The sequence below is a fragment of the Paramisgurnus dabryanus genome, chromosome 7 (assembly GCF_030506205.2).
Source record: "Paramisgurnus dabryanus chromosome 7, PD_genome_1.1, whole genome shotgun sequence".
Lineage (NCBI taxonomy): Eukaryota > Metazoa > Chordata > Actinopteri > Cypriniformes > Cobitidae > Paramisgurnus > Paramisgurnus dabryanus.
Genome location: NC_133343.1, coordinates 24,825,119 through 24,897,207, shown reverse-complemented (window position 1 = coordinate 24,897,207; position 72,089 = coordinate 24,825,119). Strand labels below are relative to the sequence as shown.

Sequence of the window (72,089 nt, the reverse complement as noted above, 5' to 3'; positions counted from 1 at the left end):
TTTCAACCCAGCATTGGGTCAATAGGGTCAAACCCAAAAGAGTGTGTTAAATGAACCCCAAAACTCAAAAAAGCTTGGTTATTTTCAACCCAGCATTGGGTCAATAGGGTCAAACCCAAAACGGTGTGTTAAATTAACCCAGCCCCCCCCAAAAGCTTGGTTAAATTAACCCCAAAACTCAAAAAAGCTGGTTATTTTCAACCCAGCATTGGGTCAATAGGGTCAAACCCAAAACGGTGTGTTAAATTAACACAAAAACAAACAAAAAAATTAGTTATTTTCAAACCAACATTGGGTCAAAAATGAAATTAACCCAGAAAATGTCAAGATTAGACCCAACCATACAATGAAACCCAGTATATTAAATTACAACAGGTTGGGTTTGTCCCTTATTGGCCCAACGCTGGATTGAAAATACTTCATTTATTTCAACCCAGTGTTTGGTGAAATATGGACAAACCCAGCCATGACATTTTCTGGGTTAATTTAAACCAATAATTTGGGTGCTCCATATTTTACCCAACTATGTGTGGAAACAACAAGTGTTTGTTTATTTCTCTATCAGTATTTAATTATATCATGAAAAACAGAGGAGCAATTGTTTTTATACAAATATCTCTCCGGGGAGCTCAAGGGTAAATGACCTCATTGAGAGTGAGGGAGATTTTTAATGAACTCCATCTGCCATGATTATTCATGGATTATGAGTTTAACTTGCAGGGTCTCGCATCTGAAACAAACACTTTCCAAATATTATTAGAGGCTTATAAAGTGAATAAAGTTTGTTGGCACAACCGTTGGCACTATAAAGTAGATTTATGGCTGTTTATGCCAAGCAATTAAACATACATTGTTCTTCTAACTGGTAATCCAAATTGGCTTTTGGCCTGACCTCTCAAACTAAAATTTTGTTAAATTAAATGAAAATGCTCAGTCTTCCTTGAGTACAGACAGTGTTAAATAATTTGCCGGGTGGCTGTGGCATCTGACCTGCATATGAACTTGACTTGCATATGAAACACTTTCTTACTGCTCGGCAAACAACAGAGACCCAGATTTTGGGTAAACAGATTTTGTTTTTGTTTTTTTTAACAACCTTGCAATATCATCAACATTCAAGATTACAAAATCAAGCAAATGCGTTTGTTCTAAGGTAGCATATTAGCATGGCAAATCTTTGGTTTGGTAAGGATACAATATGCATGACGGTTAGACCATACGGCTATGAAAGCATGAAGTAATCACATAACCTTTAAAAAAGTTAAAGAATTTTATGTAGATAACAAAATTCCACATATACAAAATATGCAAAGCATGCATGCTATTAATGTACAAAATGTAAAAGATTTGTGTGAGTTTTATTTTAGAATGCCAAATGTTTCAGTCACAAATGATATTCTGATATGCCTGAAAAATCCAAATCAAGCTGCCATCTAAACTGGTCAAAATCACATGACCAATCATTGCATCCATATAAAAAATATTTAGGCTTGTTCGACTTCATGTAGTAGTGAAGTACAGTGAGAGCGATTTGAGAAATCTTATAACACGTACATTGATGTCATATGCTTGTCGGTTCTTGAGGCGCTACATTACGTAAAACAGCTTTTGGTTTGGTTGTCTGGTTGCATAAATTCATCGCATTTAAATTTAGACAAGTATTGGTTTTTTCTTCTACTAGTAAACCAAAATTATACTGGCTAGACATAGTTTTAACTTGCTAGCTGATATTATTTACACTGTAAAAAGTCAAAGATACTTAATAAACTTACTTCAATTGAAACCCATTAAACTCTGCGGACCGCAAAAGAAATAAAAGAAAAACAAGTTGTGGAGCACAATGTTTGCTGTAAAATAAAAAATCTTTGTATCAATTTACTCCTAAGTATGTGGGTAGATGCCTCTTTTCAATTCCGGTGTTGTATCAAAGTTTGTTCCCTGTCAAAGTCTGTTCCCTCTTTGTGTTTCTTATAGCGTTTTCATCACGTAACGTTTATAATTTATTTAGAAAAATAAAAGATTTTAATTGTTTATACTAAAAAAGCAATAATATCATGCATTTTATAATACAATTTGTTAAATACTTCATACTTTTTCCAGTTGTTAGGGTATTTCTTTTAACATATAACCTGTCTTTTTTCTTTTGTCTCTACTGTTTCTTTTAAATTTTTTTGTTTGCATACATAATAAATATATATTATACATATAATATAATTCATACGGTAAAAATAATTGACTAACCATTAAAGAACAATAAGGATACATTACATTCATGCACACATATACATGTCATTAGCGATTAAAACTTGTAAAATATATAAATAATAAATGTATAACGTGATAAAAACGCTATAAAAAGCACTACACTAAAGGGAAACAAAGAAGGAATGGACTTCTACACAACACCGGCATGCCCAATTTTGCTAAATTATTACACTGCAAAGTAGGCCTATAATAGTTTAATATAGTTTTATTTAAGTTAAATTATAAGTTAACTTTAATAAGTTAAATTTTCTTACTTTAAGTGAAAATTGAAGTTGAAAAACTTTTTTTAAAAAATACCTCAATTGGTAGCACCTAAAAAATTCACTTAAATTTTTTTACAGTGTAGGCTACTTGTTATTTATTTTGCTTATTATCAAAAATAATCTACTTTAGAGGGACTCTGTTGTTATTGATTCTTTATGAAACTGTATCAGAAGGTAAGTTCTGCCCACAAAAGCGCAGATGTGCAGTAAGGTTTTTTTTTGCTATTGAAACTGTATACTGGGGGAAACTGAGGCCATCTCGTATAGGTCACATGACCGGTAAATATCTTAGACAAAATGAGTTTTACAGTCCATTACTCTGTGAATTGCTCACTAGGTTGGAGCATCTGCTTGATTTAACTGATGACTGATTGCCGTACGTGTACATACTGGCTGTGTTTGAGGATTGAGTTTATTTCTTTCTTTTGTGAACCCAAGAGGGACAGAAAGGAGTAATGTGGGATGATGAAGAGGCTTTGCACCATCCCTTACATTATGCAGAGGGGGGCATTTTAAATGACAGTAGGGAAGAGAAGCAAAATTTCCCAGTATATAAATCGAAATTTTTGGCATATAGTGCTGGACTTTAGCAGACAATTTGGAAGAAAAATCAAATGGGTCGTAAATCAAGTGGAAAGTCATTTTACAAACTATTTCAAAAGCTGTTTCTGTCACTTTAAATAACAGCCCCATTTCATTTCTATTACTTCCATCTGGATTTTTATAGGAAAGCCCTTTTAGCTAGAACTGGGACATCTATTATGTGCTACTGAACAGTTAAGTAAAGTTGAAAATTAAGGAAGTTAACAAACTCTTGCGAAACCTTTTATGGGAACATTGGGACTGCGCATAACATGAAATTCGGGAAAGGATTACCATGCTTGTTCAGAAAAGATTATCATGCAATATATCAATCAATTTGATTAAGATGAAATAGTAAAATATTTTCACTTTCAACTGAAAGGAAGCTTTTACATTTAGAGATAAATATTCAATTACTTACAATAAAAGCAAAAACACATAAACATGCCAGAAAAATTGGAACACTTCACTAATCTCTCATGTCCCAATTTCTCTCTTTAACCTATAAGAAGTCATAATATAGGTACATATATTTATACACTTGGTACCAATATGTACCTCTGAGGTATTTATGTGAACTCTTTACGTGCAAAGGTGTACTTTTTGAAATGGTACAGTCCCAGTGACAGCTGGGGGCCATTCCCCCCCCCCATTTTTTTAATACAATATTTTAAAGTGAGAAATTTCTGCAACACTGAATATATACTTTTAGTGCCATAGAAGAAAAACATAATAGCACATCCACATTTTTTATGTGATAAGTTTCTGTCCCTCTTCCGCCTTTAATATAATAATGAGACACATTTTACATTCATGAAATAGCCAAACCAAAATGCAGTGTTGCAGAAACAGAATAGAGCTATTTACTGAATTCTCGGGCGTTCACATTACACACCAACAGCAGAAACAACATAATGCACAACAAACTTTTATTCGATTTTTGCTGTGCTTTGTTATGCAACTAAGCAAGGTTACATGCCAATACCATAAATACTGATGACTTTGCTAGTTAGTGAGTTTTCTGGCACTTTGCCATTAAAGGATGCTAATAGAATTGAATGAAAAGGGAAATACATGTATTAAGGAACGGGGAAAGTAGCAGTGTACACTCTAAAACAAACGGTGCTATATAGCACCAAAAGTGGTTCTTTGGTCGTAATCATAGAAGAACCATTTTTAGTGCCATATAGCACCGGTGAAGCACCAGTGAAGCACCTGTGTAGAACCAAATAGGGGCCATATAGCACTAAATGGTTCTACACAGGTGCTTCACTGGTGCTTCACCGGTGCTATATGGCACTAAAAATGGTTCTTCTATGATTACGACCAAAGAACCACTTTTGGTGCTATATAGCACCGTTTGTTTTTAGAGTGGATAAGATGAAGTTTTTATGAAAAAAAATAAGCATGAATGCCTATACTGATTTGGAGATGCCTAATAATTGAAAACCCCCCTGTTTGTTCTGCAGAGACCTTGAGACGGTTTAATTGGATGCATGCACATTGCCATGTTTACCTGCCTGGCCCGAAGTTAACTTCCGGTTTGTGTTTGCTTATGGGTCTGGCTAGTGGCTCTGGGTAAATCCAGATCTGACGTCCGGTAAATCAAGCAGGTCTGTATAACATATTCTTGTCTCAACAATATGAACGGGTCTGGTAGTGTAAACGCATTTGGAGTTTCTTGGCACTGTGCCGTTGAAAGATGCTAATAGAATTTAATGAAAAGGGAAATAATTAGTGAACAGGGTATTGAATGTAATGAGATGAAGTTTTTGTTAACAAAAATAAGCATGAACACTTCACTTTTCTTTCTCATTAGTCCCAATAAAGCGTAAAGAGGTTTAATTGACTGTGATTAGTGCTGCCCCCTGCAGGTTGGATAATTGTGCTCATCAAATGCAACAAGAACCAATCAGGTTGTAATAAGTTTGACAGAGACGCTGCATTTTAACAATTAGAAACGTACAAAGCTTTGACTTTAGAAACATTTATCATTTGCAATACGAGTACTCAAATGTTTGTTTTCAGCCAAGATGCTGCCAAAAGTAAGAGATGAAATAAATGATGGGCTTTTCTGCCAATGCATATTTGTGAGGGTTGAAATACAATTTGTGACTATTTGTTTCAAATTAATTGTACAATGATCGAGTTGTAAAAGATGACTCATGACAATGTTCTTTCAGATTCAGACTTACAACAAATCAAGTCAAGTGTCTGGTGACTCTGAAATACAGATCGATCTGTTTTACATTAACTAATTGCTTGTATCCATCACATAACTTTCCAAAATAAAGTACCTTAACATGTTCAGTTTTTTTTGGGGGGGGGGCAGTACTAGCCTAGGCATACATTTCTTGTACTCTCTCATTTACTGTACACATGCTTATGTTCTCAAGAACTAGATTAGGAATTTCAAGACTTTAGTCTATTTAAGTAAAGTGTTCATTGCTAAGTGACCAAGTGAGATCGATAAAATTACCTTCTCACCTGACAACAGAACACTAGATTGTCTCATTAATAAACTCCCTTAGCTCCTGTGCAATGCATTTACATTCTCTGCCACATCATTTGAATGCATTTATTAAGACAGTAGGCCTAGGTAAGTCTGGAAGTCATAAGGCATGAAATAACAAACAAAACAAACAGCAAATCATGGCTGGAAATAGGGAGGGGGGTCTCGGGGGGACTGAGTCAGGGAACTGAATTTCAGAGAGTTAGTTTCAGTTCAAAAAGTAGAGAATTAACATATTTTGTAAATGTCATACAAAAAAATTAGATTTTCTGGATCTATATGTCAACAACTATTCTCCATAGTGAATCACGGCCATTTCCACCACTGCTGAAAATTGTATTTGCACATTTAGGATGGCATTTGATAGCAGACCTGAAAGTAACATATTTTGTTTACATGAATCCTGTCCTCTCATATTGATTAGAGATGACACTTACTGGAAAACCAATACTCTGTTGTGTCATTGAATGGCTGAATATTATTTCAATAAAAGCCATATTTATTCACATTCTGAAGTATAGGTGACCCGGGAAATCCAGGGTAAAATCTCATAATCTAATTATGGGATTAGGAGCATCAAAGTTTAATTTCAGTCATTGATTTCACTTCGCTTTCAATCAAAGTCATGACTCAGTCAATATTACAGTGCACCTATTTCATTGCTTAAAAACAATGTTATTTTGTGTATTTGGTATTATACAATGTGTAAAAAAAACTCTCTTCCTGAATACCTCTGACGGCAGCCGGAAATATGACGCTCCTTACCATGTTTGAAAGATTCGCTCACAATGCAATGCTGACAGGAGTTAGAAGTGGGAGGAATTATGATAATGTCCGTCTTGTCTACATCATCAATCATAGGAAGTAAACTGTTGCCTACAATCCGTGTGTTTGTTGTAGTCCAAGAAAAGAGTTTTATGTTGGAGACGAAAACTTGCTTCATCGTTTACTTTGGGGTATGTACATTTTGCATATCGTTAACATGTACTAATACACACTAACACACCAAAGAACATGTAAAAATCGTAAATCATACCATAGGTTCCTTTTTAAAATTTCAAGGTTTTTTTTTCAAATAATGTCTTTACATTATATTGTCTGAGTTAAAAAAAGACAAAGAATACTTTGGCTGGGTTTTCACAGGTAGGGTCACATATTTGGACTGTTTTATCTCTAAAAACATAATATGGAACGAGACAACAAAACCGTATTAATAGCTTATGCTTTAAAGGACCCTATAAATTTATATTGTGTATAAATATCTCTGGGGACTGTACTTACAGACAGTTCATTAAATTAACCCTGAGATTATGAGAAATGACCAGTTATTGAATTTTATAAACAAAATTCATTGGGAATGAAGGAATAAAAACAGAAACACTCTGGGCCCTATTTTAACGATCTGAAACGCAAGTGCGAAGCGCAACGCGCAAGTGAGTTTGTGGGCGGATCTTGGGCGCTGTTGCTATTTTCCCGGCATGAGAAATAACTCATGCGCCGGGCGCAAATCAATAAGGGGTTGGTCTGAAGTAGGTTCATTATTCATAGGTGTGGTTTGGGCGTAACGTCAAATAAACCAATGAGAACGCTATCCAACATTCCCTTTAAACGCAAGGGCGCAAGTTCCATGGCGGGTTGCTATTATTATGACGGATTTACCAGGCGCACGCCAGGAGCGGTTCACAGCCGAGGAGACCGACGTTCTTGTAAATCCCAAGCTTGCCAGCATAAATCGGGCACGCCGTGCCTCTACACAGACGCCAGCAGAGGACATCGCTGCATCCACCCTCACCGCTGAAAGGGTTTGGGGGCTTTGAAATCGGACCCAAGAAACGCAAAGTCCAACCCCAAAGTACTCTTACAAATCAAGTTCACATACATTAAGGTTTCTTGTGAAAACATTTTAATTATTATTTACATAAAATAAACGTAATACAGCCACACAATAAACTTATGAAAATATTTTAATCGTTATTTGCATGATAATTTTTTAACGCAGCCACACAATAAATAAAAACTATCACCACAATGCTCACCACTATGATTTCCCTTATCTCGTGAATTAATATTTTTAAGTGTAACAATTTATGATTTGCAAAAATAACTGTTGCATCTGTGTAGATTAGATGCAAAGTGTATGCGCGTTGTGCACGCTATACATTATGGTCAAGCATGCGCCCTTAAAATAGCATAATGAACAACGCGCAACGCGCCACTGACTTTAGACTAGTTTTTTTTTGTTAGTAGCGCAATTGTTTTTTGAAACTGCAAAATAGCATAAGAGATGGTTTGCGCCGCAACACGCCTCCTTTTTGCGCTGAACCGCCCAGGGAGCGCAAGTTCATTCCCTAGTTTGCTGACGTGCGTCTGTGGAGGGAAAAACCCCGCTGTGCGCCGGCGCAAAATACGAATGATACATGCGTCACTGACAAAGTCAATTGCGCTGGGTGCAAGATAGGGCCCTCAGTTTATCATTATGATTTCAACTAGTGTCCATTAAATGAAAAGAAAAATAGAAACGTATGTCACCAAGATTACAACAGATCAGGAATGGAATGCAAATGGTGGGACAGTTTCCAAACCACTACACTATTGGCAGCGCTAACTGCATACAATCATCTCAAATACTGCCATTGGAATTCACATACAGTTAAATTTGTTATCAAATCTCCACATTTTTCTCGATTAAGTCATTTCATTCAGCCTCGGCGGTCAACAGATCGCATCATTCCCAAACACACCCACTTAAAATCATGATTTAGAGATGTTCAAATGCACACAAGGGAGTTTATTATTCTTATTCTATTATTATTACTGTCTCGACTTTCAAATGTTATAAATTACACTTTGCTAATTATAATCCATCTAAACCCAACAGGCCTCTTATCTGTTTAATTACATAATGTAATCTATGACATCACGTCTTATAAATCTTCATTATCAAGAAAAATGTGTCAAACCATTAGTGATTAAATGCACATTAGGGTGCATGTTTATTTTCGACATTAACTCTATGTGATATTTATAAAACACTAAGCTACAAATTATTAAAGGGACATTCCACTTTTTTTGAAAATATGCTTATTTTCCAGCTCCCCTAGAGTTAAACATTTGAATCTTACCGTTTTGGAATCCATTCAGCTGATCTCTATTAAGGGGACTATTTTCGGCAGCGCATAATATCACTACGCCTGCTGCAGCCATGTTACAGCAGCAAAGTCCTTGATTATTACGCCAGAATGAGAGTATAGTTCCTAGCCATATCTGCCTAGAAAATCACAACTTTTAATTTTCTGTCGGCCTTAGTACACGATGAAACTACAGAAGAGTCACGTTTTAAATAGGAAAAATATCAAAACTCTTTGGTTCTTTTAAAGCGCGAGGCTAATGGTCTAATCAGATTCAATGGATTGTGCTAAGCTATGTTAAAAGTGCTAGTGCCAGACCCGGAGATCAGCTGAATGGATTCCAAAACAGTGGAATGTCACTTTAAGCTTAAATTGTGACCCTGCCTGTAAAATCCAGGTTTAAGTCTAATGATCTATAGGAAAATCAAAGTTTGATTTTAGTAAATGATTTAACATTATTCAGTCAGTATTAAAGATATCAAGGTTATGTTTTCACAGAATGTTTATTACCTTGTAGGATGATTTTATGTAGAAAACAATTATATCAAAAAATGACTTTAGCTGGGTGTTCCTGTACTGTAGCTCAGTTAATGGTGCATGTTACTAACACAAAGTTCATGGTTTTGATCGGGAACACACTGAAAAATGTATCGATTAAATGCACTGTAAGCCACTTTGGATTAAAGCGTCTGCCAAATGCATAAATCAAATCTATTGATCTAAACATAATGTTCATCACCAAAGAGTTCCCTATATCCAAGATTGTGTAGATCAACAAACATTCCAAAGTTGATTACATAAGATTTTTGTCAAATCAATATAATTTGTTGGGTTAAAGGCGGGGTGCATGATCTCTGAAGGCCAATATTGATATTTGAAATCACCTGAACAAACACGCCCCTACCCCAGTAGAATCTGGACTGTAGATCTGAATCTGGAATCTGGCCCCACACATACGTAACCCAGGCAATGATGTCGGTTAGTAGACACACCCCTTATTGAAAGTTGGCTACAAGTGTGTTTTGGTACTTGGTCCGACTCCCTTTTCCAAAGCGTTTTTCAAAAATCATGCACCTCACCTTTAAAGCAAAATAAAATTTTTATTAACAATTTAAACTTATAAAAATAAGTTATGTCAACTTATCACAGGTCAAAACATGAAAAAGTAAGTTGAATTGACTTGCAAAACCATGTTGTTTTAAAGCAACACCAAATAGTTTTTTTTACGTTTTAATAACGTTTCCAAAAAAGTTTCAGTGGTTCATCCACTCAAAACAGGGTGAATGGCACTTTCACATTCGCTTTGCAGCCTTCTATCGGCCAAAACCGCACTAAAGAAGTTTCCAACCGTCGGGTAGTGGTCCTCTAGTTCGAGTGAAAACTACAAAAACTTGCTTTACGGCAGACCTACAATCCAATCAGAGCCAGCTATGCTGCAGTATTTACGACAGTGCTAATGAACAATTACGCGTCTAACCTGTAGGGGGAGCAAAGAGAAATAACTCTTTAGTGTTGCTTTAACTTCATGCTGCACTTTTTTTTACAGTGTTTTAAACTAGTTAGTCCAGTTTTTAATTCACCAGTTTGCTGAGTTTACACTATTGCGGTCCTGAATCACACCTTATACTGACAGATCTGAAGAATCTGCTCTTGTGGGTATCGCAGTTGTGCACATCTAATTGCTCTCAGTCCCCTTAGCAACCCAGTATTAATTCTGACCCCATGAACCATTGATTTTGTCCCTCATTAGTGTTAGTTTCTAATTATGTAAGACTTACTGGCAATAGGCTTTTAGTCCCTTTAGAGAACTCTCCAGCAAAACATGCTTTTGCAAATGAGCTCTCACTAGTAGGCTACTGTACAGTATGTCTGGGGAATAATAGTAACACTTAAAGTACAGCTGTGGAGACTTGGCAAAAGTCGTACATTTGTATACACAGAGTTTAGACTTGGACTGACCTCATAGCTGTAAAGGCATCAAGATGAACAGAAAGGCATCTGTGAGGTTTATAGGAGTAATAACTCCGGTATAAAACTGAATAATGTAGCAAGATCTATGAAATACATTATGCCTGTCAGTCCAGCATTAAAGGGAGTATAGCTCTCTGTAGTTTTACGATTCCCTTGATTGAAATCAAGGACTAAGGCTACATTTACATATTAAAATGTGTACATATTCTTATGTATAAATATTAAAATCACAGGCATTGGTGTTTCTTACTCATATTAATGACAAGACAGTGTATTTATTTACCTAATCAAATGTTCATGACTTTCAAAGAATTACACAATATTAAACAAGACTACACTTTAAAACCTCAAAATTAATGACAGTTCTGTAATAATTTAACCATTTTGTAATATTTTGTTTGCCAAGACTCACAAAAGATGTTTTCTCGGTAACACTTTATTTTACGACCCGCAAAGTACCGCGTAATTAAACCGAATTTACAGCGTACCTATTTGTAACAACAGGGTAGGTAACCTGTAGGTATAAGGGAATAATATTTTAAGTTTGGGGTAATAAGGGGGTAAGAATATGAAGAATTATAAATTATTTATACTCTAAGTATTTTATAACAACAGGGTACCTATTGTAATATTACGTGGTATGTATGACTTAGTCAAGTCTATGGGGAAATTATGTTTTATTTATTTTTTATTGTGAATTTTTCATATTGACTACTGAATGTTGTATACAGTCAATGTCTACGAGCCACATCGGCAAATAAATATAACAGCATATCACTTTTATTTTAGTAGCCTATATTACTTGCTTTTAATAACAAAAGTCAAGCTGATTTAATGTGGTTATCTTTTTTTTAAGGTAAGTACAATAAAAATAGCAACTTATTCCCTATTTACCAGGAAACTCCTACATTTGCGGACATATTTGAAGTGGTGCTTTGCAATTTATTTACTGTAAAGTATTTTAGCCAAATATAATTTATGCAATGGCAAACCAGAATGAAACAACAGCAGATATAAGCTCCCGCTAAAGCAAAAGACGACTACATGCGTAGGCTACTGCGCAGGTGTAGAATGCGCAGCCGTCTGCAGGAGGTTTGCTGGAACGCGATCCTGAGGTGAAATTTCTTTAAGAGGTTTTAAAAACGTTTTACACTGTGGAGTACAGCTGCGAGTGATGTTAGCAGGTTCCGCATGCTGGATAAGGTGACTGGTTTTGTTAATACATGACTCACGCATTTCAAACAATGTTTTTCAAGAAAGTTGCTAGCTAACGGTAGCAGGTTAGCTAGCACATAAGTAAGCCTAAAATTTATAAACGTAACTGGCTTAGAAAACTCTGTTTCTGTCAAGGCACAGTGAAGAAACATTTACTGAAGGCTTTCATTTATGTTTTTTATATGTAATGCAGAACAGCATTTGTGAGACGACATCAACTCATCATCCGAGTGGACAAGAACACCAACAGAGGAAGCCAAGCCGCAAAAACAATGAAAAATTGTCATGACTTTTTATTTTAAATAAAAGTTATGTGATAATAAACATTAAGTGTTGGCTTAATTATAGTGTTATTGTTTTAAAGATGTTTTGAAATAAGTTGTTTTAAAATAAAAATAACAATATTCTGTATGTTTATGGTATTTACCCTATAACATTTATTAACAAGAGGTGAACAAAGCACCACTTTAGTTTACAGCCCGCAAATATAAGAGTTACCTGGTACATACACAGAACAATCGGGGAATAAGCCCCACTTCAATTTACAGCCCGCAAATATAAGAGTTACCTGGTACATACACAGAACAATCGGGGAATAAGCCCCACTTCAATTTACAGCCCGCAAATATAAGAGTTACCTGGTACATACACAGAACAATCGGGGAATAAGCCCCACTTCAATTTACAGCCCGCAAATATAAGAGTTACCTGGTACATACACAGAACAAGCGGGGAATAAGCCCCACTTCAATTTACAGCCCGCAAATATAAGAGTTACTTGGTACATACACAGAACAAGCGGGGAATAAGCCCCACTTCAATTTACAGCCCGCAAATATAAGAGTTACCTGGTACATACACAGAACAATCGGGGAATAAGCCCCACTTCAATTTACAGCCCGCAAATATAAGAGTTACCTGGTAACTCCTGTATACATATACAGATCAAAGAGGTACAAGTTGCTATTATCTTTATTGTGTGTTATATTTTATTTGCCGACGTGGCTTGTAGACATCAACTGTAGGCTATACAAAACACTTCATCAGGTAAGTAGCAAATATGAAAAAAAAAACATATTACACATAGACCATATTACCCATAGACGTAAGTCATACATACCACGTAATATTACAATAGGTACCCTGTAGTTATGAAATACTTAGAGAATAATTTTCCATATATTCTTACCCCCTTATTACCCCAAACTTAAAATATTATTCCCTTATAACTACAAGTACGTACTTTAGAGGTACTCTGTTGTTACAAATAGGTACGCTGTAAATTCGGTTTAATTACGCGGTACTTTGCGGGTCGTAAAATAAAGTGTTACCGTTTTCTCCTATGCAGTCTTTTCCTAGGCAACAATAATTACACCTAAACACAACATTCACAATAGATGTTCATTTTATTAATTTGCTGTATTCCACATTTAAAATGTATATTCAACACTTTATCCCGTGAACTGGAATTAATAAAAGTCAAAACTTGTGTTCGTAATGATTTTAATTCAAATATTGCGCATTATTTTATGACACATTTTACTGCAGTGAAATCAAATGCTTACTGGCTCTTGCGTGCTACAGGGTATGTCACAGATTTGCGACATTGCCGTATTTCAGTCGTTGTGCTTTTGAAATTTAAAAAGTGCACCTTGACAAAGAGAAGCTGGATTAACATTCTCATGGATTAATAACTTTAATACTTCTCTGTACTTTATAAATTCAAGAGGGACCACGACTGCAGCACAATTTCATTTTAACTACTTTTAATACTGCTTTTGAAATTTCGCAATAAATAAATCATTTGTGATTACACTTGTCTGTCTGTAATTAAAATATCTGGTAACACTTTACTTGAAGGGGTGTTCATAAGACTGACATAACACCTTCATAATCATGACATGATACGTGCCATTTACATGAAGGAGATTGTTTGAACGGTCATGACAACTGTGTCATTCGTTCAATTATGTCATTTTTAATGCAAAGATGACATTGTTTGAGATGTCTTTGTTATGACAACTTGACATTAACCAATACATCATAACTCGTCATTACAACTTGACATTACCAAGACAACATAACTGATCACTTTTTACCAGTGATACAAAATGAATTTGTAATTAAGTGTTAATACTCTGTTCTATATTTTATAACATCATTATAAATATTTTTCTTGACCTCAACTACAGTGGTACAAATATTACTTGTCATTAAAATGTCATTATGCGTTAATACTCTGTCAAATAGTTTTATAACAACTTCATAAATATTATTTAGTTCATAATGTTTTTTTTAAGTTTCCTCCGTGTGTTTAGCAAAAAAATCAATCATTTAATAAAAATACTAATACTACTACTAATAATAATTAAAATTGATAAAATTATATTTTATTGCATTTGGAGACCGATTCACCTAAAATGAAATGGAAACAATTGATACAATAATGGGTTAAGCCATGCAGCGTTGGGTCCATATCGCTGGAAAAACAGTTAATAACATTAAATTAATTAATTAAATAATTTTTGTATTTCAGAACCCTCTGTGTGAGGAAGAACAAGTTCTGATAGTTGTCTGTTTTTTATATATTGTGCAAATACATAAAGTTGAGTATAATCTTTTGACGTCTCTGTGGCATTTTGTTAAGGTATTTAAAATTATTTGAAATAGTATTAACACTTAATGACATTTAAATGGCATTTTAATGTAATGTTAACTCATAAAGCTAGGTTGTTTCTTAAGTTTTATTTATATTCTGCTATGTCATGTTTAGGATAAAGTTATGATTAAAGATGAAAATAAAGATTTCTCTCTGTTATGTTGTATAATATCAAAAGAATACATTACGTATTTAACATTTTTTGTATAAAAAACGGTTTGGGTTTAGGGTAAGGTTTGGGGTAGGGTTTGGGTGGTAACATTATCAATAAAATGGTTAAATGAAAAATATACAGCAATCTTTAAGAGTTGTAAATGTTTTAGGTTTTGTAGGTGTAAAATTGTAATAATGCTATGCGATAAAATTTTGCAAACTACATGTCTACATTGTATGCTTCAGCATCTATTTAAACTTACAAAAAAGTAATTCATTCTAGGCTGAGACCAGGCTGCATTCTTCTACAGAGTGATAATATAAACAATCAAGAAAGTAAAAGCATCAAGCTGTTTTGTCTAAACTGATGTTTAGATAGAAATAAAGAAGTAATATAGCCATATGGGTTTGATGTAAGCATACCAATCTGTTCGACTGTTTTCTCTTTGTTTTCCCATCATCTCCCAATGGACTTCAGTTCCCAGCATCCCTCACTCTCCCACACCTGCTCCTCATCTCCAATCACCCTCATCAGCTCCAGTACATACTGTATGTTCTTCTGTTAGATGTTTACAGCCTGTATGTTCCTTAAGTTCATTGTTTTATTAAAGTTTCTTTGATCATTGGATTTCCCTCGACTCCATCATCCATCCTACACTAGCAGGTTTGCCATAAGGGTTAACAAAAGGTTAAAAGATTTAATTAAACTGTCCCTTTTAAAAGCAATCACTAAATCCTTTTTCTATCTTTCGACTCTTGTAAAAAACCTGCCGCTTTGGCCTAGAAAGCACCAGTGTGTAGTTAAATTAGAGTGATGCATGAACCGTTCACAGCTTTGGTGCTTTGAGCCTTGAGGCAGAGAAATCTAATAGCTTGGTATTACTTGCATCTTTCTTGAGAGAACATCTAGTACACATGCTGCAGGATGAATAAGACACTTATGCATGAATGCACATAATACACAAATCAATGTTTTTTTTTTTCAAAACTGTGATTGACAATTCTATAACAGTGTGGGCAATGCTGAGACAGACCAGCATTTGAGCTGATGGTAATAATAATATTTAAAGCTTTGAACGAGTAGCCGTACAATTCTGATGTGATTAGGCCATAACATTATGATCACTGACAGCTGAATTGAATAACACTGATTATCTCTTTATCACGTCAATGTTCTTCTGGGAAACCTTGGGTCCGGCCATCCATGTGAATGTTACTTTGACAAGTACCATCTATAGTAGCTAAGCATCCTTGCAGACCACCCTTTCATGGATTTTCCCAGATGGCTGTGCACTCTTTCAGGAGGATAATGTAAGCTGCCATAAAGTTTGAGAGATTGACTTGGCCTCCAAATTCCCCAGATCTCAGCCTGCATCTGTGCCGGACAAACAAGTCCGATCCATGAAAGACCAACATTGCAATTTACAGGGCTTAAAGAATCTGCTGCTAACATCATTTTGCCGATTAACACAGCACACCTTCAGGGGTCTATAGTGGAGTCCATGCCTCAAAGGGTCTGGGATGAAACACAATATTAGGAAGGTGGTCATAATGTTATGGCTGATTGGTTTATTTGTCAAAGGAAAATTATAAATATTTTAAAAGCAGCAGTTATAAATCAAGGCTCTTTTTGTTGTTTGTACACTATACAGAATGCATTTAGATTCCAGTGTGTAAACAAAACAGGCTGAAAAATAATGAATGTTATTAAACGCTAATCTCAAGACAAAGTAATTATTACAGACAATGTTTGTTCATATTAAAGCAACCTCACAGTAAGCCTCACTGAAATAAATAGATTTGTTAGATTGCTATAATAATTCACACAGTTTATCCCAGAACATATTTGAGTGTATGTCTTGTCTCCCTCTCTTTCCAATAATTTGCCATGTCCTTTCATCACTACACTGCAAAAAATGATGTGTTAATTTTTGACACATTCTGTGTGTCATGCCATTTAAGGTGTTATTTCATGTTAAAATAAATTAAAGGGACAACACAAGTTGTGTTAAAAACAGTGACGGGAGTAACGGGTTACAAAGTAATTCCATTACTGTAATTCCACTACTTTTAGCAGTAATGAACATCAAGTAACGCAGTTACAATTACTGAAATTTTAAATGAGTTGGTTACTTGTGTTACTCTATTTTGTGATAAATGAACACTTGCAGAAAATACATTTCTGATCTAATGTCGCAGGACCGTGGTGGGCAGCACAATGAATAATAACACAGAAGGTGTGTTAGTTCAGGGACAACACCTTCTGTGTTATTATTTATTGTGCCGCTCACCACAGTCCTGCGATGTTAAATCAGAAATGTCTTGTCTGCAAGTGTCTAGTTACACCAATCTAAATAGCAAAAATGACTAAGGTTTTCTGAACATTGCCCCTGTTTTTTATTTGTCGGAAATGACATAGTCCCACTCCAAAATGAGAATAGTTAAAAAGAACTGTTATCCATCTATAAGTAGTTATTTTAAATAAACTGAACTAGTAATCACAGTGAAATTTCAGCCTGATCTCACAGAAATTAATCGTGGCTAAAATTGCACGATTATTATAAAAACAATTATGAAAACCCCAACCCTAACCCCAATGTCACATGAATTGTAAAAAAAATGTAAGAACGTGGTCGTTAGAATTAGCCACCTTGTGAAGAATCTAGTGTTTATAAGAGTTTTTTTGGCAGAGTGCGGAAAGCCTCTAGATAAAAGTCCACTTAGTGTTCAGATTTTCCTTAAGCCACGTTCACACCACAAGACAATCCGGAAGAAATGGGGGCGATTTTCCCCTTAACGATAATCCTAGGTAAAGTCCCGATTGTCTTCGTGGTTGTGCCAATTATCTTAAAAGATTTTCCTGTGGTGCGCGGTGCGTTAAGAGCGTCTGAATCTGCTCGAAAGCACGTCTGGGCCGCTACAAACATGTTGAATGTTTACGATCAGAAATCCTGTTGTGTACCGGAAACCCCAAGGACAAATGCACACACATATACTGTAGATTGTCACGTGAAACGAAACGATACCCTATCAAAAAGTGAGCAGATTAAAGATAAAACCATAACAACTACATGGCACACCAGGCATAGTCCAAAGTGAGATGGACATTAGAGATGTAAAAAAGCAGTCCATTGTTTTAAGGACATTTCTTTATGCCGGTTGTTCGCCATGTGTGTTTACTGTAAAGTTACCTTTGGGCGAGAGAAACATCGCGAGATCTTTGCGAGATTTCCTGTGTTCTCAGCTGAGACTCGCATTGTTTTTGAAGTTAATCTGATGGTGTGTGCTGTTATGACCACATAGCGGCACACACTATAGGAACAAAAGTGTTAAATTGTCGATTTTTCTTCATCATGTTTGTGGTCTCTCACATTTGAAAATCGGATAAGATTTAAAAAAATTGAACATTTTTGCACGATTAACTTATGAATTCATATGAATAAGCCAACACATATATAATTTGTATGAATTCTTATGAGATCAGGCTGGAAGCTTTAGCTTCACTCCAGCCACACTTAACCCAACGTAAACGGGGCGAATGCAGAACATGCTATAACCAAATGAGGTTGTATAAATTCATACGTATAATATTTTCAAAATGCCATGCGATTTGTGGGATGGTCCTTATGTTGCAGAGAGAATATTGAGCCCTGAGAGTTTCTTACTTTTAATTAATAATTCACATTGAGCTGCCTAACGATTAGTTGCGAATAATTGTTTGCAGAATAAAAGTTTTTGTTTATATATTAAATGTGTGTGTGTAATGTGTATAATAATTATGTATATATAAATGCACACACATGCATGTATATATTTAATAAATATTTGCATGTGTATAAACATTTGAATATTTACATATAATTTATATTATATATAGATATAAATATTTATTACAGTATATCAATATTTTTTTCCTTAAAATTATACATACATGTGTTTGTATTTATATAATATTTGTTGATGTACTGTGTATAATAATTATGTCAACAAAAACTTTATTCTGCCAACAAATAGTCGTGACTAAGCAGCCCTAAATTTACAGACCCTTTCTACACAAAGTGGCCAAAATTATGACGACACTTTAATTCCAGTAAAGGCAAATCTTTGTCAAACAATGACATTTCAGAGAATCGTTTACTCCCACTTGGTGGGAACAGTTTATAAAGAGCCCTTATCTGCTTTAATACGAGAATAGCCCTGTGTACGAAGCAAGTTTCAATATGGAAATGATTTATTGAGTCTGCCGTGGAAGAACTTGATTGTCCTGGATGACCCTACCGCACACATTCGCAATAAATTGGAAGAGCGTGAGCTGGACCCCATCACCTATCATCAGCGTCTGCCCTCACAGATGCTCTTTTGTCTAAATGCGAGCAAATCTCAGCAGCTGTGTTTTTCAACATCTAGTGGAAAGTCTTACTGGATAAGTGGATGATTTTATTGAGGACCAGCTTGTTATAATTGCCAATGGCTTAGGAATGTAATACTCAACGAGCACGTTTGAGTGTGTGATTTTGTGTTCACACATAGTTATATAGTCCGTGCCATTGCATTCATCTTCACTCGAGTCGTTCCAGAGTTGTTTTCGAAGGATGAGGCAAGTAGCTTTTCTAACCTTGTAATCAGGGATGTTACCATGACAATCGATTCAGTGCAGTAAGTGCAGCTGATGGCTGCGGTTGTCTTGGGCTGCCAAAGAAGGGAAATATTGACTTTCTGCAAATTCAATCCGACCGTCCTTTAGCTGTAACTACCACCGGATGTTCACCACATCATCACAATCATTTAATCAGTCAGATTTTTTGTTGCTATGGTATTTGTCAAGGCCAATTTTTAAGTCAAAGCTAGGACACTGTTAATTTGGTCACTGTCACCACCAGCATCAGGGATTCAGAGATGTTTTGACCTTTTCAAGCTCAGTAAGAGAGATAAATGTATTCTTAAAATAATAATGACAGTAATGGACCTCACTTATAAGTCTGCTGGAATTTGCTTATATAACATGCATGACTAATATTTATAGTATTAGAAATATAACACTCTATAACCAAGAAAATACATGATGAATACGAGCTGAAAACCTGACGAAGGTCAGTGGGCCAAACATTGTAGATTAAAATATTTTTGATATTTTGATATTCCTTTCAAGTTCGAATTATGTGCGTCACTTCATTTGGCATCAGTATGCGCGTTCGAGGTACTAATACGAACCTTTCAGGTGCAAAGGTGTTATTTTTGAAAGGATTCCACCCCGGTTTATAGGGATAATTTCCTGACCATTTGTTTCCTGACAGTGTTAGAGAGAGAGAGAGAGAGAGAGAGAGAGGGAGAGAGAGCAGGAGAGATATGAGTAATTATATCTGAATCACAGGCAGCTATGCAATGGTAAAGTAATATTGTATCTTTATGCATTATGAATGTATAATGAAAGAGTACATGTATTTTATTAGAACGCTAAATTACAACTATCAGTACCTTAATAAAGAATCTTGGAACTTTATTGCTATTGATTTTCGGCACAGACATCTTGGCACATGTACAACAGAGAGCCAGACTGCCAGATAACCATTATGTGCATTAGCCCGTTGTGAGGTTTTGAAATAGTTGTTGGGTCTTCAAAAAAGCCACTAATGGATTGCACAGCCTTTTGGTCTATTATCTTGTTTTTGGTGGCTATTTTTGTTTCTATTTCGCATAGAGCAAAATGTCCCTTTGATGCCTGTAAAATCTTCTCTTACTGTTTGTCACATTATGAAATAAATGTACAAATAAATCCACAAGCAACTTTTACTGCTTTAAGACTGCTTTAATGCACCATGAATGCCTTTAGAAAGCAAAAAGCAAAATTAACAAAAAAGCAATTAACTAGCAGTCAGTGTGCTTGACCTCTGAATAAACTGGTTAACCAGGGGGCATGTTATCACAAAGGCTGTTTTCAATTACACATAAGTTCAAGCTTATTAACTCATTAACATCGGGATATACACTCACCTAAAGGATTATTAGGAACACCGTACTAATACTGTGTTTGACCCCCTTTCGCCTTCAGAACTGCCTTAATTCTACGTGGCATTGATTCAACAAAGTGCTGAAAGCATTTTTTAGAAATGCTGGCCAATTATGATAGGATAGCATCTTGCAGTTGACGGAGATTTGTGGGATGCACATCCAGTGCACGAAGCTCCCGTTCCACCACATCCCAAAGATTCTCCATTGGGTTGAGATCTGGTGACTGTGGGGGCCATTTAAGTACAGTGAACTCATTGTCATGTTCAAGAAACCAATTTGAAATGATTCGAGCTTTGTGACATGGTGCATTATCCTACTAGAAGTAGCCATCAGAGGATGGGTACATGGTGGTCATAAAGGGATGGTCAAAAACAATGCTCAGGTAGGCCGTGGCATTTAAACGATGCCCAATTGGCACGAAGGGGCCTAAACTGTGCCAAGAAAACATCCCCCACACCATTACACCACCAACCTGCACAGTTGTAACAAGACATGATGGATCCATGTTCTCATTCTGTTTACACCAAATTCTGACTCTACCATCTGAATGTCTCAACAGAAATTGAGACTCATCAGACCAGGCAACATTTTTCCAGTCTTCAACTGTTAAATTTTGGTGAGCTTGTGCAAATTCTAGCCTCTTTTTCCTATTTGTAGTAGATGAGTGGTACCCGGCCTCAAGGTTGTGTGTGTTGTGGCTTCACAAATGCTTTGCTGCATACCTCGGTTGTAACGAGTGGTTATTTCAGTCAAAGTTGCTCTTTTATCAGCTTGAATCAATCGTCCCATTTTCCTCTGACCCCTAGCATCAACAAGGCATTTTTTGTCCACAGGACTGCCCCATACTGGATGTTTTTCCCTTTTCGCACCATTCTTTTTAAACCCTAGAAATTGTTGTGTCCCAGTAATTGAGCAGATTGTGAAATACTCAGACCAGCCCGTCTGGCACCAACAACCATGCCACGCTCAAAATTGCTTAAATCAGCTTTCTTTCCCATTCTGAAATTCAGTTTGGAGTTCAGGAGATTGTCTTGTCCAGAACCACACCCCTAAATGCATTGTAGCAACTTTTATTAACAAAAAAGATGAGGGAAAACACATAAACATGAGAAAATAGTATATATACTGGTCAAATCGCATAAAATTCAAAGCTTTGCTCCTGGCCTTTAAAACCACCATTGGGTCAGCACCCCCTTACTGTACCTTCACTCGCCAATACAGCCTTACGTACTCTCTCGACCTCTGCAGTCTATCACCGAGCGAAAGCTTGTGGTGCCATTTCAAAAAGGGAAAAAAATATTATCGTGTACCTCTTCTGGAGCTGTTCCACATCTGTGGAATGATTTGCCGGTCGTGACATGATCTGCTGACTTTGTCTTTAAGAATCGGCTAAAAACCCATCTCTTCCGCCATTACCTCACTTCCTAATATAGGGCTTACTATCTTTCTCTATTTCCCTTTTTTCTTTATCTCTATCTGTACATTCTTACTTACATTCTAAAAAAAAATACATGCTGGGTTACCCAATGTTGGTTTGTTGTTATGCAACCATGGGTATAATAACCCATCAGTTCCATTAAAATAGCCCAACATTGGGTCAATTGTTAACCCAGCATGTGTTCTGTCCGATTATTACCCATTATGGGTCAAAAATAACCCAGCCATTTTACAGTGTGTATACCAGGGCTATTCAAATCTTACCCTGGAGGGCCGGAGCACTGCAGAGTTTAGCTCCAACCATAATCAAACTTACCCACCTGTTATTGTCTAGTGATCATGAAGACCTTGATTAGCTTAATCAGGTGTGTTTGGTAAGGGTTGGAGCTAAACTCTGCAGTGCTCCGGCCCTCAAGATTGAATAGCACTGGTGTACACTGTGTATAAGTGCACTTATGTATTGCTGTTCTTGTGTTGCTATAATTGCTTCTATTGTTTAACTCATTTCAGCGCTTTGGACAAGCATCTGCTAAATGACTAAATGTAAATGTCAAATGTGTGTGAACTGTTGATTTACAACAACAAAAAATTCCTAGCACATGCAATACTTTGTTACATAAACAGTGGTCAACACCTGATGATTTTATCTGCAGTCCCTGTGGCAAAACAAGGAGCTTTATTCCCCTTACACTGTCAAAAAAATTGTGCTGTCACAAGTACATTTTTGCACCTTAAGCGTTCATATTAGTAACTCAGAGGTACATATTGGTACCAAATGTGTCCATATCTGTACCTATGTTATACATATTACAACCTTTTTAAAGGGTACTGCCCCAGTGACAGCTTGGGTCCGTTTTTGGACCAATTCTAACAACAGTTTATAAATCACAAACCAGTGAACTTCAATACAGTATTTGCTATGAGATTTGAATTTAAACTGGGGTGGTATCCTCAAAGATTCATTTTTATATCTTTGTGGGTATACTGTATAACACATTGAAATGTTGTACACTGTAAAAAAAAATCCGTAGAAATTGCAGCTGGGTTTCCGGTAACTTACCTTAGATTTAAATGTATATTATTTACTGGCAACATTTTGTTCAAAGTTAAATGAACAAGAGTTTTACAGAGTAAAAAAAAAAAAAAAACAGAATCAAGCAAAACATTCTGGGAAACAAAATCTGAAGCAAAAAACAGAAAAAAGTTGATGATGATTTCTGGTTCCCAGAATGCTTTGCATGAGGCTGTTATTGTATAGTTTTATTCTGTAAAGATAAAGACTTGTTAATATTTAAAATGTATTTAACTTTGAACAAACTCTTGCCAGTAAATAACATAAATTTAAATCTACGGTAAATGACCAGCAACCCAGCTGCAATAATATTGTAATTTCTACTGAATTTTTTTACAGTGTACCTTATAGGGTACAATATTATACCCTAAGGACCTAATGTACCTTAAAGTTACTAGTTAAATTTAAAAGGTACAAAACAGTTAATTGTACCTTTAAAGATACACAATGGGTCCTTAAAGTACAGTAATGTACCCAAAAAAGGTACAACATACCCAGTGGCAGCTCGTGACTGCTCATCCGAGAGACGCAAATTCAAAATAAGTGTTTGGAGTGTCATGTGTTTTGCTTGTGTTTTCAAAATATGTGTTTGTTGCGTCATGTGTGCATCACGTGTTTTGTCAAAATAAGTTCCTGCTGCACACATGTCAAAACTGTTTATGATAAAAGAGACGCTCACGTTCACCAAATACACGCAAGACACTCCCTTAACAGTAAACTCTGATTCCGCATGAGATTATGTGAGTATCTGGCAAACGCGAGCGTCTCTTTTATCAGAAACCCTTTAGACACGTCTGCAGCAGGCACTTATTTTGACATGACACGTGATGCACATAGGATCACTCGATGCGCAGAACACATATTTTGAAATTACGAACCACTCATGACGGGTTACATACATGTTCTTTGCACCCCAGTGACAGAAAAGGTACAGTTTTGTACCTTTTTTCTGACATGTAAATACAACAGTTATAATAATAACACACAAATAATGAGTTTTTCACCCAACAGAATGTTACTTCTTTGTTTTATTCTTTTGGCTTAGTATTTGTACATACATGAGACAATGTTTTTCAATGTGAGCCAAATAACAGTTAGAATTATTGATTTATCAAGCAGTAAAAAATGATTTTAACACTGTCATGATCAAAAAATTATATGCACATGTTTTTTCATATCACCATGAATTTTTAAATCACTAAGGTGGTCACATAAAACAAAAACCAAAAGGAAAATCTAAGAAGCACTTCAATGTACCCCCCCAAATCAAATTATGATAATAGCATGAAACACAGTCCATCCCCGCAGAAGGATGGAAAACACAGACGGCACAGAATTAAATAATGATATACTTTAAAAGCACCATTACACGGCGAGCACATAGCTTGGCCAGAGCAGTTAAAAGACGAGTCAAACAGCCGCAAGCATATGCAAACATATCTTATCAAAAAACACACAAGCAGAGCCACAACCATCTGTTGATACAAGCTTAATGACAACTCTGGCTGTGAACTGAGTCCAGACTAACAAATATAAAATCCGTAATACATTCATAAACCACTGTATTTTATAATGCAGATGTGCCACCCTTACGGCATTTTTGATTTGGCATGGCATTACATTCATAATGGTGTGACCCAAAATTTGATTTGCTGGTGGCTTCACATGCAAACATTATCTTGCAGCTCTTATTGCATGCACCAACACAATAACAAATAAATCAATGGTTCATTCTGAAGCATTCACATATTAGGCTGTTGTGTTTCATGCTTTTAACTTTTAAGAAATTTTTCTCATCAGTCTTTGTTTCTGTCACGTCAACAAAGAAATTTTAAACCTTTCTATATGAAAGAATCTCAGACATACTTGGCAACATAAAAACAATTTTAAATACAGCTGTACAGTTACATAAGAATGAAGGAAATCACAGTCACATTTATATAAAGCACTGAATGGTCACAAGGCGGACCTGCTTTGTCTTCATGAGTACGGCATGAATTCTAATATAACAATGAAATATTATCCAATCATCTTTTTTTCCAATGTTTCTTTCTTCACAGTGTAAGCAGTTACCCAATCAGACAACAGCAAGTTAAGCTCGACCAGGCCATAGCTCATATTCATTTCATTATTTTTTCATTTTCTCATTAGTAAGTGCCATCTATTATTTCCTCTGAAATCACTGCCTGCTAACATATATTTTAAATTATAAGTAACGACTCCTTTAAAATCAATTTACAAAAAAGTATTTCGCTTTCCACAGACTACTATTCAAGCTTGCAGTGCTTTTTATTTTGGATTTGCTGACAGTCCTTTTGATAGGAAATTGACCATATTTTTTTTACTCCCTCATGCAATTTAATGTTCTGAATGTGTTTACTTGTCACCCCAACTTTCAACCAATTTCATAGAGCTCTGAACATTGAAGTAAATGTGTGACATTTTCTCTATGTCCTTTCAAAACACTCCCCTGGCATCTTTCTTTCTTATTTTCTTTGAATGGCAGGGTGTGAAATCATTGGTTTTCGGTATCCTGTAGGTTTCAAAGAACTGGGGATGGAAGGGCTACATTGACAAAAAGGTGTAGTCAGAGTTTTATAAAACTGGAATGAGATGTGTTGCCCAATTAAACAAGATTTTTTTGCAACTATTCAAGTGCATATTGGTACCAAAGAGTACATATCAGTACCTATTATTGTTAAGGTGCATATTAAGGCATTTTTTAAGGGATAGTGATAACTTGGGACCTTTTATGACAATTTTTTTTCCTAACTGTGTATGCATTCAGCATTTCTAGCACCGGTTTTCTTCACTGTTTGAGCTACCTAACAACTATTGTATGCTAATAAAGTACCGGTAACATTACTCTTTGGACGTAAGTGTAAAGCGACACAGATTTAGATGAAACATGATAGTAGCCTGGATTTCACAAACAGAATCGCATATGGGTGATTCTCGCGAAATTAGACTTTTGATAAAAACATTTTGATAAAAAAAAGTAAATGCAAAGTAAGAGTATCAAAATCAATCAATAATCAATCAATCATTAATCATACAGTTACAAACATCTCTTCACATATTTTTTCAAATGACATCATACAAACCAATTTTCTTGTTTTTTCCACATTTAAGGGGAAAAATTTCATAACCGCAACGTGTCCATGATTGGATTTGGGTTCTTTGACATGGAAATATTTATAATTAAAAAATCTAAAAAATAAAAAGCTTCAGTGCATGTTATACTATAAACATTTACAGTAAAGCAACATGTGGTATTTGGTGATCCTTCGTAAATGTAGAGACAATAATAAGGAATATAAATGAGTCCAAGACCAATTTTCTCTTCCTCCGCAACAATTTTCAATCATTGTTTAAGCCCTCCATGAACTAACATTTCCCAAAAATAAAGAAAAATAAAATAATTGGAAGGGACCTAATTGACTGTGACACTCAAGATGGCTACCAGGTAAACAGTTCTTATTTTTTTCTCTCCAGACAAAAGTTAAAATTTTGTTTGTCATAGTACCTAGACAACTTTTTAGTTCTCATTACCGAAACATGAGTTTGTAAATGCATATATTTAATGTAATATCATGTTGCGGTAATGATATTTTTTGATAATGATAATCTAAAAATTTTAATAATTCTATAGGAAATATTTTTTAGATCCTCTAAAAATAATGGTTATAGTAAGATTGGCTTCAAGGGCTTTTAAAAAAAATCTAATGCTGGACACCTTCTAAGTCTGGATTTCGTGAGAATCACCCATATGCATATATAGCTCTGAAAAAAATTAAGAGACCAATTCAAGATTATTTTCAGTTTTTCTAAAGTTACTATATAGAGGTATGCGTTTAAGTATGCGACTATCATTTTTGTTTAATTCTGTCAACTACCGACATCATTTCTGCCAAATTCCTAATAAAATAATGTTATAATTTGAACTGATTTGCCGAAAACAAACAAACTATCAAAAAGATGCAATGTTTTTAGATCTTAAATACTTCAAAGAAAACAAGTTTATATTCATTTTTAAAGACCACAATACTTTTTTAACATGCATTTTAGGAATAGTTAAAAAATAAATATTTGAAGGAATAACCATGATTTTTATCACATCTTATATGCATCCTATCACGCTCTCCGTCTTTTACATTGCTATTGTGTGACTCCTGAGGTTTGCTTTTGTTGGAATTCAACAAACACTAGACTGAAATGGTCACAATAAAGATGATTCAATGCAAAACTGGAGTGGTCTCTTAATTGTTTCCAGATCTGTATGATGTTCAATTATGCATAAAATGAGCAAGAACACAGCAAAACTAAAGGGCCTGATTTAAAAGACGTGTAGCATCTGCATCACTTGCAATATTTCACAATTGTTTTTCATTTTAATCAAAGCCTTTTTTGTAAGATAATTTTGTCAGCATGGAATAATGTAAAGCCTTGGGTAAAAAACACATTTTATGTCTCACAGTATAACTACTGGATCTTTAATATTCCATAATTTGCCATAAAGAACATATTGGAAAAAGGAGGAGCAAAGCTTTATTTGCCCCCTGACAGCTAGCATAGAAAAAGTAATTTCCTATAATGACTAATCGACATCTAAATAAGGTAAAATTGCCTTCCATTTGAGTTTTAGAGGCCTTGCTTTTATCACACATACAGCTCTTTTGTTGGGAAATTTCTAAAATCTTGCAGATTAACAGATGCTGTACTGCGAGGCACTTGGTGTGCGCATCACATTCAAAATGTCACTTTGAAAGCAGCTGACCAAAGTCTGGAAACGTTTCAACAAATTCAGCAAATCTATGTTGCATTAACTTCACTCTAAAATCCAACCCGAACAATTCAAACCAATAAAAACAGCCACCTGTGGTTATGAGCTCTGCAGGCTTGGCATTGAGAAGTGCGCACAATAAAACGTAATTATAATTTTTAAATTAAATATAAGACCATTCAGTGCTTTCTTGTGAGTGCAAAATGAGCTTTGATATTTTATATTTCACACCATATATTAACCATTTCAACCAAGAAATATTCTTTCATTTCAATATAGCAATTGGCATATATATAAATATGTTTTCTTATGTAATGCCAACACTGGTTCAGAAGAATTTAAACCAACTCCATGGGAGCTGGCAAAATCAGTTTCTTATGCTTTTTGTTTTGCCACGTTTCATTTACTAATATTGCTGTTCTGCATACCTTTACCGGTCAAGTTCAGTCATTTAGTTTTACTTCAAAGGATGTTAATTACAAAATCCCTTTGAATATATTGACTGTGACAGGTCAGCTACACAGAAGTGACTGCGATTACATGCTGGTTTCATCACAGCAATTCACAGATATTCCATTGTATTTCTTATTTTGAAATGCTATTAACCCTACTTCAGTCACTGTTCCCCATTCCCCCCACTCAAATTACAGTTCTCCACATTGAGGGATTGTTTCTGAACGTTCTGATCGTTTTGAATAGCCTTTTTATTCAGGACATCTAGAGGACATTGAATTTCCTTCTGCCCCTCCAATGAGCACTTGGATACCGCACTGGCAACCTGGCAGAACTTCCTCAGAAGAATCTCCCTGAGAAGCAGGTAAACCCACGGATCCAGGATCTGGTTGAGTGAAGCCAGGCGTATGGCTGTGAGAAAGAAGTTGCAGTCCATCTGTAAGTCCTGATTGGGTGGGAAAGATGCAGCGGCAGACTTGCAATGATGAGAGGATGTGTGGGTTGAGATCATCTTTAGCATAAGAATCTGCGGAAACGAGGGGAGGAGGCACCACAATCACGGTCACATTATGTGAATAATTGATGATTACGTCATTAAAAATGAAAAGAACAATTGTTTGTAATATTGTGGGATATTTAATCATGGTTTTTTTATCAACATGCAGTGTTCTATCCCAGGTGAAAAAAAATTATATTAAAAATATACTTTAAAAAAGTGTACTAAGTATATTTTCTAGATTTTGTACTATTTTCGTCAAATCCAAGTATAGTTAAGTGTACTCAATTATGTATTAACTTCAACTTAACACCTATTTGATTACACATCAAGTGTAAATAGTATGCTAAAATGGAACAACTTTTTTTAAACTTCAAGTGCACTAAAATACACTCCTGAAAATCAAGATTCATGAGTAATTAAGCACACTTACAGTACAATTGCATTGTATTGCCATTTTAATGGAAATACACTTAAAAAGCCATTGCAGCACAAATTATAGTTGCGTTTAAGTACATTTTGTGCATACTGCTATCATACTTATAATTAGTATAAACTATGTTAATTTAGTATGCTTCTGTAATATTTCAAGTGCTCTACAAATGCACTTCCTAACTATTTTTAGTGCTTTTAAAGTGTCCCACTATGACAATAATAATGTTTTTAAAGTGAAGTTCAATTACAACCTAAATATCATAAAGACGTACTTTCAGTGCAATATTATTATAGTGTATTTTTATATTTTAAGTATATTTAATTTGTACTTTTATCCCCATTTTGTTATACTTAAGCATGAATATTGCAATTACACTACAAGTGTATTATATAAAAATTCAGTTCAAATGCACACAAACAGATTACAAACTGCATTTCAAAAAAGGATCTTTATTATTGACACAAAAGTAACACACAAAACAGATATTGGCAAAATGGGAACCTTAAACAGTCGACTTTCTTTGAAATGCCGGGAAGAGAACAATTGCGAACAACTTGTACTATATGCACATCTAGCTCTGATTTGAACTACTGGAGGCCTTGTAACTGGCATTGTTGCACTTCCTCCGTAGAAGGTCCCGGATCTCTGCCACCTCAATGTTGGGAAATCACTCCCTCACTGCATCTGTAAAACAGGAAAGAGACATTTCAATTTTATTTATATAGCGCTTTTCACAATTTGTAGTTGTTTCAAAGCAGCTTTACATTAAAAGAAGCAGGGGAAACATAGAAAAATCAACAGACAATATAAGTAGCAAAATACAGCGGCTATGAATAAACTTTACAAGCGAGCAAATTAATAATGTCTCGTATAAAAGAGGGTGCTAAGTTGAGCCAATGTTGGTTGACTCCCCGAGGTTGAAAAACCCCTAGGAGAAAAACCTCAGGGAGGAACAAAAAGTCCTAGGAGGAAAAGATATACACATATATATATGGGATGTAAACGGATAAGGAGATTTAGCGGGTTCCGTCGGTAGTCAGGCATCGGCTGGGCATCACGTTGAAGGGCAGCCAGTAGATCAGTGGTGTGTTGACCTCCACGGCAGCCGGAACTGGTCCGTTTGTCTCAATGTCCTCGGGTTTGAGGACGAGACAGGGAGAGAGAAACAAAATCCTATTAGTGTAGGGGCCATTCACATGTAATGCAAGTGTTACACAGTGTTGTGTTTTAATATATGCTCGGTTCCAGACAGGCTAGCTATTGCGGCATTAGTAAATTACCTAGACAAGTTATGTGAATGCTTTGTTCTGTACAAGCTAACTTTTGCGAGATAAGTATAATATACTAGTCAAAATATGTGAATGCTTTGTTAAAGAAAAAATTCTTAAAGAATAATTCCGGTATTAAACACTTTGAGTCTCATTTCTGGTTTGTTTTGGATGAACTACAGTGTTGGTCACTGAAATTTTGACAATGGGTCATGTCTTGACTTTTTGACTTGTTTAGAAGCGTCTCTTGACTGCTTCAGAATGGAGGTCAAGGGCCATGCACAAGCATGTCATTAAAACAACACTTAACGTTCATTTTTAAAACCGAGTGGTTTGTGGTTTTCGTTGATGATTAAAAACAAGTAGTGTAGCAAAATACAGTTTCTGTCGTGTTTTATTTGGCATTTTGTAAAGTTCCATTGACTTCTCTTGGAAATGAGACTCAAAGTGTTAAATGGCAGAATTATCCTTTAATGCAGTGGTTCTCAATCCTGTTCCTGGGGACCCCCTGCTCTGCACATTTTGTATGTATTCCTTATCTAACACACCTGACTCTAATCATCAGCTCATTAGATGAGAGCTCCATGAACTAAGCAAAGTGTGTCAGGTTAGAGAGACATACAAAATGTGCAGAGCAGTGGGTCCCCAGGAACAAGATTGAGAACCACTGCTTTAATGGACCATTTCACCCGTAGAAACATTAATCTTTATTGAAAGTGTCTCATATTTGTAGTGGAAATGTAACATACATTTCGAATTTGGTGCCTATTTGACTGAAAAAGGGGTGTTTGTAGTCTCACCCCCTCAACAAAGATATTGGACTTCCTTCTTTCAATGATGCAAAATGATGATTTTTACATCATTGAAAGAAGAAAGTGCAACACTGAAATCTGTATTTCTCCTGTCTCAGGAAATGATGCACGAACATTCAAAAACATGACTGGGGTTCTAAAGATACTAGGCTTAAAGGAATAGTCTACTCATTTTCAATATTAAAATATGTTATTATCTTAACTAAGAATTGTTGATACATCCCTCTATCATCTGTGTGCGTGCGCTGCGACGCTTCGATAGCATTTAGCTTAGCCCCATTCATTCAATGGTACCACTCAGAGATAAAGTTAGAAGTGACCAGACACATCAACGTTTTTCCTATTTAAGATGAGTAGTTATTTTGGTGGTACAAAATAAAACGTAGCGCTTTTCTAAGCGGATTTAAAAGAGGAACTATATTTTATGGCATAATAGCACTTTTGGGAGTACTTCAACTCGCCTGAAAAATCCGCTCCCCTTCTTCCTCTCATAATGGGAGAGGGAGGGTGTTACTGCGCCGAGTCGAAGTACTCACAAAAGTGCTGTTCCGCCATACAATATAGTTCCTCTTTTAAATCTGCTTAGAAAAGCGCTACGTTTTATTTTGTACCACCAAACTTGCTCGTATAACTACTTGTCTTAAATAGGAAAAACGTTGATGTGTTTGGTCACTTCTAACTTTATCTCTAAATGGTACCATTAAATGAATGGGGCTAAGCTAAATGCTATCGAAGTGTCGCAGCGCGCTCCAGCGCTTACGTGCACGCACACAGATGATAGAGGGATGTATCAACAATTCTTAGTTAAGGTAATAACATATTTTAATATTGAAAATGAGTAGACTATTCCTTTAATACAAATGGGTGAAGTGTCCCTTTAGATTTAAAGTGATTGACTGTGTCTGATTCACAGACATCAGTTGGCAAATCATTTCAGAGCTTAGACACTTTTGATATTCTAGGAATAATTAAGAGACCAGAATTTTGCGACCGCAGTGTACGTGTTGGATTGTATTCTGATATTAATTCTCTAAGATACGAAGGTGCTGGGCCATTTAAGGTTTTATAGGTGATTAATAGTATTTTTAATTGTATGCGATATTTGACTGGTAGCCAGAATGACATGGGCATGAATTAAAACAAGATTAATGATTAAACTTACATCATTTTAACACAGAAACCTCTTCAGCATCAGCAAGGTCGACCACATGGTACATGACCTCTGTAAACACAAACATGGATAGACATCATATTAAAAAAGAAGGCAATCATACAACTTTAAAATATATTTTGACTCCAAGCTTCTTTACAACAGCATCTAACGTTAGTTTATCTTAAACTTAACGTGAAGCTGGCTTAAGTTGGTTACTAAACAGAATAAAGCTATTAAAACAGGCTTGCAAAATAAGCAGCATCTATCAGAACTACAGCAATGAGCTTTTAAACAACAAGAGATCGTCTATATCGTTTAAAATAGCAGAAAGAGCCATTTGCTACAGTTAGCTGAACATCTCCAACACAAGTAATCTTGCAGTTTTATTTAAGTTTTAAACATCGAATTGATTCGTTTATCAGGCATTTTGCATGTAACTTTGCTCACTGAAAAACCGCATGTTGAACTTACTAACGTTAAGTTACTGTGTACCGTCACAGTGATGTTTCCTGTGTGTGCTTTAAATTAAAACACTTCTCGCATAAAGACAAAAATAATCACAGTGAAGAACAAAATAGGAACAAATACGGAACAGATCTGCGCGATGTAGAGGAATGAAAGTCAAACTTACCTCAGCCGTACTGTTTAGCATGAAAACGAAAACCGAGTCACTCAGTAGCGGTTTGAATAATGCCGTTGATCCTGATTGGTGGGAATGAATGGGTGGGTGCAGGTGCATTCTGGGAATTGAAGTCTTTTGCCCTGGCGTTCACATGCTGCAGATGTAAATTTGACTACGAGTTCCAAGATGCATTGGATGTTTCAAATGTTTTTTTTTTCTTCATTATTTTGGATCCTCTGCTTGCACCTTATGTACTTTTTATAATCTGCGTTTTCACACGGATTTGTTCTTTATACTTTATCAATAATAAAAATATAAAATATTTTTATAAAATGTATAACGTTTACAAAACATGTTTAGTTGACAAACATGTTGACAGTTATTTTCAGTGATGCTCAGATTTTCTAAAATAAAAAAAACTTTATCAATTAAATCACATTAGCATAATAATACATGTATTTAGTAAACGCACTTGTAGATATATAATGTTTTTATCCAGTTTTTATGTTATGTGTGCTGCCTCGAACCTCCCACCCAGCTTTGAAAACAGAGACAGCACCTCTGTCATTAACCCTTCACACCTCACAACCAGCACTCCTCACATCCAGCTTTGAGGATTCCTGGGGCCTCATTTATCAACAGTGCGTAGAAAATGTTCTATATTTGTACCTACGAATGAAATTTAGAATGTGCCTAAGTACAAAAAAATCGGGATTTATCAAACGTGCGCACGGGGTTCGTACGCACATCAGTAAGTAATCCTTGATGATAAATCCCACTTGTTCTTAAGCACCATGCTCGTGCACGTTCATGGTCATTTGCATTCCGAAACGCCTCCGATGAACCATATATGGTGACAACACCTCCCGTTATAAGTCACGTGGTTGTGCTTTTTCCCTCATCGCAATAATGGCAAAGAGAGCGAAAAAGAGGATCTTTACAGACACAGAAATTGAGTTACTGGTGGATGAGGTTATTAACACATTTGTTTGGTTCACTTAATACGGGGGGAATGACTAACAAAAGAAAACAAATCTGCATGGGAACATGTTACCAGTGAGTTTAATTCCGTTGGGAGAACACTTCTAGAAATAAAAAAGTGGTTTGACATTAAATTATCAGCCAAAAAAAAAAAAAAAAAACGCGTCACAGCACACCGACGTGACAATGACAGAACTTACCTTGGACAGCCGCATAACCAGCATCATCGGCGCGATCTCTGAAAACGCGCTCCAGGCGGAATGGATGATTTGCAAAGTCTTCCAATAATGCAAGATAAGCCACTGTGTCAAGCATTTGACGGAGCTTTCTAATATAGGGTTAGACACTAATTTCATTAACTTCAACACTGATTTGCAGTTACTTTATTAACAGTAATCATTTTTAACACCTTGGGGTGGATAATAAATAGGCAAAGTGTTCTTTTAACGCTGGCGATGGACGGTCCTGAGTAGTAACGCTATTCTACCACTAGATGCTCTGCGTACGCATACTCCGAGGTGTGTGTATATTTACACACATTTCTACATATAAGTGCAATTTGATAAATTCCACACTTTGCGTAAAACTGTTCCTACGCACACTTTACGCACACTTCTGTTCGTACGCACGCTTGATAAATGAGGCCCCTGGAAACTTCCACCAGTTCCTATACACAAGGTTTCTGGATGTTTCACGAGTTTACTTCTGAGTACGTTTCCAAGCACTCTGCCTCATTTATCTGGCAAACCTAAAGTTTAGCAGGGATTTCCCATCCGTATTTGTCCGGATACAGCTCTTTTGATGCAGTGTATACATTTTATTATTCTAACGTATTTTATGAAAGTACTCTGATATGCAACTAAAAATACACTTATTTTAGAGTGTACCGTATAAAGTGTACAGAAGTCACACTTCTAATGAAGTGAGATCATAGTACACTTTAAAAAAGTAAATTAACAATTAATTTCCAAAAAATATACTTCCCATAAGTATATTGAATTGTCACTCTAAGTATGTCAAATTTAATACACTTAAAAAAAATAAACTTCTATACAATTTAAAATACATTGACAACAAAGTACACTTTCAAAAAGTACATTTAAAAAATAAATTAATTACTGGTAAATTAGTATACTTATTTTTCTGGACTCTTAAGTTGAACTTAATTACATCTTTTTTTGAAGTATACTTTCAAAAAGTACAATTAAAAGATAATTGAATTTCTGGTAAATTAGTATACTTATTTTTGGACTCTTAAGTTGAACTTAATTACATCTTTTTTGAAGTATACTTTCAAAAAGTACACTTAAAAGATAATTGAATTACTGGTAAATTAGTATACTTATTTTTTTGACTCTTAAGTTGAACTTAATTACATCTTTTTTGAAGTATACTTTCCAAAAGTACATTTTAAAAATAATTGAATTACTGGTAAATTAGTATACTTATTTTTTGGACTGTTAAGTTGAACTTAATTACATCTTTTTGGAATTATACTTTTAAAAAGTACATATTAAATACTCTTTAAATTAAGTACAACAAGTAGAAGCATACTTGTTTTATACTTCATGTACTTCAATCATATTTCTAATACACTAAAGTATACTACTTTTTTACCTGGGATGTTTATTTTAACACATTTTACTATAATAAATTAAAATTTGACAGATTTTACACCGATTTTTGCACGAAGCAAATTTAAGTGAATTCATTTATGTTTATGATTTTCTTATAAATTGAATTTAATAATTAACACAAAATCTCAACCAGTATTACATAAATGGAAAGAATCAACATTTTGTCGAATGTCAACTCGCTAGATTTACAAATTGAGTTTTTCTACATTAAAGATAATTCGGAAATTGAAAAAAAATTTTTTTAGGTACACTAAGGTCAGGGAAAAAAACCTTTAAAAATTTACTTTTTCTGTCACTGGGTTCATTTTTGTACCTTTATGGGTATACAGCACCTTTTGGGGTAAGTACAGTACCTTTAGGGACCAATTTTGTACCAGTTAAATGTTAGTGGTATAATACATTTAACTGTACATTTAAAGGGGCACATTATGTCCTTAAGGTACAGTAAGGTACACCATTGTATTTTGTTTTATATACTTGTAAAGGCAAAAAACTAAACCTTAGGGTACCATCCCAGTGACAGAAAAGGTACAGTTTTGTATCTTTCTCTTTGCCAGTGTAAAATAGATTTTACATGGCAGCTCTTTTAAAACATTTTCTTAGATAATTATTTTTTTATCTTTTTCTATACCTTTATTAAAGTAAATCCTAATCCAATTTCTCCTTTTATTTGTTTAGGATTTAGGATCTATACCTACCTAAGAATAGGATAAACATCTCTATAAACGTTCTGCTCATATAACACTGCTTTTTACGTATAAGATAACTTTTTTAATGTTATAATAATAAGCTATACTTATTATTATACCTTCTATCATTTCACAAAGGACAAAAGAGGGGCATTTTAAACCTAAAGGTCTTGGCATCGTATCAAACTGAACTGTATTCACATAGCGCATGCTTACATGTGATAACTACAGCAAGCGTATCTGTAAAAAGCAGATATGATACATACCAGCAGAGGTGACCAACATGTCAACAGGACACACATAATGCCCATCAACTGAATAACAGTCTCTGTTGTTAACCTCTCCCATTGCTTGGATGACTGAGTCGAGCTTAGCTTCGATTTACAACGTGTAACCAATGCACGTATGGTCACAAAATTACAAGATAAAGTGACGAGCAATGAAAATATCCCCAGCACTGCAAAAGTGATGGCAAAAAACGTATTTCCCGTTACGTCCTTATCACCTGTACTTATAAAACACCAAGTGCCTGGCCATTGCAACGTGTATTTTCCCACGCCAGCAACGGGCAACAACGCAAAGAGCAAAACTAAACACCAAATAATGACAAGAATTTGTTTGGTCAAGTTGGTTTTCATGTAATTCGAGTACCAGTGAGGAGCAGTAATGGCTAAGGCCCTTTCAATAGCCATGGCACTCGCAAAAAAAAGAGAGCATAAACCAAAAGTGGTCATGCACACGCCGAAGAAAGCGCAGAGAGTTCCTGACGAGTCCACGTTGTCCCATTTCAGATCTGCTCTGTAAACCGAAATGACTATGGGACTTGTGAGCAACTGGCCGAAAAGATCAGTCAATGCCAGCGACCCAATGCAAAGCAGAAACGATTTCTTTCTTTTGTTTTCTTTTCTTCGGTATGCATTATAAACTAGCAGCATCGCCAGTGAGTTACCCACCATTCCAGTGACCATCATACTGATGGGAAAGAACACGGATACAGATCCACAGCTGGCACTCTTGACGGTGCTGTCCTGTGGAGATTTGGAGATGTTGGACTCCAACATAGTGCTTCCTGCAGAAAGGTTTTGTGGCAGAATGTCTGAAGACCGACATTTAGATGTCATCCTTTTTCGGGGAGCTTGTTCATGGCCCTTTGAAACAGGTAAAGTACTCCGTGAAATCTTCACTTCTGCTTCACTTTCTTCCTGCGCTCTGCTGCTCGAGCGCGCTGAACGGGCGCGCGGTATAAATACAGAGGCGGGACCCTTATGGAAATGTCAAACATGCTTGGAAAGTCAATAGGAGAGAGAGCAAAAAACCACGAGGAGTAAAATTACTAAAAGCAAGAGAAAACCCATTGTTTGTTTATTGTTTTCATGCTGTTCGGTGGACCGGCACCTGCTGTACCCCGTATCTCACAGTAGGCTATAAACCATAACATTTAAACCACACTCAGAACATAATAATTTACCTTATGAACCAAGGGAAAATTTGGCTTAATAAAGCACAAGTCTAACCAAAAAGAGTTATACATGAGTAGTAGCAAGAAAACAATCCTACTATTTGTGTCATTATTCACAAACCATCTAGGTTCACTGCTGATTTTGAACGCAACAAGTGCCACCTAGTGCATGAAAAAAATACTTAAATATCAGTCACTGCAGTGCAGCTGTTTAATGCTCATGATAGTCAGCAATTACTTGAGCATAAAATGTACTACCCTTTTATTGTAATCTGATGCCTTTAAATTAAAAAATTGCTTTTATAAGCTAAAGTTTTTGTTTACGTTGTTGTGTAAAAACACGAACTGGAGTTTAATTTATATGGACTCTATGGGCCAAGTGGAATGGCTTTGAGGAAACAGCAGCGTGGAAGTCAGGGCTGCAGCTAAAACGCGTAAAGGAGTTTAATTTTTAAAGGCATTCCCTAAGTAAAAGTGGATTTGACTGACAGATTTGAATAGACATATGCCCTAAATTATAGAAAAAATGAGTGGGTCCAATATTATTGGTCACATATAGGCTAATGTTTCCGACGCCCATGTTAAAATTGTATTTTATCAGTGGCGGTTTTAGACAAATTTCACTAGGGGGGCCAAGGAGGGGCCAGTGTTTTACCAGAGGGGCGCATAAAAATGGCAAGAAATGATATTTAAAGATTATAGGGGTGGTTACAGGAATTAGTTTAAGACAGGACTAGGCCTTAGTTTAATTAGGAAATATAACTAGTTTTAACAAACATGCCTTACTAAATACATTACTTGTGTGCATTTTGAAGCAAAACAAAGGGCACTGGTGTATTCCCTGCTGAAAAAAACAGCATACCAGCAAGACCAGCATATGTTGTGTTTTGGTGCTGGTTTGCTAATGAACACCAGCTAAACCAGCACCAGCATTAGCACCAGCTAAACCAGCACCAAACCAGCATTAGCACCAGCTAAACCAGCACCAAACCCACATTAGCACCAGCATCCCATGCTGGTCATACCAGCAAGACCAGCATATGTTGTGTTTTGGTGCTGGTATGCTGGTGACCACCAGTTAAACCAGCATCAAACCAGCAAAGACCGGCATCATTCCCATGCTGGTTTGATGCTGTTTTTTTCAGCAGGGTTTTAATATGGCATTGCAAGTTGTTTTCTGTTTGGACAGCTCTTACATTTATTTTAGTCTAGGACTAGTCTAATCCCTTTCCGGGAAACTGCCCCGTAAACTTTATTTTACTTTACAATCATATAAATATTTATTTAATAAAAGAGTTAGTGCAGGTGCAAAAGGGGAGCTGGGCTCTTTTCTAAAGCCCCCAACCGAAAATCATGCGAGCCTACTCAATAAAATTTATGAAATGCAAACTTTTATAAAGACAAACGTTTGTTTTAGTTTACATATAAAAACACATTGCTAGACAGTTAGGGACCACAATCTAATCAGTATTTAAAATAATATTTATTTTAAATTGTAAACATTTTTATATGTAACATTTAGTTATATTCCTCCAATTGTATGCACGTATATGTAGGAGCATAATTACAGCGCTTTTACAATGTGTAAACTTTAAAAAGTTAGCGAGATGTTAGCTGTGTCTGAAACCGTTCCCTCGTTCACTCATTCACTATTCCCTATATGGGGAATGACAGTTGAGTTCACTATATGGGGAAGAAGCAAATGAAAATGAGTGAGCGATTTCGGACACTGACGTAAATATCATGCGTCAGAGCTGTCGCAGAGATTCATCATAAACACCTGTGTGGCTTTTGATTGTGCTGCGAAATGGTAAAGTTTACTTTCTTATTGTTTTTCACATTTGTCATGTTTATTCTATTAGTTGACCATAAAACGAGCAAACAACTGGTTATAATATTTATTTCTGCTGTTTATTTATTGTTTAATAATTTTTTTTATTAGATTTTAAATAAAAGATAACGCAATTATTTTTCATTTGTTTATTTTCAAAAAGCAGAAAATAACTGACAAATTATAAACCTAAATGTTTGGTGTTTACTGTCAGTATCCTTCAGCTGATTCAAGTTACGCATTCGTCTCCCGTTGCATCATGGGAAATATGAGTGAACGAGTGTACATCGAATGTACCCTCAAAATCAGAGTGCATTGTGGGTAAAAAGTAGTGAATGAATGTAGGGAATGAAGTTGTTCACTCAGGTTTCGGACGCCACTACAAAATGGCCGACACCCGAAATAGTGCACTATATAGTGGATAGGGAGCGGTTTCAGACACAGCTGTTGGTTTTGCCGGTTGTTGATGAGTAACAGCTGTGAATGATCACCTGGCTTAAGCAGCCACGTCACAGGAGAACAAGTGAACTGTGTCCCAATGTGAAGTGAGCTAGAGTCCTTACCAGTGCCCAAACCTGCATACACATTCTCAACATCGGGCGATTGAGAACGAAATGAGACACTCGCTGAGCAACACCTGCAGCCAGCTACAGTGGTTGGGTGCGCCGCTCTAATTTGCCCGTGTAGAATGTTGCGTCGCATTAGTTCCGCCTTTGGCGCTCGCGTGTGTAAAATCAAAATAAATTTATACTTTTTTTTTTGGTCAGCACGGGGTGGCCGCAGGGGTGGCCAGGGACATGTCTACAGAGGCACGGGCCACCCTTGGCCCCCGTGTAGAACCGCCACTGTATTTTATAGAGGGCAGAGAAGGGATGTCACGGCAGGACTCGTTTACGCGCCAATATTATACTCCTAGAGGTTGCTAATGTCTAATTTTGTTGTATAAACTAAAATCTTAAACTATCAATAGGCATATGTTTCAATCACATGAGTTTTATGCGCATTTTGGAGTATGGCACCAAAAACGAGTGACGACGCAAATAGTTTTTTAAGCTTGCTTGATGTGGTTTTTGATTTATGTAAAAAATAGTAAATGCGAATAATAGGAGATGCGCATTTGCCGAATTAATTCTGACGTAGCGAACATTAAACCCTCGTGACTGACAGTTTATCTGTTTTCGCTGTCGTTAAGCTTGTTCGACTTCATGCGGCGTTGCAAGAACTGACAGCCGGGTGACGTCAAAGTACCGCGAGAACGATTCGAGAAATCATACAATTGTATGTAATTTCGTCTCGCTCTTGCGGCACTTTAACGTCATCCGGTTGTCAGTTATAGTGGCGTCGCAGGAAGTCGAACAAGCCTACTGTCTTTACCATATATGGGGCTCGACGTCGTCGCAAATGTGTTTGCTGCTGCATGCTGCCTTCATCAAAAATGCTGCATTTCTTCTTCTGTGCACAGCATTCAGTTTGTTAATTACAAGCTGCACTGCTAATAAATTAATAAATTGCCCTATCGTGACTATGCAGTGCTGTCCATTTTCCAAGCGTGCCTTGTTTTGTTTACTGTTGGTTACTAGGTTACCAATCTCACCGTCATTCGCTCAAAAAACTTGGAAACACATTCATTCATTCCTATGGTACCAAAAAAAAGTTTTATTTTGTGGCACCATACTTACTAGTATAACTCCTCATGTAACCGTCTTTAAATAGGGAAAACATGAAAGTGTTTGGTGGCTTCCCTGTTTGGTACCATAGGAATGAATGGCGCTAGGCTAAATGCTAACACATTCACGACGCGCTGTACAGTGCACGCATTGAAAAAAGATAGATATGTATTAATTAGTCTAAGTTGAGGTAATAACATAGTTTAATATGGCAAAAGGGTAGACTACTCCTTTAAATAACAGTGCACATTCTTTGTTGTTTAGTGAATTTATTTTAGATTTATAAATTTAAATATTACTGTACACAAAAATAACTTTATAATGACATTGCTTTTGTAATATACTGGGTATATAAAAACCTGCAGTTCATGTAGTGCAACTAAATTTATCTTCTTCATCAGGCAAAAAGAGAGAAAGTTGCCACCTCCTCAAAGAATCATCACGTGGAAAGAAAACAAGATTCTGTGGTGTCTTGAAATTCAGCTGACATCACGTCAGGTGTAAAATCATCATACACTCTTGCCATAGTCTTTAAAGATTAAAGGGGGGGTTTAATGGTATTTCAAGCATTCTGACTTATTAACACAGTTATAGAGTTGTTTCCTCATGCTAAACGTAGGCAAAGTGTCAAAAATGCAGTTGGGCGTGTTTCAGAGTATTTCTGTGCCGAATGCACTTCGCCAGAGTTCGTACAAGTTTCGGCTAATTTTTTTCGATTACGGTTCTAACTGACGTTTTCGATACGTATCACTTCTTTATATGGGCTTCCGCCGGAAAACTTCCCCCGGAAAACCCCGCCCAGCCGTCAGTCAGCGGGAGACGCTAGAGCTTGCTAACAGCTTATCACGCCACTCAGCTTTGTTTAACTTCAAAAGTCAACAATGGCACAACAAGAAGTGTGTTTTTGGATGTAAGGAGAAGACATCCAGCCTTATGGAAACAATGGATATAGTTTATTATCCGGATTAGCAGCGGAGTTTTGCGTGTGTGTTTGATGCGGTGGATTTTCATGATGAGTTACACATGGTAAGTAAGACTTCTGTCTTATGTTGGAAATAGGCGCGTGTATATTATATAAATGACACGAACATGTAGTGAATCAGTTAAAACAGTGTTGTATAGTGTTGCATGACTCGTACTCGCTCCTCCCGTGTTATAACTCCTCCTTCTTCATTTTTTCGTACGTTATCGGAAAGATTCGGTAAAGCTAATCTTTCTTTTATAAATCTGATTAAACTAAAGACTCTTCAGAGATATAAAGGATGTCATACTACTCCATAGGTACTCCAGATTAATATCAGAAATGCAGAAACAGCGTGTGTTACGTGAGCTTTAAATGTGAATCTTCTTGCATTTCCAGCCCAATGTCTTCCTCATCCACTACATCAAACAAAGAGCTTACACATATTTCAAGGGCGTGCGAATGTCAGTTCATTTAAAGGGCCCATGGCATGAAAATGTTAGCATTGCCACTTTGTAGGTGTGAGCAAAAATGTGTCGTTTTGGGTGTGTCCTTTTTAAATGCAATTCAAACTCAATTGTGCTGTCAATTATTTTTTTCTCTCTCTATCTCTCTACTAAATGGCAGTGCTGTGGTTGGATAGTGCAGATTATTATAATAAGGTATGACATCATAAGGAGAGCCAAATTTCAATGACCTAATTTTTGCTCACACCTACAAAGTGGCAATGCTTTCATGCCATGGCCCCTTTAAATACAAAACTCAGCTGTGGGATGTAGACGAAGCCTATGTGCTTTGATAGACAACAAATGGAACATGAGCATTAAGCCATTCCTGTTTCCCAACCCACCCAGCCTTACAGTGCAAGTCCAACTTCTAACTCTAAAATGAGACACTGGGGTGAACAGTGCACAGCGCACTGTGGGCAAAAAGTCCCGGCCAAAGCGCTGCGCCCAGAGTTAGAAAACAAGCAAATCTAATGACAAGCACAATGGTGTCCAGTCTAATAAAAGGTGGGCTTGTTTTAAAAAGCATTATCTTTATTTATACCACAGGGCTTTGGAATGCTTTATTCTGATTGGTTGAGAAATGTTTCAAGGGTGTTGATTATGTAAAACGCACACCTAACCTGTCAAATGTCTTAAAATAACCACCAGAGCAATGTTTGTGGTAACCGTGGTATAAGCACAATAATTGACTTCAGTCCTTAGAATTATTCGAAAGTAATACCTACACCCACGATGTAATGTTGACACGCACAAAGCGCGTGTCGTGCCGCATTACCATTTTGGGTGTGCATTATTTCCAAATAATTCAGTGGCGTGTTGTCAATTGTTCCCTATGGGGTTGAGTCTAAAATAGTTGTGGGGGTGTTTAAATATTTCATGACAAATTATTGGGCCCTGCCCTGTGGTCCACCAACATCACAAGGCAGGACCCTGCATCTAATCGTATTTATTAGCGTTTCTATTTACATAAAATTGCCTTGCATACAGATAGAAATATCAGTAGATGAATGCTAGGTGTGGATTAGGCATGCAAGAGGATTTTACCTTCGCTGTTTGGCTAGGGCCAATATAGCTTGTAATGTGGACATTATTTCTGGCCTGGCCCAGAACAAAGATGGGGCAGATGTTGAGGCAGATTAATTTTTTTACAGTTGTGTTGTGTAGCATATTAATGAATAAAAATGTGCCAATGCATACATTCATTGTGTCTTTTTTGGTCATGTGAAAAGGTTTACCAGTTTTGGATTTATTGTTTTGTTTAACTGCACCAGTGTGTAATACTTTGTTGTAGTGTGTGTGTTTTTGAAAGCTTGTGTGTGACGTCTGAGGAAAAGTTTTTCAGTAAAAGTCAAATGGTTTTAAGTGTGAATGAATATGTACTCTGAACGAGCAACTCGAGTCAAACTTGTGTATTCGCACATGATGCCTGTAACTATAGCGACAGTAAATTTAATGACTGTACCTTTATCAACAAAGTATTATTTTACAATAGAGGCAGTACTGGGTGTTCTTTTATGCACAATGTTATGCACTTAAAAGCAACGCATGATGCGGTGCATATATTACACAAGAACAAAACTCAAGCTCTCTATAGATAAACAGTCAGTGATGAAATAAGGATATATATATATATGAGGAAAATAAGTATTTTAACTATCTTGCAAGTTCTCCCACTTAGAAATCATGGAGGGGTCTGAAATTGTCATAGTAGGTGCATGTCCACTGTGAGAAACATAATCTAAAACCAGAAATTACAATGATTGATTTTTTAAACTATTTATCTGTATGATACAGCTGCAAATAAGTATTTGAACACCTGTCAATCAGCTAGAATTCTGTCCCTCAAAGACCTGTTAGTCTGCCTTTAAAACGTCCACCTTCACTCAATTTATTATCCTAAATTAGATGCACCTGTTTGAGGTCGTTAGCTGCATAAAGACACCTATCCACGGTCCACCCCATACAATCAGTAAGTTAAGGTACAAATATGTATCTTTAAACTGCCAATATGTACCTTTGAAGTATGCACTTTTGGGTACAGAGGTGTACCTTTTTGAAAGGGTACTGTCCCAGTGACAACTTTTGTACCTTTATTTCTGATAGTGTGGATGTCCACATACGTGGACATCACATTTTTATGTTGTTTGCACCATAATACTTAAGTCTGTGTAAGTGGAACCTGTTGTACACAGACATAGACACTGCTTCATGTTCAAAGAAAAATATTTGGTTATATAGCAATAAATATATTATTGGTTCTTCCTAACCCCAAAATAGCTGGATGAAATCTGTAAAAAGACAACCAAAACTTAGGAGGTTATGCTTTCTGCCACCAGCTCACAGAATTGTGGTCAATACCAAAGAATATGGTAATATGCTCACAGGGCTCTGTACAGTGCGATTGGAAATTAGTCTGTAAAACTTTGAAAAAATATTTAGGCGAACTGTGCGATTGATCCGATCTACATAACCCATTTTAATACAAAAAAAACCTCCCATATGTGCCCATACTTGTAACTGAGCAGTATAGATGTGTAAACAGCCATACCATGAAAATGATAATGAAATTACAAGCTCATTTATAAATGAAAAAGCAATTCTGAAATAAAAAAGTGAAAAAATACACACACTCAAAAATAAAGTGACATGAAATATATTTTATTTATATTTATTATAAGAATTTTAACATTTATTTATTGATTTACTTGCGTAATTTGGCTCAATAAATAAAAATACATATAAATAAAAATAAATACATATTAATATAAATACCAGTGTTTCCCCTACCATTATATAAGGGGCGCCCCACCCTCCTAACGGCTCGACCCGCCCCCCTTGAAGGGTCATGTAAATTTGATTTGATTTTCTTTATAGCGCCAGAGAACAATTTGTTATTTTATTAAACAAACTTAATAGTCCTCAAGTTATATGTTATTTATCTTATTTCCACGATGGCATGTATTTTCTGTCTGTGTTTGGGGTTTACAATTGTTCAATTGAATGCGGACATAAAAAAACAGGATTATTCTCTAATAATGCATTATGCTCAACAAATGCAGCATTTAAATTTGTTTATCATATAAATGTATTAACTAACATTGATGAACAATGAATGAGCAATATATACGCACGCACACACGCACGCACGCAAGCACGCACGCACGCACGCACGCACACACACACACACACACAAACATTCCCAATAAACCCCCCCGAAAGCTGTAAACCTAGGGGAAACACTGAATACATATAATTAAAATAAATAAATATAAATAAAATATATACATATAAATTCAGTTAAATTTTATTTATAAAGCGCTTTTCATAATTGTTTAATTGTTTTAGCTTTGCATTAATAGATGTTGGAAAAACACAGAAAAATCATAAAGCATACGCAGCCGAATATAGCGGTTAAGATTAACCATATTAGCGAGTGTATAGCGTAGCAATAATGTAACGTATATAAGAGGGTGCTAAGTTAAGCCAATGTCAGCAGACTTCCCGTGGGTTGAAAAAACCCCCTAGGAGAAAAACCCTTGTGGGAAAAGTCCTAGGAGGGAAAAAAACCCTTGGGAAAGAGCCAGACACAGCTGATTATAAAGAAAATATCTTATATAATAGTTAAAATTTGATCTATTATAAATTATATATATATATATATATATATATATATATATATATATATATATATATATATATATATATATATATATAAACACAGATAAGTAGATTAGACGGAGGCAGATGGTGGTCGTTGGTCTGACATCGGCTGGGTATCACATTTATAAAAATAAATACATAAATATAAATACATACATATAAATAAGTACATAAAATTAATAAAGAAATAAAAATAAAAATATATACATATAAAATAAATACATGTAAATACAAATACATATAAATAAAACATACATATACATACAAAATAAATAAAAATATATACATATAAAAATAAATACAAATAAATAAAAAGAAATAAATATAAATTTCCATACCAGTCTCCACCCTTGCTTGCGTGTATAAAATGGAGGCAGCAAACGCATACAAAAACACACGCATAAAAACACCACATACAAATACACACGCATACAAAAACACACTCATACAAATACACACGCATACAAATACACACACATACAAAGATACACACACATACATAAACACATACACACCCATACAAAGATACACACGCATCTAAAAACACATACACAGGCATACAAATACACACGCATACCAAAACACACGTATTCAAAAACACACGCATACGAAAACACACGCATACAAAAACACACGCATACAAAAACACACACATACAAAAACACACACATACAAAAACAAAAAACAGAAGCATACCAAAACAGACGCATACCAAAACACACACATACAAACACACGCATACAAAGATACACACGCATACAAAAACACATGCATACAAAAACACATGCATGCGAAAACACAAACATACCAAAACACACGCATAAAAAACACACATACAAAAATACACACGCATACCAAAACACATGCATACAAAAACACACGCATACAAAAAACACGCATACGAAAACACACGCATACGAAAACACACACATACAAAAACACACACATACAAAAACAAAAAACAGAAGCATACCAAAACAGACGCATACCAAAACACACACATACAAACACACGCATACAAAGATACACACGCATACAAAAACACATGCATACAAAAACACATGCATACGAAAACACACACATACCAAAACACACGCATAAAAAACACACATACAAAAATACACACGCATACCAAAACACATGCATACAAAAACACACGCATACAAAAACACACGCATACGAAAACACACGCATACGAAAACACACGCATACAAAAACACACGCATACAAAAACGCACGCATACAAAAACACACACATACAAAAACACACACATACAAAAACACATGCATAAGAAAACACACACATACCAAAACACACGCATACAAATACACACACATACAAAAATACGCACGCATACCAAAACACACGCATATAAATACACACACATACAAAAATACACACGCATACCAAAACACACACACACATATAAAAACACACGCATACAAAAACACACGCATACAAAAACACACGCATACAAAAACACACGCATACCAAAACACACAAATACCAAAACACACACATACAAAAACACACGCATACAAAAACACACTCATACAAAAACATATGCATACATTATATAATACAAAAAATAAATACATATGAATATAAATATATAATATATACATATAAATAAAAAAGTACATATAAAATAAATATACATATTAATATAAAAATAAACACATTTAAATATACAAAAACACACGCATACAAGTACATGCATACCAAAACACACGCATACTAAAACACATGCAAACAAACACACACACACATACACGCATACAAATACACACACATACAAAGATACACACGCATACAAAAACACACGCATACAAAAACACTCGCATACAAATACACACACAAACAAACACACATGCATACAAATACACACGCATACAAATACACACCCATACAAAGATACACATGCATACAAAAACACAGGCATACAATAGACACGCATACAAATACACACGCATACAAAAACACACACATACAAAAACACACGCATAAAACAACACACGCATACACAAACACACACATACAAAAACACACACATACCAAAACACACGCATACAAAGATACACACGCATACCAAAACACACGCATACCAAAACACACGCATACCAAAACACACACATACAAAAACACACGCATACCAAAACACACGCATACAAAAACACACACATACAAAAACACACACATACAAAAACACACGCATACCAAAACACACGCATACAAATACACACACATACAAAGATACACACGCATACCAAAACACACGCATACAAAAACACATGCATACAAAAACACACGCATACCAAAACACACGCATACCAAAACACACGCATTCAAAAACACACGCATACAAAGATACACAGGCATACCAAAACACACGCATACAAAGATACACACGCATACCAAAACACACGCATACCAAAACACACGCATACCAAAACACACGCATACAAAAACACACACATACAAAAACACACGCATACCAAAACACACGCATACAAAAACACACACATACAAAAACACACACATACAAAAACACACGCATACCAAAACACACGCATACAAATACACACACATACAAAGATACACACGCATACCAAAACACACGCATACAAAAACACACGCATACAAAAACACACGCATACCAAAACACACGCATACCAAAACACACGCATTCAAAAACACACGCATACAAAGATACACACGCATACCAAAACACACGCATACCAAAACACACGCATACAAAAACACACGCATACAAAAACACATGCATACCAAAACACACGCATACCAAAACACACGCATACCAAAACACACGCATACAAAAACACACGCATACAAAGATACACACGCATACCAAAACACACGCATACACAAACACACGCATACAAAAACACATGCAAACAAACACACACACACATACACGCATACAAATACACACACATACAAAGATACACACGCATACAAAAACACACGCATACAAAAACACTCGCATACAAATACACACACAAACAAACACACATGCATACAAATACACACGCATACAAATACACACCCATACAAAGATACACATGCATACAAAAACACAGGCATACAATAGACACGCATACAAATACACACGCATACAAAAACACACACATACAAAAACACACGCATAAAACAACACACGCATACACAAACACACACATACAAAAACACACACATACCAAAACACACGCATACAAAGATACACACGCATACCAAAACACACGCATACCAAAACACACGCATACCAAAACACACACATACAAAAACACACGCATACCAAAACACACGCATACAAAAACACACACATACAAAAACACACACATACAAAAACACACGCATACCAAAACACACGCATACAAATACACACACATACAAAGATACACACGCATACCAAAACACACGCATACAAAAACACATGCATACAAAAACACACGCATACCAAAACACACGCATACCAAAACACACGCATTCAAAAACACACGCATACAAAGATACACAGGCATACCAAAACACACGCATACAAAGATACACACGCATACCAAAACACACGCATACCAAAACACACGCATACCAAAACACACGCATACAAAAACACACACATACAAAAACACACGCATACCAAAACACACGCATACAAAAACACACACATACAAAAACACACACATACAAAAACACACGCATACCAAAACACACGCATACAAATACACACACATACAAAGATACACACGCATACCAAAACACACGCATACAAAAACACACGCATACAAAAACACACGCATACCAAAACACACGCATACCAAAACACACGCATTCAAAAACACACGCATACAAAGATACACACGCATACCAAAACACACGCATACCAAAACACACGCATACAAAAACACACGCATACAAAAACACATGCATACCAAAACACACGCATACCAAAACACACGCATACCAAAACACACGCATACAAAAACACACGCATACAAAGATACACACGCATACCAAAACACACGCATACACAAACACACGCATACAAAAACACACGCATACAAAAACACACGCATACCAAAACACACGCATACAAATACACACATATACAAAGATACACACGCATACCAAAACACACACATACAAAAACACACGCATACAAAAACACATGCATACCAAAACACACGCATACAAATACACACACATACAAAGATACACACGCATACCAAAACACACGCATACAAAAACACACACATACAAAAACACACGCATACACAAACACACGCATACAAAAACACACGCATACAAAAACACACGCATACCAAAACACACGCATACAAATACACACACATACAAAGATACACACGCATACCAAAACACACGCATACAAAAACACACGCATACAAAAACACACGCATACCAAAACACACGCATACAAATACACACACATACAAAGATACACACGCATACCAAAACACACGCATACAAAAACACACACATACAAAAACACATGCATACAAAAACACACGCAAACCAAAACACACGCATACAAATACACAAACATACAAAGATACACACGCATACCAAAACACACGCATACAAAAACACATGCATACAAAAACACACGCATACCAAAACACATGCATACAAAAACACACGCATACCAAAACACACGCATACAAAAACACACGCATACAAAAATACATGCATACCAAAACACATGCATACAAAAACACACACATACAAAAACACATACACACGCATAAAACAACACACGCATACAAAAACACAAGCATACCAAAACACATGCATACAAAAACACACGCATACCAAAACACACGCATACAAAAACACACGCATACAAAAATACATGCATACCAAAACACATGCATACAAAAACACACACATACAAAAACACATACACATGCATAAAACAACACGCATACAAAAACACACGCATACCAAAACACATGCATACAAAAACACACACATACAAAAACACATACACATGCATACAAAGATACACACGCATACCAAAACACACGCATACCAAAACACACGCATACCAAAACACACGCATACCAAAACACACGCATACAAATACACACACATACAAAGATACACACGCATACCAAAACACACGCATACAAAAACACACGCATACCAAAACACACGCATACAAATACACACACATACAAAGATACACACGCATACCAAAACACACGCATACAAAAACACACACATACAAAAACACACGCATACACAAACACACGCATACAAAAACACACGCATACAAAAACACACGCATACCAAAACACACGCATACAAATACACACACATACAAAGATACACACGCATACCAAAACACACGCATACAAAAACACACGCATACAAAAACACACGCATACAAAAACACACGCATACCAAAACACACGCATACAAATACACACACATACAAAGATACACACGCATACCAAAACACACGCATACCAAAACACACGCATACAAAAACACATGCATACAAAAACACACGCAAACCAAAACACACGCATACAAATACACAAACATACAAAGATACACACGCATACCAAAACACACGCATACAAAAACACATGCATACAAAAACACACGCATACCAAAACACATGCATACAAAAACACACGCATACCAAAACACACGCATACAAAAACACACGCATACAAAAATATATGCATACCAAAACACATGCATACAAAAACACACACATACAAAAACACATACACACGCATAAAACAACACACGCATACAAAAACACAAGCATACCAAAACACATGCATACAAAAACACACGCATACCAAAACACACGCATACAAAAACACACGCATACAAAAATACATGCATACCAAAACACATGCATACAAAAACACACACATACAAAAACACATACACACGCATAAAACAACACGCATACAAAAACACACGCATACCAAAACACATGCATAGAAAAACACACACATACAAAAACACATACACACGCATACAAAAACACACGTATTCAAAAACACATGCATACAAATACACACACATACAGATACACACGCATTTCAAAACACATGCATACAAAAACACACGTATTCAAAAACACATGCATACAAATACACACACATAGAAATACACACGCATACAAAAACACACACATACCAAAACACAAGCATACAAAAACACACGCATACAAAACACACGCATACAAAAAAACACGCATACAAAAACACACGTATTCAAAAACACACGCATACCAAAACACATGCATACAAATACACACACATAGAAATACACACGCATACAAAAACACACACATACCAAAACACAAGCATACAAAAACACATGCATACAAAACACACGCATACAAAAACACACGCATACAAAAACACACACATACAAAAACACATACACACGCATACAAAAACACACGTATTCAAAAACACATGCATACAAATACACACATAGAAATACACACGCATACAAAGATACACACGCATTCCAAAACACACGCATACAAAAACACACGCATACCAAAACACACATATACAAAAACACACATATTCAAAAACACACGCATACAAAAACACTCGCATACAAATACACACAAAACAAATACACATACATATGCATACAAAAACACATGTATTCAAAACCACATGCATACACATATCCATACAAATACATATACATACATATAAATAAATTATATTATTAAGGGTAAAAAGTGATTTAGTTAAGAGCAGTGACAGATGAGTGCTGTTTGATTAATATGAATGACAGACAGGAGCAAAATTAGGTACCTTCCCTTTAAGACCAAAGTCCGGATGCAATACAATGTTACGCATGCGTTGTCCTTTTCAGCTGTTTACTTTCTCTTGAACCCTACTCCTCCCCTTACCACAGAATAACTCAACACTATGCATGCGTTCTATGGTTGTCATGGATTCTAAATATGAGGTCATAAAATGAAAATCCCCTTTAGAGAAGCCTGCAAGCTTTGTTGGTAAATAAGGTGTTGGTCTAAAATGGTTAAATGATATGTTTGTTGGAATTTAGAGGATTATTTTAAGTAAACTTTTATCGGATGTGATGAATATAAAGACTGTTGACTGTAATCTGGGTTTAAGGGATAGTTCACCCAAAAATTTAAATTCTGTTAAAAATTCTGTAATAAACATTTCATGGCAAACTATTCGGCTCTGCCCTGTGGTCCATCCACCCACCCATGTACAGACATAGGGCAGGACCCTACATCTAATCATATTTGTAAGCGTTTCTATTTACATGGTTACATAATAATCTCTTATTTTAAAATGTAATAATTAACATGTTATTAAGTTTTATATTAGCAAAAGTGATGTTAAATTATGGTGTTTATAGCATTAGATGCCACAAATATTACTACATCTTACCTTTACACTTGCTTGTTGGGATCTATTAAACGCCTAGGTGTTTCAAAAAGGCCATTCCCTAAGTGCAATGCCTACATCAAACTCTTAAATGAGAGCTGGTAGCTGGTTTTAGCTGGTTTAATGTGGCAGTAGCTTGTCTAAGCTGGTCCTTCCAGCCTGGCAAAGCTGATCAAGCTGGTGGGTCAGCTAGTCTTCCAGCATGACCTAAGTCCAGCTTAAAAAGTGACCAAAACACAGCTAGACCAGCTTCCTACACCAGCAATACCAGCTAAAACCAAGCTGGGAGGCCAGCTAAAACCAGCTCATGCTGGTCTTAGCTGGATTTTTCGGTAGGGATCTAACAAGCACCTTCGTATGGATAAGGCCCGTTTGGAAAACATTTGTCTTTGCGGTTTTTAATTCCAAAATATATTTTTGGATGTTTCAAAGTATTTAATTATTTCATTGTAAATAACCTTTTGTTAGCTACTTGTTTACTAAACTTTACGACGCATTAATGTCTAATAAAAACGCACCCGTTAATAATTAGCACGTTAACGAAATAGGTTAGCGACGTGTCTATCTTAATGCTTCACTTAACATGTCCCCTTTCCTACCTGTCCTACAGTGCTTCACCCTGATACTTACCAAGGATCCTACCCGGAGTCGTCTGCTGTATGGCTACCCTTACCACAGAATAACTCATCACTATGCCAACGGCGCTTGACATAGCCACGCGTTCTATGGTTGTCATGAATTCTTAATATGACGTCATAAAAGGGGAAAGCTTGGTTTATAAATAAGGCGTTGGTTTAAACCGGTTAATTTTTTATTATCAACTTTAAATTAACTGAAAAAAAAATAGACTGTAATATTGTTTAAAGTGTTGTTCTTTACTGTAAACAAGGCCACGTGGCTACAGGTCCTGTTATTTGACCTAACCATTTGTTTAAATAAAAGTGTTTCGAGTAAAAGCTTGCAAGCTTAGCATAAAAACGCAACGGTGCATTACGCAGGTAAGGAGACCATGCAGAGGCCGTTTTCTTTGAATGCAAGTCAATGGAGGAGTGAGCTGAATAAACCGCATTTGTGAGGACAAAAGCTTATTTTTTAATGAATCGAAGCCTGTTCGTTAATCTTTAACACAAGTTTCTAAAAAGAAGCAAACCCATAAACATTTTACCACTGTGCATTACTTTCTCACTTACCTTTTGCATATAAAAGACATATTAGAAAAGAAAAAAGCTGAACAGTTTATTCCAGGATATATGTATGATACACATATAGTGAAAGACTTCCAAAGAACAACAGAAATGACACAACTACACGAATATGGTTTAACTTGATGAAAGTGGCTCATCATTACTTAAAAAGCATCCCATAAAGTAGACAAAAGTTGCAATAAAAAAAGCAAAAGACTTTGAGTGAACAAGTGTTTATTCATGTTGATTACACTGTTATTTTTTGACAGTAAGACATTTTCATTTGATATGGAGGATTTGGGGTTGAATGTTTTAAACTACATGTTTCAAACTTGACTTCCTGACCATAGTAAAGGCTAGAACTGCAGTACTTGGTGTTTACTTAGACCATTTCTAAATGTTCTACAAATTTAGAACTAAAGTTTAAAAAAGGCGCAACAAAAAGACACTGAAAAATAAACAAAACAAAAAAAAATCACAATTTCATTTTTCTGACCATAAGACAATGTCTACAAATTTAAAAAAACACAATTAAAAAGCATACTTACCCTTAAAGGCTAACAGACACTTATCTGACAAACACTGACATTTCAAGTTGATTGTTTGATCTTTAAATGATCATCTATCAGTGTTTGTCAGCATAGCGTGAATTAGCCTTGATATACATTAGATGTTACACTTCAGAGCTCCTTATACCATTAATATGCTGATATTAGGTAATAATAAAGCCAACAACATGTTGTGGTGTGTCCCCACTTTACAGAAGAAAAACAGATCTGGTGAGTATCTTTGGACATTAATCTTTAGTTACTTAACAGGACAGTCTGTTCGCCGATTTAAACTACTTCAGCTTTATAATCTGCATAATTTCCTAGCAAATACGATTATGTCCAGAATGAGATATGTGCCATTTATACAGTCATACACTTAAATGTTTATCTATAAACTGACACTACAGTTTTCACTTTAAGTTATACTTTTCAGGGATTTGGCTATGAGTTCAAAAGGCAGTAAAGGTTTTATGAACAGGTGCTTTCTCGATGAAAATCACTGATGGGAATTCAAACAGTTGGGTAGTCGCAAGAAGTGAGTTGAAAAAACAACATGCAGTTTTAGAAAGATTTGTTTCTTTTGTTTATCATTTCTGTTTTGAGCTTGAGCCAGATTGAGATGATCCACTTGAACCTCTGCGCCTACAAAGAGACAGAAAGAGACGAAGAGAAAAAGACCATGACAAATTAAATTAATTGATTTATAAGGACATAAAAAAATAAATAACAATGAAAAAAGCACAATTTTAAAAGTAATCTGTCTTGACACAATATTATCAGTTTTTGAGAGCCCACTGTATAATGCAGAAGGACGCCTGGTACCCAGGACACCATTTTGTTTACACCACAGAAACCCAAACCTTTCAGACGAGTGTGATCGAGAACGTCTTTTTTTGCGGCCACCAGAGGAGGACCTGGAGCGACTCCTCTTCTGGCCTCTCTCGGGTGATGACGAAGGGGAGCGAGACTTCTTCTTTGGGGAAACAGAGCCCTTTCCCGATCTGGAACTGGATCTTTTGATGGGGAAAAGGTAAGCATTCACATGAGGTGAACAATTTAATACCTTACACATACTGCTATAATAACACTACCACATGAGCTAAATGGGAGGAAAATAATGTATCCATCCCTTTAAGTAAACACTACAATTTGAATAACACCAAAACTGCAAGTCTGACCTGACTGAACTTTTCAAATAATAGAGCTGAAAGTGTCAGGGGCTTAGTAAAGCATGACTCTTAATTGCCTGTTAGATGTCACAGTGTTACCAGATAAATTAGATCTTTGTGACATTGAATCATCAAGTTTTAAAAAGCCTAACTTATGAAAGCACAAGACAGCTTTTAACAGCAAAAAATCCTGTTCAAAGAGATAAAACTTCATTTCGATGCTAAACTGCACTCTTAGGCACCTTCATCTTTTGCATTAGTCATAAGTGTTATATAGTGATCAAACGATGACTTTTGTTCAGACTCAGAAGGACAAAGAGTTCACTATAGCCACTGGCAGCTCATACACACACACACACTCTCTCTCCTGGAGAGTGCATGTGACCTCATTCACCTGGAGTTGGACCTGGAACGCGATCGAGATCTGGAACTTGATGAGCTCCTGGATCGGGATCTGCAAAAAAACGACATCAACAAAAACAAAACACCACAAATTTCCAATTTATCTATAAAAATGACAGAACCTCTGATGACAACATAACAATCACACTTCTATCAATTAACAATGTTCAACAAATAAGAGAATTCATAAAAAAGTAACAAACTCAAAAGCAGCATATATATTTTAGCATTTTCATTGCTACACCACTAATGTCTGCATCAGTAGTTATAATATCATTAATAATTTGCATACAAAGTCAATGTTATTTTTTGTAAAAAATTTTAGTCAATTTTAAATATTGTCAGACAAACACCAAATATTCCATAAAACACATCTTTTAGTGTTACTAATAAGCAGGCCCAAGTGGAAACTGCAAAAGTCTGCCGAATGGATTTAAATATTTGGATTGAATACATTTGCTAAATTGAGCTGACAGCACTACTTGCCTGGACTTCAAGCATATACTAAGCTTGTACACTGTCAAATTCCTTGTTGCATTTTTGTGTTTAATCAATTTAAAATTACAATTAATTTCAACTTTCTTGACAGTGATGAGTTGTTATAAACTATAAAAATAAAGCTGAAATAACTTGAGCTAATTCAACTTAATTTTTATAACTTGCAGTATTTAGCAACTCCACACTAGTCAAAAAAAGTTGAATTGTAAATTCAAGTTCATTAAACATAAACATTTAAGTGCAACAAGTGTACGGAGTTTTATATGTGCAGATTCTGAGAGCCTGCCCAGTAGTATATTCCACTTATTTCGCATAAGCATTTAAAAGAAAAAGTACTTTTTACACCATCATGTCAGAATTAAACAATATTTTTAAAAAAAGATAAAAATACTACAACGTAGCAAAAAAGGATAACAAAAATAAATTATAACACGGAAACAGATTAATGTGATGAGAATAAAGATTTGAGCTGATACTGACATTTTGCCTGGAGTTACCCTTGACCTGTACCCTTTTACCTGGACCTAGACTGGGAGCTTGAACTGGACGAGCGAGAGGATGAGCGTGAAGAGCCCGAGCGACTCTCTTTCTTCTCTTCATCTGCATCCAGATCATACTTAGACAAATCTCCATCTTCATCATCATCATCATCATCATCCTAACAGAATCAAAAAATGTTAGCCATGATAGTTTATATGTAAAAAGCTTAAGATTCTGTTGACAGCATTTATGCACGTATGTATATTTAAACAGTTTATGCTTTCATTCTGCAAATGATAAAGTCACATTAATGTGCATTGGATAAGATGCAGAATGCAGATGGGATTAAATGCAAATTGGTATAGGTATACTTTTCTACTTGTATGCATAAAGGGCTCGTTATAGTTGTGCGTAGGTCCTACGGCGTAGGTTCCGCGGCGGTTTTCATTTATACTTTGCGTTGTCGTCCGCGTCGACGTGCAAACACACGCGCAGACCGCTGGTAGGCAGTAACCACGCGTGTAACCACAGTAGCAGAGCGACCATCAAAGTAGAAGATGCTTGGCAAGTTAACCCACAAACTTGTGTATGATTTGAGAAGACCAGCAATGATGAAAGTAAATAAACAGCGACTTTTGTTGCAGTTTGAGTAAAATCACTCCTCAACTTGGCTCATCTTTGTTGCAAACAAAAATACCCATGACGCAGTTTTTTTTACCTGACGGGAGGGGTTCTGGTGGACCAATCACAGCACTTGCGATCCACGTAAAACTGACGCGCTGTTAAAATTTTTGCGAGGTGCACGTCAGGCTACGCAGAGCTACGCACAGGCTACGGATAGCGCACAACTATAAATCGGGCTAAAGTCTAACACTGCAGGTAAATAAGCCTTTTAACATTAGCACACTGCTAAGAGACATAAAAAAGAGCTGTTATTTTATTTGTGATATCTTGGCATCGTGCACATTGGTGGCATTGCTTAACAGATAGAATTTACCGCATGTTGGTTAATGCAGAAATATAAAATCTGGAAAAATATCTTACATCAAGTTTGTATTTCGAAAGATCTCCATCTTCATCGTCTTCCTCTTCTTCTTCATCATCATCATCTGCAACTTTGGCAATGGCAACAGCAACCTTTTTTGCGGGTTCCTCTTTCTTATCGGTGTCCTTTTTGGTTTTCCCACGAAACTTTTTTTTTATTCGTCCAAACTGTAACAATGATCAAAAATCGTGCTAATCAGTCTCATTTCTCACCGAAACAAATAAATATGTCTGATCTTTAAGTTAACACGCAGGCAAACCATCATAAAACACTGACCTCATCGTACTCGCCATCAGACTCCTCCCTCTCAATGTACTCCAAGTTCTGTCTCTCGTTGAACCCTCCACCATATCCTGTTAAAAACATAAATTCAACATTAAAACTGACTAACATTTTATGAATTCTTGACTAACCAGAAATCATGTATGGCCCTTTTAAATTTTGCACAGTATAAAAAAGCAATCACATAATAATGCTTTGGAACGGGACACAACCATACCATATATACTATATATGCCTAGAGAATGTACTATGTCTACTTACTCTTCGGCAGTGACTAAAACTTTTTCATGATTTGATTTATATTTAAGATTTATATTTTGTATTTCAAACAAAGACCAGATCATACCCGTTCTTTCCTCCAGTTTGGCATATTTAGGGGTGTTACACATGTTGCACTCTGATCTTCTGGCCCAGTTCACATTTCCACATCTACAAAAACAAGAAGTGTAAATTTTAATACCTTTGCATCATACTATCCATTATGTTGACACTTTGAGAACCTCTAAATATTTTTCTATAACAAAATAATCCTGGTATATATAAAATGAAGGTGAAAAAAATACTATGCCAAATTGTATCCGAATGAAATTGTGATAAATGTACTTAATACAATGTAGTAATGTGTTCAATTTAACTTAATAAAAAACTCAGAATATCTATGAAGAGATCACACATTAGCATACAGTAAACATAAACACAAACACAGTAAGCATAAACAAGACAGATTTCACAATAAAACCCACGTTTTGCACTGCCAATCATTTGCACTAAAGAGACCTCTGCTCTTCTCAGCCAGGGTCTTTCCAATCTCTGTTCCCCCTGCTTTCATCATTTTTGCTTCAGTTGTCTTTTCTGTTAAATTAAAATACAGAGTTTAGGCTTATGTTTAAGCATGACTTACAGTACAGCATTTGAAACATTTAAAAACGCATTTGTAAACCACTTACCTCTTCCGCATCTATTACAACTCGTTCTTCTAGCAAAGTTGACATTTGCACATCTAAGAAAAAAACATGGGTGAAACAAGTTAATATTTGCATGACATTAATGCACAAAAAGAGTCAGCCAACTTTACATCAGTATCAAACAATTGTGGAAAACGGCAAAGCAATGGATATTAAGAAAACAACTTTACTTTTTAAAAATATTACATGAATTGCCCAAAGGCCATGCATTTCCAATGATGACAATAAAATAGCAGTTAACGTTAGCCCACAACAGTTGGTGCTACTCACTAAACCAAAGAATTATACATAATAATCGTAACGTTTTTGATTATTTTACAAAATTTCACTAGATGGAGGTAATTTCGCCAAAGACCTGGACGACAGATTTTTATTTAAAAGGTGATAACACTTCAAATGTGCGTAGGCCTGGAAACATGTGCTAAAGCTAACAGATGGCTAGGCTAACAGTAGCGCGCCAGTTTTTGTCAGCCAACATTCAAATTATCGTATGTTAAGTTATTTGAGTAGTAAACAGATGCTTATATATAAACCACGCAGTCCCTTAAACTACATAGATAACAATAAACGGCTCTTACTTCTTATCGGGACAAATCCAGTCACCGTCGCTAACGCGAAAACTCTTTCCGGACATCGTTTTCTCTACTGCCCCCGCCACGATTGAATCGAAAAATAATTAACAGTTTATGAGAATTGTTATGTATTTAAGACGGCAAAATCACCTAGTCTTTACTAGACACTAAGGACATTAAACAGCACTATTCAGTATGCAAAACCTTGTGGGTCAATAACACACTGACTACCGTGAACACGTTGGTTGTATTTCAAAGCCTAGTGAGCTCCCTACATAGGCAGCAGTTTTGCCATCTTAGAAGCGTTGCTTGCGCGCAAACGATGCTGTCTAGTAGGCAACCCACTAGATTTGAAATAAGGACCAAAACTTTAGTTTTTTAACAGGGGATTGACGTGGACTAGCAGAAACTTAACACTCACTACTAAAATTAAAGTGTTTGTCTTAACCTTAATAAACTAGAACTCAAACTATTTGACTTTAAGACTCCCCACATTGTCCGTAATATTTTAAGCCAGCCACTGACAATTTCTACCTTATCAAATATTCTAGATGTGTGTATATAGATTTATGAAATTATATAAATATATAAAATTTATATTAATCTATAATAAATAAATAATGTATACATACAAATAAATATAATATAAAATATAACATTTAATTTTATTAATAGCAACACTAACAAACATTATTTTTTTTAGTTTACCCTATTTTAATGCTTTATTTTTTAATAGATCAAAAGACATATTCTCATATATTTGAGTCATATTTTTTTAAAGCCCTGACAATAGATAATATTTTATTTTTCGTTTTTTATGTAATTTCCTAATTTAATGCAATACTACAATTAAACAGTACAATAAAACATATTTTATTTAATAATGCTATTATTAAGTGCGTCATTCCCCTTTTCTGTACTGTACATTTTCCTCTTGCTTTTTTGTTGTTGTTGTTGTGCTAATGCATCCACTAGATGGCAGATAGTCTTCACTGTATAACAGACAGGAAAATGGTTGTTAATTTGTCATAACTACGTTTGCACCATTACACATGCCTCACAGAAAAGAGTCAAACTTGCAACCTTTAAGTTATGTGCTGCATTTAAATACACAATCATATGTCTTCAGATCACTGATTCTTTTTTCAAACGCTATCCTCATGAAGCGGCTGACACATGGTGCCAGCATTCTGTAGACCTTGGGTTCGGTTCGGCATGACGGAAGACACGTTTCTGGGCCAGATGGAGTTGAGACATCCCTCCCACTGTGAGTTCTCAGTCCTGCAGGGACTTAGATAGGACCCATCCTTGCTGGTGCTCACCATGCTAAGCCTGTCCTCCATTCTCTGCCAAACTCTCACTGTTTCAGAGGTCTCTCTCACAGCTGGTGCATTGCTTATGAGTCAGAGTACCCACATTGTTTTATGAAGTGGGGGCATTTAAAAATATCCATTTACAATAAATCATTTCTTAGCGTGAAGATGAAATTAGCTGAATTACATAATGTCACATATTAATGAATTAATGTCTGTAATGCATACCCAACACAGTAAGAATTTATTTAGCATTTACCTTTCAAAGCTTGCATCCCTGTATCACATTTAATTTGACAAAACAGCATCAGCCAAGAAAAGATATGCAAATATATTAAGATTAGCCAACTATTCTACCGTGTTTGTGTGTGCGTGTGTAAAAAGGACAAGTACACATTTCACCAGGAGCTCATTGAAAACAAGAGCTTGGATTATGAATAATACATTTCTTTATCAGGCGAATCATTAGAAAAGCACGCTATTTTGAGAAGTGACTCTTTTGAACAACACAAAATAGCCATACTATACTTAAGAATTTAAGCATCTTCATTCTTCTCCTTCCGTCACCTCAAACAATCAATGATAATGTGTTGTCAACACAACTAATGGCCATAATCGATCATGGGTGCAAATGAGTCTTTGGGCTGGCAAATGCCACCAAACGTCCAGTCCAGTGCTTGGTCATCTCTGAAATGTTCCACTCAGGTGCATTTTCGACAGTGAAGGGCAACCAACAGAGGTTTGAATCCGAAACCACCTGGGCTTTCCAGATCCGACAGATGGTAGAGACTTTTCCTGATAAGGGCTCGTGATTGTGTGACATCATAATAATAAGATAATAAAGCAAGCTTGTATTCCCCATGCACCGATACTGTGAAGTGAAATCCTTGTGCAATTCAAGATAGTTATTTGTCACTGGTCTTGTCGAATCAAAGGCGAGACACATTGTTGGGTTTTTACAACAGTTTTTTTTTTGGTTCGCACGAGTGGACTGTGAGGTACTGTCAGCTTGCTGGGCTGTTATGTAAGAGGTGAGAAGTAGCTCAGGAAAGCTGGCTGCCAGCTGTGCTGGTATTTGGATGAAAGCTCCTGCCTTGTCACCTCATTGTAATCTCTCTGTAATGCATATTCATTGTCAATGCATGGGAGCACTTCTCATTCAGAAGGTCATCCGCAGTGGGGCTCCACTGCAATGGGCTTTTGTGCATCAAATAAGTCAGATGGAGGACGGAGGCGTTGAGCAAATATTGTCATCTCCATACTATGATGTCTTTATAACTGTTTTTCGATGTGATGTTGTGCTATAAACATAAAACAGATAATGATGCAATGTACAGCGTAATGTAATGTAGAGTGATATTACACGACATAAGGTGTTTTGTTTTTGCATAATGCTTGTGAGGTGAGAAAATTGTCATAAGCCAGAGACAGGGAGGGGATGTACCATTTTATCTTTAACACATGCTAATATAAAATTCAGACAGAATGTAATGTAATGGAAAATGTCCATGAATAAAGTATTTTGTAGTGGGCAAGTATTCATTCATGAAGTATTTCCATTCAAGGCATAAATTGCATGTGAGGTTTGATCATTTGTATGACTTAACAACATGGCAGTCAAATACCAACATGGAAATAAAATGGAATAAAAAACATTTTCCATAAATTTTTTTGTCAATGTGTAGGTTAACACTGACAATGCCATGATGCGTAATGCTTCTCTATTTGACAGCTAGAAAAATATAATGTGAGGAGAATGCTCCCTTCTGTAAAAAGCTAATGTTCAACAATCATATCTAGTGATACGGTGTTTACGGATTGAAAGGCAATCTGCTTTGACAACATGTGCCCTCATACCAGTGAGACAAACCAAAATGCAATATACAATCCCCTCACTCCTTTACAAGGCCAATGTATCGACTCCAGTCATAATTCAAATGTTTCTGTCAGAGCTGTCACACCAGTTCTTGTGTAATTGGAATGATTCACTTTCGGGAACCACTTCAGAAAAAGTGGAAATCGATACGGTGGAATATGAAGCATCCTTACTAGACAACTTGGGGAACACACTGTGACTCATCGCAGCCCTCATCTTCCATTATCTTCCGTTACTGTTCAACATAAAACATCCTACACGATGTAAAGAACATATAATTTTAATATTTTTAAAGTGCACCTATTTCATAAAAAAACTGTTCTTTTGTGTATTTGGTATAAAGCATTGTGTTTGCGTGGTTTATGGTTAAAACTTTTTTTTATTTTTTTTATTTTTCACATAACGTACATTTTTGTAGCTCCAGATATACTGCTTTCCTCAAACCATTAAAATCATGATTCATGAATGGTGGTCATAAAGGGGTGGACATGGCCAGAAACAATGCTCAGATAAGCCGTGGCATTTAAACGATGCCCAATTGGCACTAAGGGGCCTAAAGTGTGCCAAGAATACATCCCCACACCATTACACCACCACCCCCATGATGCATGATGGATCCATGTTCTCATTCTGTTTACGCCAAATTCTGACTCTCTCATCTGAATGTCTCAACAGATATCGAGACTCATCAGACCAGGCAACATTTTTCCAGTCTTAAACTGTCCAATTTTTGTGAGCTTGTGCAATTTGTAGCCTCTTTTTCCTATTTGTAGTGGCGATGAGTGGTACCTGGTGGGGTCTTCTGCTGTTGTAGCCCATCCGCCTTAAGGTTGTGTGTGTTGTGGCTTCACAAATGCTTTGCTGCATACCTCGGTTGTAACGAGTGGTTATTTCAGTCAAAGTTGATCTTTTATCATCTTGAATCAGTCGGCCCATTCTCCTCTGACCTCTAGCATCAACAAGGCATTTTCGCCCACAGGACTGCCGCATACTTGTTGTTTTTCCCTTCTCACACCATTCTTTGCAAAACCCTAGAAATGGTTGTGCGTGAAAATCCTAGTAATTGAACAGATTGTGAAATATTCAAACTGGCCTGTCTGGCACCAACAACCATGTCACGCTCAAAGTTGCTTAAATCACCTTTCTTTCCCATTCTGACATTCATTTGGAGTTTAGGAGATTGTCTTGACCAGGACCACACCCCTAAATGCATTGAAGCAACTGCCATGTGATTGGTTGATTAGATAATTCCATTAATGAGAAATTAAACAGTTGTTCCTAATAATCCGTTACAGTACTGTGCCACCATCACAAGCTTTGTTGTTTTAGCAAAGTTTTAATGTAAATCCATATTTATATTTCGTTCTTTTTAAGATACAAACGGAAAATACAGGAAATATGTACACAAAATGAAAAATAAAACAATATTCAGAACTAAATGTCTTCCTCAGGCATCAGTCAGTATTTAGTGTGACCTCTCTTGGCACGAAACACATCTTGAGCTTTTTTGAGGAGATTAAGGTCCTGAAGTCATTCGATTAGAATTAGAAATTAGGATTTAATTTAGTTTACGTTTAAGAGGTTTAACGTGTTTCAGCAATACATTTCTCAGTGAAAGTTTGTGACCATGTTATGTTGTGCCTATTTTCTCCAAGAGGTCTTAACTTCCCAAAACACCTTTAAAAACCCGACAATTAGAAAATATATATGTGGGAATGATTGCCTCTGGGTGCCGAAATATAAATTGTAGCTGAAGCGATCATTTGTTCATTGTGAATAAAGCAAATCTGTTGACCAATCAGCATTTAGCAGCAGAACTATTCATCTATAATGATAAATATGACACTTGAACACTCAGAGACTAATACATTTTAACAACAGCAGTAAGCTTAAATTAACATACTGTTAAAAGCCTGCATCTAAATGGAATTTGTCAAGAATATAAATCTTGTTTACTGCAATGGTCAATTAAAAGAAAGAATAGCATGTCTCACCACTAAACCATGCACACATAAATCCATAGTCCATTATACATCAAGGTACAGAAAGAATATTTCCTTCACATTTTATGTTGAACAATCTTTTCAGTATATGTGCCCTCATCAATTATGTAGTAGTTAAATATGAAAAATAATTTGCATTCTTAAAGATTATGCATCTCTGTAAAGCCTTTTTCGAAATTGGTTCGTCATCTGGATCTGACAGGACTGATTCAGTCCGTGATAAACGTGATAGGTGGGGATTTGTCCCATTACACTGACAACACTTGATAAATGCCTTGTAAACAACAAGTCACAGCTGTTAATGTATCATAATAATCCTAGATTAGGAAGAGCTGGCCAGGCCAATCAATGCAATTAAACCTTGACACAGCCAACTCATTCACATGGTGCTGGTGATGCAAATAACCACAATTCCACATTATTTGCACATCATACTAATTTGCAACAACATAGGCAACACAACAACATTATATTTTAAAAAATTAGGTTCTTAATTTAAGACCATCCGAATTTCCCATATAGCTGCCCTTTAAAACCAAATTACAGGTGACATTTTAGGGTGTCTGACCGTCAGGTCACTCAGGTTGCTTTCAGCTTCATTGGCACTTTGCATAGTCATGCCCCATTGAAAACCATCCCGAGTGTCTCCTTCAATTCCCATCCAAATCTTATTTTTAGCTCTCAGGACATTTAACTGATGTTTTCTGGAGGAATATTTCAACTCCCCTGCAGTCTGGCCCCGCCATTATCAGAGTGATGGTCAATTGAGATGATCAATTTGCATAATGAGGCGTTAAATTGGAGCCAGTTTAGCCACCTTCCTCCGTAGCCAGCAGTTTTCCCCTTGTGGAAGGGGCACAGACAGTTCTCCATTTATGATATTCAGCTTTGGCATCTCTGCTTCTTCCTGGAACACTGTTACTACTAAAGACCAAATGGCCACTTTAACATATTAAGATAATGAATGAAACTAGCTGTAAATTGATTCCTCTGTGTATGTAGAATAAACTCTTTACTCCTGCTTTGAATGCAAGACACCCATGTGGCTGGCTGTAAGTGCTACTGTATATCATTAAACAACCTTGATGCAAATCTGTACCGCACTTGAATAGTGTCGGGTAATGGCTTTGAAGAAGAGCACGGCATTGAAACACTCTTTTTGAACTTTTGATAAATATCTTCGTATGTCCAATTAATATTCTTTGAGAGTGACACCCAATTGCTTCGTACTGATAGCATCATCAATTTTGTACACTGTTAAACAGTAAAACTATTATGTTAGCCTCACTAAGCTGGAATAAAACTACTGGTGTAGTTGAGCATGTTGACCTGTTAAGACGCCGAGGCAGAGGATTTATAACGGCACATGCAGTGACAATGTGATTGATGCTGTAAGATTTTGAGGGACAGCTGGCTCACGATAGAGCCATCAGTGTTCTGTTCCTTGTCATCTAATACAGCTGTTGTGAAAAGATCTTCTGTCCTCGACACATTTTCTTTTAGCTTTTGATATTGGAAGATGACAAGGCCTCCTGGTTAGCAGCAACAATGCCATCACTGTATGCATGATGCAACAAACACATACTTTGGAATGACGAGCAACGCACGATACTTCAAACATTTCAAAAATGTTTAATCATAAAATATCAGCATTAGTCTTTTTTAGCTCTAAATTGTTAAAGCGCAGTACAATAATATTACCCACAAGCACTATTTTTAGACATTTAAAGTCACCTTGAAATGAAAGTAGAAATAGACCCTTTTACAGCCCACAGGATCAAACAATTGCTCAAGCAATTTGGCAACGGAAGTGGTGTTGTTCCCCAGTGTTTCTAACGTGTTAGCAACAAGAAAGTTTATCAAAACATTAAAATGTCTGGTTGTTGCGTTTACGGTTGCACTAATATATGGATATCTGGCCATTGTATATTTGGCCATCTGTTAACGTCTTCTATCCACTCCACTATAGTACACGGATCTGGTAGCCAGATACCATTTGATGAAGTCAACTTTTTAAAATAATTTTTTCTGTCTGTGTTGCTTAATCCTGCTAATTTTCGCCATACTTCCATTGCCAAAATGCGCGCAAATACGTCGCTATGTCATCAATTGTTTACAAACAGTAAAAGGGTCTATTGTTTTATTTTCCCCATTGTGATGTATATCCAACTGAAATGGCTTCTGAAATTAAAAAAGGCAGGACTGGACTTGAATTCGTCCATTGCGAACTGATTGGATAGTTTGAAGTTGGGTCATGTTCCTATTTGCTGCAACTTTTCTTGGACCCCGCCCTCCTGCCATACCATATGAATGGAAGTAAAGAGAGAAAGTTTCGAGGAGGGGAGGAGATTTGCATTTTATTTAAAGATTATGAGGGCGCATGGATATTTAAAAAAATAATGAAGTTCACATATAAAACAAACACAATATTTCAAATCAAATTAAAGTTTTTCAATTGAATTTCAGTGCGACTTTAAAGGTGTAGCGGAGGATTTTCTCGAATTTTAGAAAACACCACCTTCTCCACTTTTTAAAAAAATGCAATTGCGCAACAACATCCTCCGCAATACCTTTAAGCCGTCAATGGTCATTGTCGGATGCCGCCAAGCTTCCATTCCAATCAATGAGATCGCGTCGCTCTGCTACTTATAGTCGCTTACAATGTGAATGTATCTTGAGTGGCCGTGTCCAGTCGTGCGACAAAGTTGAGAAATGTTTAACTTTCGGGAGTGATTACCAGTGAGAACGAAGCAGTTGAGTTAACGTCATCCATCTCTCATCAGTTACTGGAGTGTACGTTACTCATTTGTTTATGACAAACAGATATAGAAACGCCTCTTTTGAAAGAAATGAGCGACACACAGCGACTTTCCATGCGTTCCAGTTTGTTTTTTATGACCTTCCCTCGCTAACTTCCCTCAGTCTCGTTCACTCGGATGTACATCATTGCTTACATTGTACGAGTGACCACTACTGCTGGAACACTTGAAGTGAGTTCAAATGAAGCGCCCTTGATCACATGGAAAATGGAGACCGCCCCCTCCATCATTTGAACTGTGCAAAGCGCGAGCTGCTGAAGTGACGTCACGATCGTGTTGCATTGTGGTATATGGAAATAGAGGGAGCAAGGTTTTCTCCATATAAACTTCCATCGTTCACGTTTCGAAGTGGAACTCACTTCAAAATGGCGACAAGGATTCCCCCGAGGGGAAGTGTTTAGGGAAGTTCGCAAGTGCGTGTCTAGAACTAGAGTGGAACGCAGCCAAAGGCGCTTATAATGTGAATGTACCTCAAGGTGGGGCCAAAATAGACAAGAAGGCTATTTTATACAAAGGGGCAGCGTGACGTAGGTCAGTGGCTCGAGTCGAAGAAAATAATTCAAGATGGCGGAAAATGCGTATTTCTGTATATATCTGATAAGTTTGGCATTTTATCTCATATATTTTGTTACTTTTATCGAGAAATAAATACTCTTAAATCCAAAAACATCGTTCTTGTAACTTAATAATATCTCTGAAGTGACTTTTGATACGCTTTACTGTTGCCAAGCAACCAGGAGTAGGCATGCCCAGAAACGCCCATCAAAGCGAGTGCGTGTCGCTCGTTGTCGCTCAATTTTGTAGCTAATGTGACTCTAGGGCATGGGTCTTCAACCGGGGGTCCGCCAAATGATGTTTAACGACAAGCTATTTTTGCTTAAAACTTAAAATATATGTACAAAACGTTACATGTCCCCTTTAAGTTGTGCACGTGCGTGGCCGCATGGGTTTGAAGGCTCGCGTTCAGTTTAGCCAGCGGACCAAAATACAATATCTAAAGATTATAAATGTCCACTCAGGAAGCAGCAGTAGCGACAGAAAAGTCATCATAAAACAGGTAAATCTTATGTGTGTCTTTCTTTCAGAATGTCATTTTAGAATCAGTGCGATGTCTCATCTATATTTCTGAACTTGGACGTACAGCTGTTTCACGCGGTTCAGATTTAAAGCGCTAATTCAACAGGCAAATGACACCACACCACGTCTGCATTTTAAACTGTGACAAAACTATTGCTCGCATTTAAAAATTAATGAAACGCGCGCCGTGATGGTGCTTTGTGCAAGATTCATGGTCAGGTTGAAATCCGCCTCTCAAAAAGTTTCCCCAAAGAGATGCGCTCGGACTCGTTGCATGTTGTTCTCCTGAGTCTGATATGAAGCTATACAGAAAATAAACCTGCGTAACTCGTGACAATGATGATACACGAGAAAGGCAACAGACCTCAGAATTATAAAGTAGCACAACCTCTATCCCCACCAGAATAGACAGTCTTTGTGCCATTCACCATGATCAGTCTTCTTTATAAACTGAAAGCCCTTGTCCAATTCACAGTAAAATGAAAATATATTACACTGCAAATACCTTAAAATAATATTATATTATTAATATTATTATTATATTAATATAAAAACTAAATCTACTTTAACAAAAAAATTATGCATATTAATAGTATGGCTGTGTGACAATATGTTTCTATTTATAGAACAGTTCCAGTTGATTCTGATTGGTCATCAGTTGTACTTTACTCCACTTTGCGTTGTGCCTAATACGAAAAGGCAGCCTTTCGTACCTTACTGCTTACTTAAATATCTCTGTTTTACACATTTAGTATTAGGGGGGTCCCTGCTCCATGCCTCTCTCATCTAAGGGGTCCCCGACCCAAAAAACGTTGAAGACCCCTGCTCTAGGGTAACACTTTATTTGATGGTGCCTTTGTTACAGCATGTAATTACTATAGTTAAATAAAATATTCAAAAACATATAAATTTGAGTTTTTCACACAGTAAATGCATAATTCTGTTTTAATGAATATCAGCTAACGCAATAATGATAAGACTGTGACATCTTGTGAATAATATATGACAGAGTCTTTATAATGGTTAACTATTCCACACTTGATTTCTCAGCATGCACCCAACATTAACCCCATGACCCATGCATGCATTCTTGCTTGTCAGCATACGAGTATAATGAAGTGTTTGTCTTGACATGTGCAATGTAGATCGGTCTCTGTTATAGATTACAGTGGATAACAACATGGCCACCTGACACATAAGTTACCTTGATCAAAGCGAACAGATGAGTAGGGGTAAAGCAATCTCCAAATGGCAGGTGATTATGTAAAGGTCATTTTCTACAGTGATTTGCCGCTTTAGTTAAGCAGCTATGATATGTACATGGTTACACAGAGGTGAAAAACATGGTGGTGACCTGTCTGGAATCCTGTGTTTATTCCTCTTGTACATCTATTGAAAACTGTGGTTAACATAAAGACTGTCAGCCAGGGATGTTTGCACAATGCTACTCTGGAGCTGTTTTTATCAGCAGAAAAGAAAAATGTATTATTGTAATGCGGTCGGATACAAAAATGAAAGAAGTATAAGAAAGCAAGAGTCTGAATATGATCTTGACATAAACATAATTCATTTATCAGACAGGTTTAATATTCCAGCAACATCCATCACACCTCAGCAAGTATTCTTTTCTTTACAGCATTGCGGTCTATACCATATATACTGCATACAGACAGAGTACACATACACTGTACTGTAGACTTCTGCCTGGTTTTCAAATGTAT

At 36.2% G+C, this 72,089-nt stretch overlaps 2 protein-coding genes and 1 long non-coding RNA gene across 6 annotated transcripts; all 3 read right to left on the bottom strand.

Moving 5' to 3' along the window:
• Positions 1 to 27,743: 27,743 nt before the first annotated feature.
• ptger3 (prostaglandin E receptor 3 (subtype EP3)) lies at positions 27,744 to 37,971 on the bottom strand. 2 transcript variants are annotated; one of them, XM_065264938.2, is made up of 2 exons: positions 36,863 to 37,971; positions 27,744 to 29,028 (listed from the first exon to the last, which is right to left on the bottom strand). In XM_065264938.2, exons 1-2 carry the CDS (start codon positions 37,715 to 37,717, stop codon positions 28,666 to 28,668), a joined length of 1,218 nt encoding a protein of 405 aa, XP_065121010.2. In that variant the 5' UTR covers positions 37,718 to 37,971; the 3' UTR covers positions 27,744 to 28,665. The 2 variants fall into 2 exon arrangements, with proteins under 2 accessions (XP_065121010.2, XP_065121011.2); XM_065264939.2 differs by having other exon boundaries at positions 37,550 to 37,971.
• Positions 29,864 to 31,744, bottom strand: LOC135757888 (uncharacterized). The gene is made up of 2 exons (XR_010536366.1): positions 30,416 to 31,744; positions 29,864 to 30,118 (listed from the first exon to the last, which is right to left on the bottom strand). It is a non-coding gene; the product is annotated as an uncharacterized lncRNA (long non-coding RNA).
• Positions 37,972 to 55,530: 17,559 nt separating the features above from the next.
• On the bottom strand, positions 55,531 to 61,557 carry zranb2 (zinc finger, RAN-binding domain containing 2). Of its 3 annotated transcripts, XM_065272773.1 has the most exons (10): positions 61,287 to 61,556; positions 60,691 to 60,743; positions 60,487 to 60,595; positions 60,090 to 60,172; positions 59,738 to 59,814; positions 59,461 to 59,628; positions 58,455 to 58,594; positions 57,431 to 57,490; positions 56,728 to 56,880; positions 55,531 to 56,509 (listed from the first exon to the last, which is right to left on the bottom strand). In XM_065272773.1, exons 1-10 carry the CDS (start codon positions 61,340 to 61,342, stop codon positions 56,455 to 56,457), a joined length of 954 nt encoding a protein of 317 aa, XP_065128845.1. In that variant the 5' UTR covers positions 61,343 to 61,556; the 3' UTR covers positions 55,531 to 56,454. The 3 variants fall into 3 exon arrangements, with proteins under 3 accessions (XP_065128845.1, XP_073671289.1, XP_065128844.1); XM_073815188.1 differs by having other exon boundaries at positions 55,531 to 56,880; positions 58,455 to 58,592; positions 59,465 to 59,628; positions 61,287 to 61,557; XM_065272772.1 differs by having other exon boundaries at positions 55,531 to 56,880.
• Between the last annotated feature and the right edge of the window lie 10,532 nt (positions 61,558 to 72,089).

Excerpts from the sequence above, each read along its gene's own strand:
- ptger3 (XM_065264938.2), bottom strand. The coding sequence starts at position 37,717 with ATGACATCTAAATGTCGGTCTTCAGACATTCTGCCACAAAACCTTTCT. Across the intron at positions 29,029-36,862 it reads CATGTTGGTCACCTCTGCTG|ATTCTTATGCTAAAGATGAT; the intron begins GTATGTATCATA and ends TCGTTTCCGCAG.
- zranb2 (XM_065272772.1), bottom strand. The coding sequence starts at position 61,342 with ATGTCCGGAAAGAGTTTTCGCGTTAGCGACGGTGACTGGATTTGTCCC. Across the intron at positions 60,596-60,690 it reads TTGTAATAGATGCGGAAGAG|AAAAGACAACTGAAGCAAAA; the intron begins GTAAGTGGTTTA and ends TTAATTTAACAG. Across the intron at positions 60,173-60,486 it reads AATGATTGGCAGTGCAAAAC|ATGTGGAAATGTGAACTGGG; the intron begins GTGGGTTTTATT and ends TTGTTTTTGTAG.